The 72,089-nt window shown below is 38.5% G+C and overlaps 2 protein-coding genes and 6 gene segments (V, D, J or C); 5 read left to right on the top strand and 3 right to left on the bottom strand.

Annotated features, from left to right (window-relative positions):
• The first annotated feature begins 1,603 nt into the window (after positions 1-1,603).
• Positions 1,604-19,950, top strand: LOC118800787 (NLR family CARD domain-containing protein 3-like). Its single transcript, XM_036560933.1, has 10 exons — positions 1,604-1,718; positions 1,890-1,969; positions 2,061-2,177; positions 2,952-3,006; positions 4,084-4,285; positions 4,472-6,233; positions 13,025-13,198; positions 13,717-13,890; positions 14,014-14,187; positions 19,224-19,950. The coding sequence occupies exons 2-10, from the start codon at positions 1,917-1,919 to the stop codon at positions 19,228-19,230; spliced, it is 2,718 nt and encodes a 905-aa protein (XP_036416826.1). The 5' UTR covers positions 1,604-1,718; positions 1,890-1,916; the 3' UTR covers positions 19,231-19,950.
• Positions 19,951-38,689: 18,739 nt separating this feature from the next.
• On the bottom strand, positions 38,690-40,387 carry LOC118800796. The segment is given in 3 exon segments: positions 38,690-39,240; positions 39,922-39,973; positions 40,310-40,387. Coding segments are annotated over 3 exon segments (450 nt in total).
• Positions 40,388-40,644: 257 nt separating this feature from the next.
• LOC118800790 lies at positions 40,645-41,189 on the top strand. The segment is given in 2 exon segments: positions 40,645-40,758; positions 40,864-41,189. Coding segments are annotated over 2 exon segments (375 nt in total).
• Positions 41,190-43,551: 2,362 nt separating this feature from the next.
• Positions 43,552-45,551, bottom strand: LOC118800797. The segment is given in 3 exon segments: positions 43,552-43,974; positions 44,697-44,803; positions 45,526-45,551. Coding segments are annotated over 3 exon segments (447 nt in total).
• LOC118800789 lies at positions 45,549-46,450 on the top strand. The segment is given in 2 exon segments: positions 45,549-45,727; positions 45,870-46,450. Coding segments are annotated over 2 exon segments (384 nt in total).
• Positions 46,451-49,849: 3,399 nt separating this feature from the next.
• LOC118800798 lies at positions 49,850-50,152 on the top strand. The segment is given in 1 exon segment: positions 49,850-50,152. A coding segment is annotated over 1 exon segment (303 nt).
• Positions 50,153-53,433: 3,281 nt separating this feature from the next.
• Positions 53,434-54,794, bottom strand: LOC118800791. The segment is given in 2 exon segments: positions 53,434-53,877; positions 54,584-54,794. A coding segment is annotated over 1 exon segment (273 nt).
• A 7,789-nt stretch (positions 54,795-62,583) lies between these two features.
• Positions 62,584-72,089, top strand: part of LOC118800786 (NLR family CARD domain-containing protein 3-like) — a 23,485-nt gene continuing 13,979 nt past the window's right edge. Inside the window, exons 1-6 of one of the 14 annotated variants that reach the window (XM_036560915.1) lie at positions 62,585-62,714; positions 69,078-69,157; positions 69,243-69,359; positions 70,045-70,161; positions 70,312-70,428; positions 70,587-70,703. In XM_036560915.1, coding sequence (XP_036416808.1) covers positions 69,105-69,157; positions 69,243-69,359; positions 70,045-70,161; positions 70,312-70,428; positions 70,587-70,703 — 521 coding nt within the window. In that variant the 5' untranslated portion in view covers positions 62,585-62,714; positions 69,078-69,104. The other 13 variants (XM_036560919.1, XM_036560921.1, XM_036560918.1 and 10 more) reach the window with 13 other exon arrangements.

The following is a 72,089-nucleotide window of genomic DNA, read 5'->3' on the forward strand; positions in this document are numbered from 1 at the left end:
AACATTTTAAGCTCACAAACAGCAACTTTTACTTTTGCTTGTGGAGAAATTCAGCTAAAGTATCTCTGAATATGAGGTTTAGTCTGTCATTTAATGCCCACAGTTACTGTAGAGCTTAGTCTTCATGTTTCTCATAGCTGACGTTATTTATTAGTGCTGGCTAATCGTGAGCTTATTTCTAACACTAACTGTTATCTGACCAACTATAACACGTAGGTCACAATGTCTCTGTGCAGTGGGTACGAGTGTCCTACTGAAAAGATCTGCTTCCTTTAATCCAGGAGTCCAGTAGCACAGCATGCTGCTCCAGCACTGTTCCAGCTGGTGGAGCCCCAAAGCTACCATGCTGGATCATCTGCTTGTGGTCAGTGTGTCCATCTTCTCCTCCTCCACTGACACGCACTTTTCTGGTGGATTTAAAGGAAATAAAGCACTACAGGTGAGTTCTTCAGTCTCAGTTCTGGAGCAGCTCTGCACTGCACAGTTTAGTGTTCTCTCTGCTACAGCAGCTCTGAGCTAGAGGGCTTTTAAACACGCTTTAATGAAATTCTACCCAAACCAGGACATCATTACTGAACTGGACTGAGTGTTCACCTGGTCTGAGTTTATTCAGAATGTTAGAGTATTTTAATTGGTTATATGCCAGAACCAGAACATCTCATACTGAAAATATAAACAAAGCTAGAACTTCACAACATGTATCAAGTCTTTTCACACAGAGCTCTTTGTAAAAAAGTTCTACTTAGCACCATACACAACACATTCTCCAGCAATCTGTAGAACCATTTCACCATGCAAAGAACCATTTAAGCACAAAATGGTTCTATATAGATCTCAAGAACTGACCATGAAAGAAACAGAAATAGCAGAGGAGGTGAGAGCTGGAGCAAAGGGACAGAGGGAGACCGGACAACATACCGTAATATGGACACTGGTGTTCTGATTATATGGAGCACCAGCAGGACATCTTTACTGAAATGGAATGGGAGATTTCTTAGTTGTAATACTTTTATCTTGAATTTTACTAATATTTTATTTAGAATATAATGGTATTTTTAATTGGTTGTATGCCAGAGCCAGAACATCTCATACTGAAAGTGTAAACAAAACCATAACTTCACAACATGTATCAAGTCTTTTCACATAAAACTCTTTGTATGATTTTGATTGTCACCGTATCTCCAGCCATTCCTTCAGCTGCATAATGAATGAAGTAAATCCCAGTCATGTTTATGATTAAGCTATGCAACTTGCAGTTGGAGTGTTTGTGTTGTGTACAGCAGTCTGCGAGTTTGAGAGAAAGTCAGGGCTCAAAGGATGTACATAAGGAACATTTTATGGATTTTATTTTGACATTCTGTGGAGTGAAATTGTTTAATAAAATATGTAAACAGTGGATCATTTAAACGTCACTCACTTTGGGACTCAGTCGCTGTTGTGAGTGAAATGATAAAGCTGTAAGTAAGTCTTACACACAGGTAACCTAGAAAGTTCCTGTGTTCACTAAGGACAGACTGTTCAGCCAGGTAGGTGAAGAGAGCTCTGTGATTGGTCTGAAAACTCATCACTCCACCCTCTTCAACCTGTAAAAAGGCTTCCAGCACTTCCTCCTGTGGTGACACTGTAATCCAGTCCAAACCAGTTTAACGTGAAGGTGAAATCTTTAGTGTTCTTTTACTGCAGAGAACATAAACAGCAACAGGAGAGGAAATACAGAGGTAATTATTTTAGAATTCAAGCTTTAACCACCAGAATTTACTCTAACTTGATGACTAAAGACATTTCAGAGACCCAGAGAGAAACTATACTTCACAGAGACACTTTCAGGTAAATCTGACTGCTTCTGTGTGTGTGTGTGTGTCTCTGTGTGTGTGTGTGTGTGTGTTCAGGATTCAGTGTGATCTGAAGGAGGAGAGATGACCTCCAAAATGAGTCTCTCTGAGGAACAGGACACACAGGAAGCTGAGAGGTGAGAGAATAATGTGATCTGGTGTGAAGTGAGTTTGTTCTCTAGTTCACCACCATGTAAGACAGTTTGTCTGGTATTGTTTGTGTTTTAGACTGAATCAGGGTGAGAGATCTGACTCACCTGCACCCAGCTGTGTGTCCATGAAGAGTGACCAGTCAGAGGACAGATTAATAGGGTTCAGAGAGGATAATAAATCTACTGATCTCAGGTAAGAATGATGTGAAACTGAAGAATTAGATGTAAAGATGCTCTACATAAAGATGCATAGAGTAAAAAAAATGTTTTACTGCATGCAGCTCTTCATTTCATGTGGTGCATAACATTGAATGTAAAATTTAAAATATACTGTATATTGATATTGATACTGCTGTTGTAATTTATTGTATATTGTTACACTGCAAAAAACATCTTAATAAGTAAAATCATCTAAAGTCTAGTTAATCGAAATATCAGATCGGTTTAAGATTATTTACATTACTTTCTGATATTCTTTGCATGTTTTGCACACAAATTAATGTGTTACATGTTTTGTGATCAAATGAAATGATTTCATTCTATTTGCAAAAAAAAAATGTTTTTTTAAGTATATATAAAAATTTAAGATGATTTCACTTATCAGGATATTTATTTTATTCATATTTTGTTGACTGGTGATCTGATCATGGCTGTCATTGTCACTACTTGGTAGATTAACAGGTGCTGTCATTAGGAAAGTGGGGTTTTATTCAGTTTTGATTGGTTGTTTCAGTTCTGGATAGAATTTACAGTCAAATTAAGATATTAAACTTGATGTTGTGAGTCATGTTCTCAGCTAACACATGTCAGTGTCAGCTGTTACAGTTCTGCTCTAACATTCATTGTATGTTATATCTTGCACAGTGTGTGTAACTGCAGTTGAATTCATGTCTTGTCATGTAAGATGATTTTATGTGCTGTTCAGGTTCTCCTGAATATTTTACCAAAGAAATGTAATGTTTTCCAGCAGAGTCCAGGAGGAGAAACCAGACACTACCAGAAAGATGGAGTCAGTGATCAAGGTAAGTGTGTGTGTGTGTGTGTGTGTCTGTCTGTCTGTCTGTCTGTCAGTATAACATTAGAATACAAACATCTTGAGTACCTGTGCTGATGTAGGATAGTAGTGGTTAAGTAATATAAGTAAAATATTGGAGAAATAAAAATAACAGCACAATTTCAAAGACGAGAAAATGAGCCACAGTTTTCCGAGACATATGCTAATCTAAATAAACGTCTCTAATCTGATTTTAAAACAATAACAAGGATTCATTTAATTTTCATTTAAAGCGGTATTATAGATGAAGAGAGAAATATAATGTTTACCTTGTAGTAATGGGCAGTGATTTTGAGTTCTGCTTCTTATAATATGATATTCTACAATACACTATCACTATGACAGGCACTCTGGAAGAACACTCCCTTTTCCAAGACATATTTCATTGATTTTCTAAGTGAAAATAAGTTAATATATCCTTAACAGGGAACACACTTAAATATGGTATTTCTTTCTGCAAATTTTAGTGCACAGTTTTATTTATTTGCATAGGTGAATATTTTGGATAAACATACAGTATAAAAAGTGCCATAAATTTTGTAAAGGCCACATTTTATATTTGTTTTTCCTCAAGTAACTTCATTAAGCAAATAAACATTGATTCTGCATTGCTCCTTCTGCCGTGATGGATGAAGGACTGTATCATAGATCAGAGCGAGACAGCAGTGGGAGTTTGTCAAAGCAAAGCTGACCCGCATCTCTCAAAATGTCTGAGAAGTGTTTTGACAAAATTTCTGTAGCGGTATTTCATAGTGTTCGCGATAATGTTACCATGCATGATCAATATCACGGTAGTCCGAATTACCAAATACCGGCACATGTTTAGATGTGAACGTGAACTGAAGCTCTTGACCCACTTCTGCAAGATTATATACATTGTGCTGCTGCCACACGATTGGTTTACTGGATAATTGATAACTGCCTGACTTAGCAGGTGTGCAGTTCCTAATTAAGTGGCCTACACTACCCCTGGCTAGTTAACTAACTAACCCTACACTAGTTAATGCTTAAGACCCCATTTCTGCTCCTGTTTATTTTCAATCAGGAGCTGGAGCACAAAGTCATCTCTCTGGTAAAGAATCAGCTGAAGAGGTTTGTGAAGCTCCTGAATCTGGATTACCCAGAATGCTCTGAGAGAGAGGTGGAGGATGAGGAGGATCAGAGTGTCAGAGAGGGGGCGCTGAAGATCACACTGCATGTCCTGAGGAACATGAACCAGACAGACCTCGCTAACAAACTACAGACCAGTAAGAGATCATGTGATTATTCATTATGTACATAAATTTACTGAGTTTAAATTATGATAGTAAAATATTGTTAATTACATTCATCACAGCTGAACTGTAATTTTACAACTTTGTGAACATCCTGGAACTCAATATTAATTATTACTGTTTAACCCATTTACTCATTATTTTTTGTTATTTCTTTAGAACTTCCTTCTTCCTGTCATAAAAAGCTCAAATCCACACTGAGCGAAAAATGTCAGAAAATTAATGAAGGAATTTCGAATCCTGGAACCTCAACACTTCTGAATGAGATCTGCACAGAGCTGTACATCACAGAGGGCGGGAGTGGAGAGGTCAATACAGAACATGAGGTCAGACAGATTGAAACAGCATCCAGGAGACCAGCAACACAGGAGACGCCCATCAAATGCAACGACATCTTTAAAGACAAACCCATCAGAACTGTGCTGACTAAAGGAGTCGCTGGAATTGGAAAAACAGTCTCTGTGCAGAAGTTCATTCTGGACTGGGCTGAAGGAAAAGCCAATCAGGATGTTCTCTTCATATTTCCACTTCCTTTTAGGGAGCTCAATTTGACGAAGAAAAAGCTCAGTCTTTTAGCTCTTCTTCATCATTTTTTTACAGACATAAAAAAATTAAAACACGGAGATTATTATAACTATAAAGTCATGTTCATCTTTGATGGTCTGGATGAATGTCGGCTTCCTCTAGATTTCCAGAACAATGAGAGTGTATTTGATGTCAGACAGTCAGCTTCAGTGGATGTGCTGCTGACTAACCTCATCAAGGGGAATCTGCTTCCCTCTGCTCTCCTATGGATAACTACTCGACCAGCAGCAGCCAGTCAGATCCCTCCTGACTGTATTAACGAGGTAACAGAGGTACGAGGGTTCAGTGACCCTCAGAAAGAGGAATACTTCAGGAAAAGGATCAGTGATCAGAGCCTTGCTGAAAGAATCATTACACACACGAAGTCCTCAAGAAGCCTCTACATCATGTGCCACATCCCAGTCTTCTGCTGGATTGCAGCCACTGTTCTAGAGAGGATGTTGGGTGAAGCAGAGAGTGGAGAGATCCCCAAGACTCTGACTCAAATGTTCACACACTTCCTGATCTTTCAGATCAAACACAGCAGCCAAAAGTACCAAAGAAAAAGTGACCTTGATCATAAACAGACTAGAAAGATGATTCTGGCACTGGGAAAACTGGCTTTCCAACAGCTGGAAAAAGGAAACCTGATCTTCTATGAGGAAGACCTGAGAGAGTGTGGCATTGATGTCAGAGAAGTGTCAGTGTACTCAGGAGTGTGTACTCAGATCTTCAGAGAGGAGTTTGGGCTGCACCTGGGGAAGGTTTTCAGCTTTGTGCATCTGAGTGTTCAGGAGTTTCTGGCTGCTTTATATGCATTTCTTTACTTCATCTCAAAGAAAGAAAATGTAGTACCTGGATTGGAAGATTTGTTCAGAAAGTCAACCATGTCTGATTTCCTCAAGACTGCAGTGGACAAGGCCTTACAGAGTGAGAATGGACACCTGGATCTTTTCCTCCGCTTTCTTCTGGGTCTCTCACTGGAGTCCAGTCAGACTCTCTTACGAGGTCTACTGACACAGACAGAATACAGCTCTCAGAGCACAAAAGAAATAGTCCAGTACATCAAGGAGAAGATCAGAGAGAATCCATCGCCAGAGAAAACAATCAGTCTGTTTCACTGTCTGAATGAACTGAATGATCATTCTCTACTGCAGGAAGTTCAAACATACCTGAACAGAGGAGGTTCCAGTGGTCTCAGTGGAGCTAAGCTCTCTCCTGCTCAGTGGTCAGCTGTGGCGTTTGTGATGCTGAATTCAGAAGAGGAGCTGGATGAGTTTGACCTGAGCAAATTTGACAAATCAGAGGAATGTCTTCTGAGGCTGCTGCCAGTGGCCAAAGCATCCAGAAAAGTTGTGTGAGTATTTTTTGTTGCTCTGTTGTGAACTGATTTATTGATGTTTTCCTGTTCTTTACATTATATGTATTACTATATGTATGTGTTGGTCTTTGTTTTTACTGAAAAGTTTCACTCCTAGGCTGCGCAACAGAATCAAATGTGTCTATTTAGAATTTTTATATTTCGCATAATATTTATTATGTTTTTTAAGCTAATAATGTGTGAGGACACATGCATCTATGGAAAATCTATTGCTCACACATTTTGGAATTTCTTTATTTGTCAAATCTCATATCTTAGCAATACGAGTATCTAATGGGATTAAAATACGGTTGGGTTTTAAACAATACAATTAGGTGTAAAAAATAATGAATAGAATCTGAAATTCTTTAAATATCTTAGACAAAAATAGAAAAGTAACATTTAAATGAAACTCTCTCCAGTCTGTGCTGTACTTTCACTCACCTTCCTCTACTGTTGACACTCTGCACTGACTGAACTGGACAGACTTGTTGGATATTACAGTAATAATCCCTGAACACAGAAGATCCCCAACAACAGGAAATAAGAGAATAGATTTCCCTTTATAAAGGATGCAGACTTTGTTTTGTTGACTTTCTCACTTAACGTAAGTTAACATGTTAACAAATTAAAAACATTTATTATTGATGAATTGTTATTATTATAACAATAATAATAATAATAATAATTCTTCTTATTATTATTATTATTAAGAATTTTTATCATAATTTTTTCTTTGATTTGATTGGTGTGTGTGTGTGTGTGTGTGTGAGAGTGTGAGTGTTTGTGTGTGTGAGTGTGAGTGTTTGTGTGTGTGTGTTTGTGTGTGCATGTGTATGTTTGTGTTTGTGTGCATGGGTGTGTTTGTGTGCACAATTATGTGTGTGTTTGTGTGTGTGTGTTTGTGTGTGTGAGTGCGTTTGTGTGTGTGTGCGTTTTTGTGTGTGTTTATTTGTGTGTGATTGTGTGTGTGTGTTTGTGTGTGTGTTTGTGTGTGTGTTTGTGTGAGTGTTTGTGTGTGTGAGTGTTTGTGTGTGTGAGTGTGCGTTTGTGTGTGTGTGCGTTTTTGTGTGTGTGATTGTGTGTGTGTGTTTGTGTTTGTGTGTGTGAGTGTTTGTGTTTGTGTGTGCGTTTTTGTGTGTTTGTGTGTGTATGTTTATGTGTGTATGTTTATGTGTGTGTGTTTGTGTTTGTGTGTGTGTATGTGAGTGTTTGTGTGTGTTTATGTGTGTGTGTTTATGTGTGTGTTTGTGTGTGTGTGTGTGTGAGTTTGTGTGTGAGTGTGAGTGTTTGTGTGTGTGTGTGAGTGTGTGTGAGTGTGTGAGAGTGAGTGTGTGTGTGTGTGTGTGTGAGTGTAAGTGTTTGTGTGTGTGTGTGTGTGAGAGTGTAAGTGTTTGTGTGTGTTTGTGTGTGTGTGTAAATAATCTAATATTTTTTTTTTAAACTGAAGTTATTTAAAAAGATAACATGCAGGATCATCTGAACGTGGCATGTTCCTCATAACCGTACCTGAACTCCTATCTGAGAGGTGAATAACATCTCAGTTTATCTTTGTGCTCTGCGAATGGTGCAGTTCTAGCAATCTGACCCTAAATATTCCCAAAACCAAAGAACCGGTAGTTTGACTTTTGCAAAGGAGAAAAGGCTCCAAAGCTCATCATCCTGATCATTAAAGAGTAACTACACCCCACTGTTTTCAGCTGACTCCACTCCTGGCTGGGCTGCTGTGTTTATAGCTATCAGTAAATATGCAGAGACAGAATCAAACAGCACTTTTGCAACTTCAAGATCTTACAGGGTTGAAGATTTTTCTCCACTACCGTCCCCATCTTCATCAAGAGAAGGTGTTTCTGATCAGGCGGTGCATCTTCAGCCTTAACAGTATGAGCCACTGACTCAAACCACTGATGTAACATAGTGCTCGAAAAATGAGGGGCAGAGGTGCAGAACAGTAGAACATTCTCCAAAAACAAGACAGCTAGCTTCTAATGATCTGTTCAGCAGGTCCATATTCAATATAACTTGAGTCCTGATTTCTTAGATGTACTGAATTCTGAATTAATAAATAGACTTTCTTTGAACCTGAAAAACATACTTCTATTAGGCCATAAGCAGGATTGGGATAGCTACTGAAAAATTAGTAGTTAGCTATTTTCTAGCTACTTTTCTAAAATGTGTAGCCAGCTACAATTTAGCTACTTTTCCAGAAAGAGTAGTGGCTACGTTTAGCTACTTTAAGAGCACGATTGTCTGAATGTTTGTTAATCTCTACCTGATACACCAAACTGACAGTGTGAACAAGACACCGCATTTAATCATGTGCCAGACAGAATCATACAATTGAAAAGCTGCAAATATACAAAAAGATAAAAACCAAAACCAAGACTAAAAAGTGTAACCAACAATGAAACTTACACAACCAAAGGTGTGATATCCAACAAAAATTTAGACAAAAGGCAAATTCAATCATTCCAGGTTTTTCCTAATAAAAAAATCAACCAAAATAACCGAATATAAACCAGAGAATTAAGTGCAAAGCATTGTGAACTGTTGAAATAAAACTGCTCCAATTTAAACATTTCAGCAAGATACACCAATCAGCCATAACATTATGACCACCTCCTTGTTTCTACGCTCATTGTCCATTTTATCAGCTCCACTTACTATATAGGTTCACTTTGTAGTTCTACAGTTACAGACTGTAGTCCATCTGTTTCTCTGCATACTTTGTTAGCCCCCTTTTACCCTGTTCTTCAGTGGTCAGGACCCCCATGGACCCTCACAGAGCAGGTACTGTTTGGGTGGTGGATCATTCTCAGCACTGCAGTAACACTGATGTGGTGGTGGTGTGTTAGTGTGTGTTGTGCTGGTCTGAGTGGATCAGACACAGCAGCACTGCTGGAGTTTTTAAACACCTCAGTGTCACTGCTGGACTGAGAATAGTCCACCCACCAAAAATATCCAGCCAACAGCGTCCTGTGACCACTGATGAAGGACTAGAGGATGACCAACACAAACTGTGCAGCAGCAGATGAGCTATCGTCTCTGACTTTACATCTACAAGGTGGGCCGACAAGGTAGGAGTGTCTAATAGAGTGGACAGTGAGTGGACACAGTGTTTATCAGTAAAAGGCTGGTTAAGTCTAAAGGCTAAAAACTACAATATCTATAAATACAATAACTAAGAATTACCAATAATAACTAAAAAGAACACTTAATAACACGGTAAATGTGATGAGATGATATGTATGGAAAACATCCAGAACGGCGCTGATGTTCTGCCTCACTCTAGGAGCAGAGTCATCTCTCGACATGACTCTGGGCACACGTCGGGCATCATCTGGGGCATAACGTTGGTTAGCTAATTTGCATACTGTGACACGTCATCCACACCTACAGCAGAGTTGAATCAGAGGTGGAACTGACCACGATAAAAATAATATTTTTACAGTTTGGAAAAATGTGTTTACGTTTTAAGCAAGGCTGGTATATATTATTGTTACAAAACAATGCATTTCAGTTATTAATGAAAAAAGGTCTTAGAGTATAGTTGCTCTTTAATAACCATGATTTAAGTATCTGGGCACAATCATCTCAAATTACTTCATTATGTACATCATTAAATTACAAACAGGCTTTTCTGTTGCACCAGCTTATAAAAATTGGGGTCTTGAGGCAGAGAGTGTCACAGATTTATAGAGCTATGATAGAAAACATGCTCACCTTCTCCATCACTGTGTGGTTCAGGAACTGTGAGCTCTGCCTCAAAGATCATTGGTAGTGAACTGACAGACTCAGGGCTATTAAAGAAAGACCCTCCCAGTTTCTTTGCACTGACTGTAAGGTGGTTCATGAACTGAACAGCTCTTCAGTCGTTCCATCACGAAATGTTGATTTTTGTTTTCAGTGTATTTATTATCATACAGTGCTGCTTGAGTGTCTGTGTGGATTATCTGTTGTTCCCTGTTGATACTGTAATGGTAGTTATTCTGTTCAGTTGGTCAGCAATAATGTTAGCTTTGTGTTATTGTTACAGTGTTTGTATCATGACTGTGTGTTCTGCATACAGATCCCACAGTAGCCCACATTGTTATATGTGTCTCAGTGAGGATTATATTTGAAGATTGTTCTGTAAAGAGTCAGTGCAGAGCTCAGACTCCTCAGTGTGGATGATTTAAGCCTTTATTTCTGCACTGAGAAAGAACTCTTACCTCCCTGTGCACATCTTCTGCTATAAGCTCTTTGTCGTGAGTCTTTCCACACGTTCACCCACTCATATGTGTAAATTATCATTGTTTGTAGTGAAGATAATCAGCTACAACTTCAAATCTGAAACAGATTTAGTTTATTTCTGTGGTAACAGCTGTGTGAACTTATTGACTGTCTAAAAATTACATTGCAAATAATGATCCAAGCATGACGTGCTGTTTTGGAGTAAGTAGAACATAAAAGATGGGCAGAGTGACCTCTGTTTATAATAGATGTGGGGTCTCAAAAGAAGATCCAAAAAGAAGATCTCTACCAAATTTCATATATGTTGAATGTTACTCAGAAAACAGCACATGGACATGACCTGTGTGTGTATCTCAGTAAACTAAGTGATTCCACAGTAATTGCTGTATTATTTATTCTCATCAAAATACACCAGAATTTTCATCTTAAAATCACTAAAACTTTATACTGGAACGATGCTGCTGGCCCAGTACAGCAGACTGGTTTTTCATGCTCAGGAGTTTTCTTGTCTGTTGGAGACACATAACTGAGTAAATGTACTCTGTGTGTATGATCGCTATTTAGGTTCTATCTAGGTGCTATCTAGAACCTAAATATAATATTCAAAGTTATTTATTGTATTATTGTGCACTCATACCTGCATAAAAATAACTGAGTTGGTGGGGTTTGGGGACCCCACAGCAGGATGTCACGTATGGCCCCAAAATGTTCAGAAGCATCTAATTTGTTATTGCAAACATACAGTCAGCTCCATAATTATTGGCACCCTTTGTAAACATGGGAGAAAAAAGATCATTAAAATGTCATTGTGCTTAGTTCTCAGTCTGACACTGACAATATGGGAGAAATCTAATTTAATTATGTTTTAAGAATTCAATTTAAAGTCTTCTTGAAACCTCTAGCTTAGCCAATCAGTATTTCATACCAGATTCAACTAAAACCATTTTTTAAATCATTTTTATTTATTTATTTATTCATTTATTTATTTATCTATTTATTTATTTATCTATTATTTATTTATTTATTTATTTATTTGAATTGTGGTTGGTCTACTTTTTTATTTAAGCAAGTAAATCATAAAATGTTACTTGATAGGTTGTAACTTGTTAATATATCATCTGTTGCAATTAAATAGATTACGTCTTTCTTTGAAAATAAATAAAAGCATATGAATACATATTTAGAAATCTACATACTTAGATTATGAGGTCAGACTTCCATAAGGGTCAGTTTTGTTCCATTGTTATTTAGTTTAGATGTCAGTGACCTTCCAGATGTCTGTCCTCCTGCTGTTACTTGTCAGATCTGTGCAGACAACACAGTTATTTATGTGCATGTAAATGATAAGCAGTTTTTAGATGTAGTGATACAGACACTGATTTCAGACAGATGAGAAAATCTTATTTACATCTGATTATGGAGAAAAACATCAGTATGATTCTGTAAGTTAGGCTGATGCCAATATTGATCCAGAAGTATTTGTACAAGAGAAGAAGTTTAGAGTTGTGTGAGTTTAAATATCTAGAGGTGAAACTGATTCACTGCTGACTTTTAATAAGCACATGTAGCACAAGTATTGATTTATTTGATTTAATTTATTATTCTCATATTACTTATTGTAAAACAAGCTGGACAAAAACATATAAGACTGCTCTTAAGCCACTTAAGAACACTTAAGACAGTATATAAACAAGCTTTAAAAGGCTTTGATAAAAAGTCAAATCAACATCATTATTGTAATATTTTAGTAAGTTTTAGTTTTAAAATCCTAAATGGTCTCATCTTTTTAGGGATTGGACAGTTTGGTTTAGTTTAATGTGCTTTGTAATGAAGCATTTTGAAACATTGCTTTGTGGTGTCTGTGTGAGACACTTTGTTTAGTTTTAGTTTTGCGTAATAATGTTATTTTACCATCAAAGTGCCCAGGACCTGCAGATGAACTGGCACAATTATGTTATAGAAATAATGATGTGAACAATAATAATAATAATAATAATAATGTTATTGATGTTGGGCTAATTGCAGATTAACTTTCCATCAAAGTGGAGAGCCTCAACCCATTATTATTCATAAAGAACTCAGCCTTTCCTGGAAGCTTGTTTTTAGGAAAACTTAATTGCATCACCTGTTTAAGATTCTTCCTAGTCTTAAATTGACCCATCCTAACTTTTCTGAACATTTTCCAAGTATCAACATATATAATACAATGAGTGTATATTTACAGAATTAATGAAGTTGATAAAATAAAAAATCAAACACACAGCAGTTTTGTAGTACTTTCACTTAAATACAGGTCAACTTAGATTAATAAATTACTACTTTCTGTATTTATTTGCATTTCATGCACTGTCTCAACTTCATAAAATTGGATTTGTACATTAGTGTGTGTCTGTGTGTGAGTGTTAGAGAAAAAGAGAGTACAGCCATTAGTGTGTGTGTGGATTTCTAAATTGTGTTTAGTGTGTAGTTTGTGTTTCTCATTTTTTCTTCATTTTATCTGCTGAATTGATGTTTGAGGTGTCAGTGTTTCTGATGGATCATCATTTTTCTCTCAGGCTGTGGAGGTGTGATCTCACAGAGAAAAGCTGTGCAGTTCTGTCCTCAGCTCTCAGCTCAAATTACTCAAGTCTGAGAGAACTGGACATGAGTGGGAATAAACTGCAGGATTCAGGAGTGAAGCTGCTCTCTGCTGGACTGAAGAGTCCACACTGTAAACTGGAGAAACTGGAGTGAGATCAGCACTTTCACTCATACACACACACACACACACACACACACACACTTTTCTATCTACTATTCATTTTTGCTGAGGCTGTTTTTGTGTGTGTGTGTGTGTGTGTGTGTGTGTGTGTGTGTGAGTGCGTGTGTGTGTGACAGAGATCCTGTTTTTCTTCTGTATTTGTGTGAGATGTTTATGAATGTTAATAAAGATGGAAAAGAGAGTATGTACATCAGTCTGTGTGAAAGAGAGTATGTACATTATTGTGTGTGTGTGAGAGTATGTACATTAGTGTGTGTGTGAGAGTATGTACATTAGTGTGTGTGTGAGAGAGAGTATGTACATTAGTGTGTGTGAAAAAGACAGAAAGTACATTGGTGTGTATATGTATGTTTTAATGATTGTTGTTTTTGTAGTTTGTTTTTAATCATTCTCTTAATTTTATCTGCTGAATTGATGTTCATGTTTGAGGTGTCTCAGTTTTGAGGTGTTCTGAGTGTTTCTGATAGATCATCATTTTTCTCTCAGGCTGTATAACTGTAATCTCACAGAGAAAAGCTGTGCAGTTCTGTCCTCAGCTCTCAGTTCAAACTCTTCAACTCTGAGAGAACTGAACCTGAGTGGGAATAAACTGCAGGATTCAGGAGTGAAGCTGCTCTCTGCTGGACTGAAGAATCCACACTGTAAACTGGAGAAACTGGGGTGAGATCATCACTTTAATTCCCACCCACACAATTTTTGACCTGTTCTTCTGTGTTTGTGTGTGTGTGATATGATGTTTGTGGATGTTAATAAAGATGTGAGTTTTTCTTCTTTTCTCTACAGCCTGTATAACTGCAGTATTACAGAAGAAGGCTGTGCTGCTCTGTTTTCAGCTCTGAAATCAAACCCCTCACACCTGAGAGAGCTCAATCTACTCTCCAATAAACCAGGAGAGTCAGGAGTGAAGCTGCTCTCTGATCTACTGAAGGATCCACACTGTAAACTGGAGAAACTAAAGTGAGTTACTGAATTACTGTCTCTGTACACATATTCACTCAGTGGATGATCTACAACATTTTAGAGCTCAACCTTCTCCATAAACACACACAGACACACAGATTGTTGTGTGTGATGGATCTCGAGGTCTGTATGAGGAATGAATCAGTGTGTTTAATACAGATTGTGTGGGGTTGTGTTGTTTGAGGTGTTCACTGAAGTGTTCTGATAAAGCTTCTCGTTTCTTTTGTGTGAAATGATTCATATTTGAATATGTGGTGTTTGTAGTTTTTTGATGTGATGCTATCCTGATGCCTCTGGTGCCTTTTGTCTTACTAAGAATGAAGAATTTCTTCATAGTCAAGTCAAGTCAAATTTATTTGTATAGCGCTTTTTACAACTGATGTTGTCACAAAGCAGCTTCACAGAAATCCATTAAGGACAAAGTTTTAACATGTAATGTAAATCCTCCAGGTGAGCAAGCCAGTGGCGACAGTGGCAGGGAAAAACTCCCTCAGAGCTGGGGAAGAAACCTTGGGAGGAACCAAGGCTCACAAGGGGGGAGTCATCCTCCTCTGGTCAAACTACCTACAAAATTATTATACTACTAATATTAATAGTAGTAGTAATAGTAGTAGTAATAGTTAGGAGTCCATGAAAACTTCAGTGTAGGGTGGGCAGCTAGTCCAAGGCAGGTGGCGGTAGCTGGGCAAGTGGCGGTGACTGGGGCGTGGGCAACTGGTCTGAAGCGGGTAGCAGGAGAGCTCAACAGACAATCATCCATCAGTGTCCGGCCGGACAGGTGGGCAGTCGTTTACTCGGAAAAAGGTAGGGAGATGGAGTTAGTTTTGTTCTGTATGGGTGTTTGTATAGTAATATGTAAAACATTTCCAGGGTGTGGCTAACGACTCCAGCAGATCTGACTATAACAGCTTAACTAAAAGGAGAGAACCAAAAGGACACACAGACACGGGAGCACCCTGAAACAATTTGGCATCCCTCCACTCCACCGTCCACAAACCTGAGTGATCGCGTGCGAGCGGCAGGACGACAGCACCAGCGTCTCAGTTTACTATAATTCCCTGTGTCCATGGACCCCTGGATCTGCTGCCTTTATCTAAGGGCAAACATTAACTACCAAAAGCTAAACAAGTGAGTTTTCAGCCTAGATTTGAAGATTGCGACGGAATCTGAGTCCCGAACATTTTCTGGAAGATCATTCCAGAGTTTGGGGGCTTTATAAGAAAAGGCTCTTCCCCCAGATGAAACCTTCTGAATTATTTTGGCGATATTGCGAAGATGTAAAAAAGCTGTCCTAGCTGTCAACACATTTGATGTGTTGATCAAATGATAAATCTGGATCAGGTATGACACCAAGATTTTTTTGCTGCTGAACCAGGTATAACTGGTAAGTCAGCGAGATTTAAAATTAAATCTGATCATTTATTTCTTGCCACTTTTGGACCCAGAAGGAGAACCTCTGTTTTGTTACTGTTTAGAGGGAGGAATTTACGCAACATCCAGCCTTTCACGTCTTTTACACAGTCTTCTATTTTCTTTAACCTGTATTTGTCATCAGGCTTGGCTGATATGTATAATTGTGTATCGTCTGCGTAACAGTAAAAGTTAATGCCATGGTTACTTATAACTGTGCCTAACGGTAACATGTATAATGTCCTAAAATAGAGCCTTGCGGAATTCCAAATCTTACTTTTGAATAATTGGAAGATAAATCGTTTACCTTTACGAACTGATAACGTTCCGTTAAGTAAGATTTGAACCACGATAGGGCTGTCCCTGTGATTCCAACCATGTTTTCTAATCTTTCTAGGAGAGTATTGTGGTCTATCATATCAAAAGCTGCGCTGAGGTCAAGTAGCACCAACAGGGATATATAGCCTTGATCAGAGGCAAGAAGAAGATCATTTGTTATCTTAACTAAAACTGTCTCAGTGCTGTGATGTGGCCTGAATCCAGATTGGAATTTTTCATATATGTGGATCTTATGTAGATATGAACTAAGTTGTTGGGCTACAGCTTTTTCTAAGATCTTAAATATAAATGGTAGGTTAGAAATAGGCCTGTATTTAGACAATAGGCTAGCATCAAGGTTTGGTTTCTTGATCAGAGGTTTAATAACTGCTAGTTTAAAAGCTTTGGGTACATGGCCCAGGCTAAGGGACGAGTTTACTATAGTTAAAAGAGGATTAATGATAATTGGTAGTACTTCTTTGAGTAATTTTGAGGGGATTGCATCAAGTGTGCAGGTTGTGCAATTTGCAGAGGAGATAATCTTCTCTAGTTCTAGCTGTGGGAGTGGGTAGAAAGTTTCAAACCTTTCTTCTGCAACTACGTAATGTTTTATATCAGCCATGTCAGATGACAGCCAAGTTGGATTTAATACTGTGGGTTGAATTTGTTGTCTAATATTTTCGATTTTATTATTAAAAAAGTCCATAAAAACTTCACTGGTGAGAGTCGCCGGAATTTGTGGTTCAGTACCTGCTTGATTTTTTGTAATTCTGAAAATCACACTAAACAGTACTCTAGGATTCTATTTATTATTCTTGATCAGCAAGGCCAGATATGTTGAGCGAGCTTTAGTGAGAGCATTTCTATACTCTATAAAGCTGTCCTTCCAGGCAAAGTGGAACACTTCCAGCTTGGTTGATCGCCATTTCCGCTCTAGTTTCCGTACTGTTTGTTTTAAGATACAGGTTTTATCATTGTACCATGGGGCGAGCTTTTTCTGTCTTATCCTTTTTATTTTAAGTGGTGCCACATTTTCTAAAGTAGATTGAAAGGTATTTTCTAAATAGTCGGTTAATACATCTAGCTCCATTTGGTCTGATGGAGTGGAGACTAGGGTTGTTTGTTCTGGAAGGTTTTCTACGAATTGTAGGGCGGTAAATGGTTTTATTGCGCGCTTTGTAGAATAGCGAGGGGACGTACATATATTATGGCTAAGATGTAGCTCAAAAGAAATTAGGTAATGGCCGGAGATTACTGAGGTTTGTGGTAGGATATTAAGCCTGTCTATGTTAAGACTGAGTATCAGAACTAAATCTAAATTGTGACTACAGTAGTGGGTAGGCCCTGTTACATTTTGGGTAATACCAACAGAGTCTAGGATTGTAGTAAATGCCTTTTTTAATGGGTCATCTGCCTTCTCAAAATGGATATTAAAATCTCCTACAATCATTACTTTATCATTGCACACAGCTAGGTTTGCAGCGAAATCACTAAATTCTTTTAAAAATTCTGAGTAGGGTCCTGGTGGTCTGTAAATGTTAAATAATCAAAATGTGTTCTGTTTTGTGCCCGGATTTGTAATGTTGATGGAAAGAACCTCAAAAGAAGTGAAGGTGTCACATTGTTTCTGATATCTAGGGTATTTTGGTAGATTACACATAATCCACCTCCCTTGCCTGATAATCTTGGGCTGTGTTCATAATTATAACCTGTAGGGGTGGCTTCATTTAGTGCTGAATATTCATCCTGTCTAACCCATGTTTCGGTGAGACAGAAAACGTCAAATTTATACTCACTTATAATTTCATTTACGATGACTGCTTTTGAGTTTAGTGATCTTATATTTAGTAACCCAAATTTTTGAATTGAGGTGTTGCTGCTATCATCTAAATACGATTTAATATTGATTAGGTTGTTGAAATGGGCTGATTGAGTTTTTTTACATTTAGATTTAGATTAAATTCAGGGCAAAGACACAGTCTCAATACAGTGGAACCTAGGTGACGCCTCAAGGCGGTTCGCAGACGGTCGGTTTAGCCTGTCTGTCTGCGGCCTGGTCCCGGCTCTGGATTGTCAGCAGCTGTTTACACTACTCTGCCGACTAACTAAAAGACTATGTGCTATGCTGCAAGAAAGTAAGGCAGCACCCTCCCGCGTGGGGTGGACACCATTCCTACCTATAAGACCAGGCTTGCCCTCGAAATGTAACCAATTATCTAATAAAGCCCACTTCATTTTCTGAACACCACTTGGACATCCAGCAGTTTAACGCTGAAAGTCTGCTGTAGGCTTCAGCCCCGCACCACATTGGGATGGGACCAGAGCAGATTACGGCATCGGACATCGTCTGGGCCAGTTTAATCACCTCTCTAATATTACCCTTAGTTACCTCAGATTGCCGCAGACAAATATCATTGGCCCCTACATGGATGACTATCCTCAAATATCTCTTATTAGCTAACAGTCTAAGGTTACCACTAATGTCCGGCGCTCTGGCTCCCAGTAAACAGCTAACTGTTACTGCTGGCGCCCCTAAAGGAGTAGCTAATTTCACGTGTCGAACTATCAAGTCTCCTATAACCAGAGCACTTTTAACAGGCTCCTCAGCTTCGCTGAGCGGGGCAAACCTGTTTGACACATGAATCGGAAGAGCGTGGTGTTCTGGTGGGCTAGCTTTGGCCTCAGTGTTAGCATTAGCCTTAGCTTTCCGGCTATGTCGCAGAGACGTCACCCATTCACTCCTCTGTGAGGGCTCTAACGCCGGAGTCGAGGGGGTGCTGACTCTCGCTAAGGCACCCGGGGCTGCTAGCGGTGAATCTCGCTGTCTGTCCCTTAATAAATCCCGGATGTGCACCTCTAGCTGGTCCACCTTATCCACCAGGGAGCTAACTAGCTGGCATAAACACAGCCACTATCATTATCACTAGAGATGGAAAAGGGGATTAAACTAAACGTGCCACACTCTGAGCAGGCAAAGAAACCAGCAGTAGCCATGATATTGCAGGAACTTACCGCTTTTGGTTGATTTAGGAACTTAGCAGGACGATAGCAAGAAGATAGCACTGGGTCGGCGGTCTGACACACAAGACTAAATCAACGTTCTAGCTGAGGCTCCGACAGCTGTCTTCATGAGTGAGTCTATGAGAGAATCAGAGCTGTTTATTGGTTTATTAGTGTTAATGAGGCTGTACTGTTTATCTAGTGATGGTGTTTATCCTGATTGTGTCTGTGGGTGGAGTCTGAGTGCTGACTGTGATCAGTGTGTGTTCATGTCTGATCATTCTGTCCTGTTTCCTGTTTTACAGGATCTGAACCAACAAACACCTGACCTGGTCTGAGTCTCACACACACTGGGGGTCATGAGGAGAGGATGAAGTCTTATAGAACACACACACACACACACACACACAGTGTGTGATTCTACATGGTAATGTGTGTGTTTTCGGTCTTTATTGGTCAAATCTGTGAACACGGCTGCGGCACAGAGCTGTGTGTTCATCAGTTCCTTCTGTGGCTGTATAGAAGCTTCTAAACACCTGCTTTAAAAATGTACATAAGAGTTTAAGACAGATTGGGCTGTTAAGCAGCTTGAATAGGTGAACTAAACAGTAACAGATCAATATCAGAGAAATGAAGAGCTTTTTAAATATAACATCATTGACGTACATAGAATGTAGTTTTTGTCTGTCAGAAACTGAAGACTTTCAGTCGTGATGTTCAGTTTCAGATGATACTTCCTCACTACTGAAGGTCCCTGAAATGTAGGGCCGCCCTTTTTGCCATGTGGACGTCTTAGCTTTGACTAAGAGTCTGAAAATGGTGCCTCTGGACGTAGATTGGACTGGATCAGGCAAATAAACCATATTCTATTTTTCCATAAGATGTTATTTTATTACATATTGCTTCTGTTATGCCAGATTCCTGTGATTATCTTGATTATGAATAATAGTCATGTCATGTAGAGTTTAATTCCAGTGTCATTTGTGTCAGTAGAAATATTTAATTACAATAAAATACACAGACTGATTCTTACCATGTAGTGTATTTCTGTATTTTATGATCTTGATGAAACCTTTACTCACAGTGAATGTATTAGAGGTAATGAGATCCAAGAAGAAATATAGTTTTATTACAGCCTGTAAAATATTTCTATAATCAGCATATAATTACTTGTAGGAAACAATAAGTAATTACAATAAAGATTTAATTTTTCTACCATATATAACGATAACACAACATTTTTTAGTGTCGTCTTAATGATTAATCTTGGCAGAGAGAGTTTTTTACACTTTTTCTCCACTGTGTGTTCAGTTTCATTACTACACCTATCTTTCCCTGAAGTAACTATGCACTGAAACCCTCTTTGTGACCCTCTGTGTTGTTTTTAAGAAATTAAAACTATTTTAAAATATAAATATGTTGTTGATAATAAGCTGATGTGGTGATTATGTCCAGATCAGATTTAGATCCTGAATTGAGCCTGACCACCTGCCACAGTCGTCCTGCACAGTAGAAGATGTGGGTTCGATTTCACCTCAGGCCTGTTGACCTGTTACAACTTCTAAAATCAATCTTCAAATAAGATCTATTGATCACTGCATTAATCAGATCCACTTACATTCTGAAAACGCTGATGGAAAGATCTGTTAAAGTGCTGCTGTGTAGAAACACAAGAGAGACGTGTAAGTTGTTTAGTCTGAAAGGTGGGATTGAAGGAATTTGTAAGTTGCTTAATGTGAAGAGGAGAACATCTATTATCTGACCTGTAAAAGTTACTCTTTATTTACTTTTTAAAACAGAAAGTAATTCATTTCTGTGTGCGGCTCTGTTTTTTCATCTGGTTACAGCAGCTGCAGGCAGAGTGATCCACCATAGAGTCTGTCAGGTACACTGTCCAGCAGGGGGAGCCACAGCCCACCTCAACCCCTCACAGCCCCTCCTGGAGCTTCACTCTCTCCCACTGATCAATAAAACTCACCCTACTGATCTGGAGTGAGAGCTGGGAGGCTGTAGGAACGCTGCTGTGAGTTTCCTCACTGGTCATGTTGCTGCTGCAGGATTTCTCTCTGTAAACTGTGATAAAGACCACAGGAGAATCAGCTGGGCTTCATTCAGTGATCCACTCATTACACTGTTTTTTACTCACACTTTATCCCTCAGAATCAACACAGAACCTGTTCTTATACAATACCATCCCATCATGATCCATTTCAGACTCCATAAGTCTTTAATCAGCATCATTAGTCTATAAACTGAGTCACTTTAACATCAGCTTAGTCTATTAAACTCACAGCACTGTGACTCTGACACACTGACAGTCAGCTCAGGATATTAAACTCACATCCTGGAGGGCAGCAGCACTAAAGGAGGAAGTGAAACCAGCCCCCCCACCCAGCTGAACACAAACAAGCAGTTTAACCAGTAAAACAGTCAGAGAGAGAGAGAGAGAGAGATCAGTGGGGTGAATCTCAGATTTGCATTAACAGGCCTGAGTCATGCACTTTCTCCCAGAATAGAGCAGCACTTTCAGCAGATGTTCAGTTTCCCTCCTTCTCTCAGCCGTCCACTGTCCAGCTGACCAGTGCCCCCTGTGGAGAGTATCCAGACAGCAGGCAGAGCAGTGAGGCTGAACCCTCGGACAGCTGCAGAGAGGAGGGAGGAGCAGAGAAACAGAGGGCTTCACTGTGGAACCAGCTGGAGACGAGAAACAACAGCACACATGATTAAACACAAACAATTAAACATATTTACTAGTTATTCTTTATGAAGCTCTCTGAGTGTAATTTTTATTTATTTAGTAAAATCAGTTCAGCCCATGTTCTGTTCTCATATTGTTCAAATGAACAGACTTTGTTACCTAAAACAATATTTATATAAGCTATAAGTCATAACAGTTTTTTACTTTAAATTATTATAATTAAGTAAAAATTAATAGATAATCAGACTTCATACTTTTTAATATAATCTGTATTTAATCATAAAAAGCAGCTGATTGCAGAATAAAGACAGATTGAGAGTCATTATATGGATTTTATCCTGTCTTCCTTTCCTTGGATTTCTCATCAACAAAACAAATTAGAGAAAAATCAAACTTTTAAACTTCATTAATGGATTAATAATTAATAAATATATATTAAGTACTTTTTTGAGAAAGTACAAGTTGTGGTATTTAATAGTGAACTGTAACTTTAATAAAAGTTTGAATCAACGTCCTACAGAATGAAAAATATGAACATCTAACAAAACAAAAATAATTTTCTCATTTTCTAATACGGTCTGTTTTGTCATGACTGTTTACAGTAGAGATACTTACTAGAGTCATTTCCATAGAGAGAGCTGACTTTGCATTATCAGCACATGCTTCAGTGCTCTGGGAGAGTTTATAGTCCTGTGAGTTTAACACTTCATGACTGAGAGCTGCTGCCCCACAAACTTCACCCACAGCAGACATGACTTTGACCACCATCTTCATCTGGACTCTGATCTTCTGGACTCAAGGTAGTTTTTAACTATCCATGGGAAACAATTTTTACAATGAATAATGAATTATTTAATATTAACTATTTTATTTTACTCAGAATCCAGAGGTCAGGCGACTGTGACTCAGACTCCTGCAGTGAAATCTGCTCTTCCAGGAGAAACAGTCACCATCAGCTGTAGAACCAGCTCTGCAGTGTACAGTGACAGTCATGGTCAGCGTTTAGCCTGGTACCTGCAGAAACCTGGAGAAGTTCCTAAACTCCTGATTAAACTGATTAGCAGTAGAGAGTCAGGAACTCCAGCTCGTTTCAGTGGCAGTGGATCTGGAACTGACTTCACTCTGACCATCAGTGGGGTCCAGACTGAAGATGATGGAGATTATTACTGTCAGAGTTATCATAGTGGTGTGTTCACACAGTGATACAGAGCCGTACAAAAACCTCCCTGAGTCAGAGACACAGAGGCTGCACTGCTGCAGCTGAGACCTACTGCAGGTGCTGAGGGGGAGGATGTGATACAGCACAATCACACACTCTGTGGAGGAGAGGAAACACACCACACTAACACACAACTCAACACACACATCTATAAATAAGCACAAAGCAATAATGCACACAGCATTTCAGCTCCACTTCTATGAGAGGAGTAGTTTAGTGGAGCTGGAGCTCATTCTAGTCCTACTGCTCATGTTTTTTTGCCACTCTCTTATTAGATCATAGTTCTGGAAATCATGTTCTTCTTTGGTTCACGTACATAAAAATACATAGTGCACCTTATTTATTCATAAAAATATTAAAGATTACAAAACGGATAGTTCTACTCCTAAAATCTGATTGGCTGAGCTGCGTTCAAAGCCATTGTAAAATCCACAATATAGTACAGATATGAGCACCTCACAACTCTGTATCACTGCACCACAGCACAAAATACCCTTGTGCTGTAATGGAATAATCTTTGACTCTAATGCTGCCGAGTGTACTCATGAAGTAAGAACCTGTTTTTGTTTTAACTGAGGGGCTGAAAACCTATGTTCTTAACTAGAACTAGGCTGGTCAGCTAGCTAACAGGTTAAAAGATAGCAAACAGTCTAAACAACTCCGTCATTAACATTTAATAATGAATTAAAGTACTTACTGTATGATTAACTGTACAACAGCAGTATAAAAGTCTAAAAAATGACACTTCAAATTACTGCTCACTTCAAATATCTGTATTTCTGACAGAAGTAGCATCAACCCTCACTCAGTCCCAAATGGCTCTATACTCCATAGCTAAATAGTGTGCTGTGTAACATTAAGCTTAGAAATTCTAGCTTCTGCTGAATTTCTGCTAGACCATTTCTAACGATGTTTTGCATTGTTGAGGTGCAGGAGTCATGTAGGGAGCAGAGAGCTGTTTGAGATTCAACCCAGTGTGAGAAGAGTGGCGTCGTCAGACTGGCAGACTGGTGGCAATTTAATGACCAAAAAGTCCTTATAAACTGAAAGCTTTTGTATTAAACAGTGCTGTGTTATCATATGATCACTGTTATACGATAGTTTAGTTTTAAAAAATCATGAAATGTTTAGAGTTTACAGTGACTGACAACCAGACGTTCTTCTCTGCATTCAGCGGTCAATGATACCACACTCTAAAGGAACAACAATTCTTAGTGGATTACTTGTTTATGTCGATTATTTTTAATAATAACTTAAAGAATGATATAAAACACTGTGTATCTTAATATCTTTTATGTTGGCCGCTGTTTTATAAAAGCAATAAGCCACTCGAGGCAGTGCGTTACTGCGATTTTGCCACGGGGAAGGGAGTTTTAGGCACAAATAACACCCTTCCTGGGATAAAATCACAGTATCCCACAGCCTCTCGTGGCTTAGTGCTTTAATATTCTCTCTGAAACTCTGATTTGGACTTTCATAATGAGATCTGTTCCTGATGGATCAGAGAGCATTCCAAGGTCTGTCCTGCTGGCTCAGAGCTTTAAAACTCAGCATGGATCCAAGATCAGAGAAAAACAATGAAAAAATCTGTTAATCATAGATTTCTTAATAGTAATAAGCTAAGCAAACTTCAGTTCAGCAACTTCTGAAAAGACCTCTGAACTGATCTTTTAGATTGTCTGTATGTGAGCAAAAATACTAAGTTTTAGGAGGTGGTGAGTTTATTTTTGGTACAAAAATGGCCAAATTCCTACAAATTTTAAAATTCTGTTAGAATTTACATCCCAAATAATGACAAATCTGAGTAGATTAAGGTCTTTATACAGCATAAAACGTGACTGTCTCATATAAATACTTTGTAATCAGTCAATAAAGGCAAAACAAAAACATAAAATTAGCATTGAGTTTAAAAGACGAGTGTAGATGACTAATTAATTAATGAATTCACTCATTTCATAGTTGATTAAATAAACCTATATCTATACACACTTAACTGAAAAGTATTTTTTGACAAGAACTAATTGTAACTGTTGTCCAAATCCTGATGAGAGAGTGAAATAAAAGGTTCTTTCACCAGGCTGTGCACAATCAGTAAAAGAAAGAGAACGAGAGAGACACACACACACACTCTCTCTCTCTCACACACACACACCCACACACACATTCATATCTGCCTCAGTCTTGATGGGTTTTGTGTTTGTGAATCTCAGATCTGCATGAGCAGGATGGTCTTCCATTCCCAGAAAGAAGCAGCTCTGTGTCCAGATGTTCATCATCTCCAGAGTTCAGAGTTCAGAGCAACATCGCTTTAGTTTTAGCACCAGCATGAAGAGCCAACCTGCCTCATCCCTCATAGATTTCCTACATGATCATTAATGAACCTTTGTAGATCATTAGATGTGCCTGGAAATTAACAGCAAGAACTTTCTCTGAACTTCACAGCCTTAAAGACTCTATATAGAGTCTAATGATGAAGAAAAAATTACGGTAACACTTTACTGTAGGGCACGGTAACGAAGGCTACATGACACCTACATAAGCACTTCATGACAACCGACACAAACATACATAAACATTTATAAACACTTATTCCAAAAGGCATCAGCTGTCATGCTTTTGTCAACATTGATGTCAAGTTGACATAACAACTATGTCAAGAGACATAGATTTTTGGTGACATTAGGTTGTGTCATGACATTTTCTGAGGTGAAATGACATAGCATGTTATGACAACTGACTTCATGGCTTTTTCTTTGTGTTTGGTATGTCAGGGTGACACAGTGCTGATGATGTGACACAGCTTGACAAAATGAGGCAGTTGGTTAAACTGAACAAAAGTGAAAACATCAAGACCTACACGAGCGCAGTAGAGAGGTTGGGCACTGATTCTGGGCGAATAAGCTACACAGAAAGTGAAGTAAAAGTCTATAAAATTCTTTGTACAATTTTATTCCATTATGTGCAAGTTCTGTACCCCTTCACTCATTCTTCATTAAAGAGAAAACAACGGTGCAGGACGCCCATTTCAGCACTTTTCTGTAAGTCCTCTGTTGAGATCCTGTTGAGGGAAGAAGATACAACTCTTTAGTTCTTACCTTCCAAGCACACTGGCTTAGGTCTTCCACTTCTGGGCTCTTGAAATGTCCTTCCATAAAAAACAAGCATGCCTCTAAGGTCACTGCTTCACTCGGCTCCTTCTGTCATTGTCTGAAGAATCGCATACTCTTAACTCAATCTCTAGACTTGTGTTATAAATATGTATTTTACTATATTTAACTATATGGTATGACTTGTCTTTTAGGATATAGATTTGTATCTCAATCTATAGTGTTCTGTTGTGCTTTTGCTTCCACTGTTTGCACATGTTGTGCAGGTTAAGAGAATCTGCTAAATGACAAAATAATGTGGGTTATGAAAAACCATTTTCATGAATCCTTAATCAAATACCATGACACTGTAATGACACTCTTATGACACTCTGGCCCCTAAGTAAAGTGAGTTCCATTTTACAGTTTATAATAATTTTATGAATCCTTATTCAAGTTCCATGATATGATAACATCTTTCTGTATACTTTCTTAAGTAAACCTTAGCCTCACCTTGTTTTATGTGAGTTTCATTTAACAGTTTTGAAGTTGCTGTTTGACATGCTACCTAATAAACAAAAATTTGTAAATTAGTATGAAAATTATTACCGTTAATATCTAATGGCAGCAGTAAATCAAAATGTGGAAACAAATTTACGTTAGACACTTTTACTGAGAAAAAGATAATGCCTTCAGTATACAAAGTTGTTTTTTTCAATATTTGTGATTAATAGGCAGGTTGTTCCATAACCTAATCACTTAAAACTTAAAAGCACAGACATATTAACCAGCTTGTACTACAAACTGACTGTAGTGAATATGAATGAAACTTGCTTTGTAACAACCATATTAACAATACCAAGATACTCTAAAGCTACTAAAGCTAGATACTCTAAACTCTACAGACATCCTACTTAAACACAGCACACAGCTTTAATGACTTAACATTTCCTACAACATATTTTTTCAGTTGGACAAAAGAAAAAGAACACCCAAATAACTAATTTACATATTCAGATGCCTTTGTATCACAAATATTTTATCAGCTTAACTTTTATGTGAGCTTATACACAATTGGAAGAAGGAGGTGTTTCTTTTTCATTTCTAGAATTTGCTGAGCCAGGTCACTAGTAATTGCTTGCCTACAACGTTCAGCATAAGCTGACATCTTCTCAACAGTGTCGTTCCATTCTGGCAAAGCAGCAAAGGCATCTGGAAATGCTATGTAAAGCTCTGCAATTGGAGCAGTTCGCGCAATCGTGTTTCTGTCGATGTTTTGCTTTTCAAACGCCCTCCTCGTGGAGGCTGTTACGTGCCGGGACGGCCCGTATGTTTCTTGTTTGTTTGTTTTGTTTGTTTGTTTTCTCTGTCTGTCTACCTTAACAGGTGCAACCCAACCCGTGGCTGCGTGGGTGGCGCGTTCAGTCCTCCAACACGATGTCTACTGCTATTCCCTCATCCTCCAATCAAAGTCGTGGCTGAGTTGCTGGGGGGCGGGCGTTCGATGATAAAAGGTTGACCGGCATCATGAGGGGAACAGAGCATTGTGTGTTTGTGAGGCCCTTAGTTTGCTGGTAGTTTGACTTGACGATGTTAGTAGAATTGTAGCCCGTTTTAGTTCTGCCTCAGCCTCAATGTGTTTCTCCCTCGCTCGCTCTCTTTCTCTCTCGTGCTCTCTCACTCTTACTCCGTATCTGTCTTCCTAGTGCGATGAGTGGACAGGCAGTTTGGGCGCACCTTTACATCTGATACACACGGTAGTACCACTTTGTATAGACACACCAGGTAAGGGGCGAGTGCCACCCACCGTATTTTGGGCAGGTTAGTTCCTGTTAGGCAGGTTAGAGGTTTTTTATTGTCGTTGCTTTGGCACCGTCCATAGTCCACCATTGCAGCTCGCTTTGCATATACAATACTATTCTACATCAGCCATGTCAGTACTGAGAGTTAACTTACCTCTTCGATCACACTGAGCTTCATAGATTACTCCTGTTAGTCGGTTACCAGTTCACCTTGTTGATTTCTGTTTAGTTGGATGTCTCTCTTGTCAGCTGTCTTATATCTTTGTTCCATTTCACTGTCACCTCTTTAAAGGTGTATGTGTACACGTTCACTATTAAACAGCAAAGCTTTGTCTGAACGTGATACTCCCGTCGTCCGTGTCTCTCCCTTCGACCCCTCATCACATACTAAATGCTACTACCCCTTTACCCCTAGGCAACATCGCAGGGGAACGTAACAGAGCCACATCTTCTGTACGACTTCAATGCCAGCTTATAGCGTTTTATCACCCATTCAATCGTCTTCACTGCAAAAAAAGGCATGAAAAATCTGTCATACTCCTCAAATACTGTTCAATAATCATATGCATGAATATCTAAAATTACAGTCTTGTGTCTTTGGAAAACCTGACTAACAATGCTGGGAAATTTCAAACATGATTTATTTATTTTATTTACTTGAATAAATTCTATGTGCTGTACAGTTAAAATGACAACAACATAACGAATACTGTATTCCTATGTAAGCTGACCAGCATAAAAATCTCTAATTACTTCAGTGGTTGGTAACATCACTAAAGTGAACATTCACTATGTTCAAGACACAAAGCGAATCTTAATGATCAACACATTTTGCAGCTATGGTGACGTCTAGGCCTGCAACTACTGAAAATTGTTTTGAATATCCAAATATAAGAGTAAGAAAAGCTCAAGACATGTTTCACTTTAAAGATTCAATGAAAAACATGTTGTCTTACTGTTATGTATTATTATTGCTAGTTTTAATTCTACTCAGAAACTGAACAATAATTACTACTATTATTACCATCACTTACTGTTAGGTTGCTTATGTATGATTGCTGGAATATAGTTATTTATTTATTATGCTCTTTATTTATAGTATTTTACATTAGTTTGGACAGCCCTCCTCAAATCAGACATTCTGTTGATCTGTTGATTGTTGAAAATAAATGAACACATCCACTTTAACAAACAACTTAAATATGGTATAAATGTGGCAATTTCTAGTAATTTGCTGAATTTAACACATTCAAAAAAATAACATTTATATATATTTTAGTTTTTGTAAGATATAGTTAAAATGCCATAAATTCTGCACACGGTACATTTTTTAAAAATTTCCAATATGTCAGTGTCAGCAAATAAAAAGTAATTGGATTCAAATTATTATTATGACCAGGGTGTCCAAACTTTCCCATACAGCTGTTTGCTCTTTAAATAAACTTATAAGTTTATTATGTACCAACAAAGTAATGAGAAAACATAACTGATAAACAATTATTGTTGTTGTAAGCAGCATAAAGTGCTAATCCAGGTCAGCTTGTCCAGCCCAGTAAATCTGAGCATGCTCTTGGTGTTCAACAGGCTCAGTAAAGACTGATGCAGCAGAGCAGAGACCCAGTCTGGTCTGAATTTCCTTTTTTCTCCAGACAGCTTGCTAGTCAGCACACGCTAATTACTGATTAATGCAGAGCAGCAGGAAACCTCTGTCCTGCCTCTGACTACAGCCAAGAAGTGTTTGCTTTGACAGAAAACAAGGCCAAACAAAAAGTGCAGGTTTTTTGTTACCTGTGAGGTACTTTGCTAACTTTAGACATGCTACTCTTTGCCACAGGTTACTTGCGAGTGTTCAACAGTTTCCAGTCAGAATACAAAAACACTCAGCACAGAAGCACATGGTAAAAGCCATTACAAATATTCTGGCAAGTTTTTTAAAAATGTGATGGTCGCAGTGGCATTTCTGCATGACAGTAGTCTTCTAATGGTGCTGTACGTTATTCTGAATTATGAAGACGTTGTGTTAAATGACTAAGAACTTTGTATTGATCTAATTCATTAAATTACTTTTTTAAACGCATCTTTTTTTCAGAACTGTGATTTTTTTCAGTTTTCTACAATATTGCTCTTCCATTATGTTGCAACAGAAGACAATCATTAAAATGGCCACTGCAGTGGAGTCCAGGAAGGGAGTGAGCAGAAGAGTACGCTTATTCACTTACTACGGGTCCTGCTGTTACCAAGTCGAACATTCTCGTTATCACATCCACGAGAAGACTTTTTCTTCTTCTTCTTTTTTGGCACCTCCTCTGAACAGCTGGACTTGTATGATGATGTGATTCATCATCTGATGAAGTCTGAATGGTTTTCCACTCCGGGTCTACAATGATGAAATAAATAAGGGTGGAAGAAAACAAGAAAAATGCTGTTTTAAAGATTATGGATTAGGCTTAAGTCTGTTGTCATGTATTATGTTATATATGTTTATTTACCCCATGTATTACAACACATTGTGGCTGTTTTTTAATACATACTCAGTTGAGGAGCCGACAATTTTATCTGGCTGTGCAAAAATTCTTTGTCATCCTTCAGATCTGAATTCACTTGTTCCAGCATTTTGATCTTTTGCTCCATCAGTTCAACTTGGCCCCTCAACTTTTGAAGCTTCAAAGCAGCTTCAAAAGTAAGTTTCAAAACAATGACCTTTCTTAATGGATAACGACTGGGGTCGTGACAGCAGTTGGACTGCCATGTTGTGGACTGGAACCTGAACTCTCGCCTGTGATTACTTCCATATCTGTTTTTGAGAAATAAAGTTACTTTATTTAGCCTTAAACCAGCCAGCTGGCCAAATACATTGAGTAACTGTTAAATACCGTGCTTTTGTGGTGGAAGGGATGTTCCTTGTTCCCCACCTGGCTCCTTTTTTAACTTGTTCCTTTGACTTAGTGCGTGTACTTATACAATCAGAATCACAATCAGACATGAAAGAAAATAAGATCATTTTGTTTTGATGTTTTAGCGATCCCACAGCCCAAACACCCTCAGGTTCATGTTACCACTTGCTAGCTAACATTTTGGTAGCTACACCTAGCAAGCTGGCTACCACTGTGTTAAGCAAGGCTATCTAGGAACTTGCTTAAATTGTTCACAAGACACTGCACATTGGGACTAACCTTAAGTACATGATTACGCTGTATGCATAGTAATAAACTATTGTATGCGACTCTTAAGTATCACTTACTATGATTTTCCTTTGCTACAGACTAAGCGGCAAAAACATGAAACTGGACATAATCACATGCAAACTAACATTACGGCGAGAACACGAAACCAATGCTTCACACGTGGTATGAACTTCATTTCCCGGCATTCCATAATGTACAGACATCTTCTAGAGCGCGTCCATCTGCCCAGCATGGCTCGTTTAAGTGAAGATATTCTTAAACTTGTACATCGAAGGGACACAATTAACAACAGGAGAAGAACTGTGAGATGGATGCCACGCCGGGGAATACTGAAACGATCAATGCAGTGCTGCATATGCACACGTCGTATGCGACTGACAGAATGTGAAATTATTGTTAGTGTTACCCAAGTTTTGTGGTCGGCTAGCTAACTGTTATCATCACATGCTGTTTATACACGGACTGGCTTTTAGAGTATGTCGTTTGCCTGTATTCTTGTTTTTACAGTATACTAGGAAAAGGGAAAAGCGATGATTGTTGGCTGTCATTGCCGCCTATCCAAAGTAACATTAACGTTACTTTATTTGCCAAAAGCCAGCGGCATTTGCGTTAGTCACAAACAGAATTAACATTACCTTTCTGACTACCATAGTCACTTGTGACTGAACTTTACCTATGTATTCCGATATCTTGATATCGATTCAAGGTCCGACCTCTGCCTGAAAATTTAAGTTTAAACAGAAACAAAAATAAGAAAAAAGCCTGCTGGCTTGCATTTGTTTACATTGCCATGATTACAGTTACATAAATACACAGTCCTGAGTAGACAGAAGTGGAGTTTTTATAGCTTTTTAGTATATTTGATATTTCCCAAGTTTGACTTGGCTAATGATCATCAAGTCACATAAATTCAGAATTACTGAGATAAAGTTTTATTCTAATAGTCCAGTGTCCGGCCTCTTTAGCTAAAGCTTGAATAATATTAACTTGCCACTGTAATTATTTAATTGGGCATTTATTTAATCCACATATCAATTTTTCCATCCGTGGCCCCACAAAGTGCTCTCTTGAAACAACTCAGACTCTGCCTTCACTAAAATCTGTACAAACCCACTATGCCTATTACATGTAAAATATTATTGATCTGAAATCAATTAAATTTGAAAATGCAAATTGATGAGTAATTGTATATGTAAGAGGGTTTAGACAGTGTTTCATTCCAGTATGGTCGACTGTGTTATGGAGGTGGGCATTACTTTCAATGGGGTGGAATGAATGAAATGAAATAATGAAAATTAATGAAAGAAACGCCCCCCTGCTCAAATGTAGACATTTGTAAGTTATTTGTATAAACTTGTGGGTTATTTGGACTAATGTTTTACCCTCCTACATCGAATGTAGATTTTCCCAAGGTCTGCAGCTAAGACAACTTGACATGCTTGAAGATGGGATTGCTGGCAGTTCAAGAACGCTGACCAAAATGGCACATACAGTAAGAAAGGTCTGTTTATGACTGCTTCATTATATACAGAACCCTATAAAATAAATAGGTAAATCAAATTTGACAGGTATTGTTTGTGCCTTTTGCGAACAACTCATTGGTGATTTAGGTGAATCGGGTTGTGACCCAGCCAGCAGTTGAGTTATGTATCGTCCATCACTCCCAGAATTAAAGCTGAGAGGCAGGGACACATATATAGCCTATACAGTGAAAAGAAACAGATAATACTTAAACATGTCAAGTGGATAATAAATAAAATACATTACATAAACACTTTTTTAGGTTTACTTGTTTTGTGTTAATGTAACATTTTAGTCATTTGCAACCAATGGACACACTAAATCAAGCAAATACAAAGCATATTTTTTTCAGTGTATTTTTAATTTTGCAAGCTACAATATTTATACAATATGTGGTATTGAAATGTACTTCTCTATGAATCGCAGGTGTGCATGAAAGCTGTTTCCCGTCTTAAAAGTAAAGGCATGAAGGTTAGAGGTCGACATCGCTTCGTTGTTCTAGATGAAAGCTAATTCTCTCACAAAAGGAAGGTGATGTGTTATTTTACTAGATGTTTGATTCAGGTAATAGAGTTTTTTTCACATCAAATGCTGTTTGATTAGTGTTCTGTGATCTGGAAGAAAAAGGATTCACGATTAAAATCAGGGTTCGTACGGGTCCTGGAAAACTTAGGAAGGTAATGTAAAATAAATACACCAAAATCCAGTACTGAATTATTTTTGAAAAATATTAAAATTGAAAAATATGCTTTAGCTTGAGTTATGAAAAATATTACCATTTTTCTGTAATCATTTATATTTTATGAAATACGTTCATGCGTGTTAGTACACGATGTTAAACATTACCATTCTCTAGCAGGATGGTAACCCTACTCTGTCTCTTCAGACAGTGAAAATGTGCTCCGTTTGAACTATTGCCGTCGAAAGTCACTCTCTAACCAATCATAGTCGTCTCTGCTGTTGGCATGGTGACACACCAGATGTTGAATTGTTTTTCAGCAACTGGAACATAAAGGTTTAAAAACCTTTAAAAAAGGTTTAAAATGAATATAAACTTTAAAGATGTTGGGCATAAATAAAAAATATATATTTATATAATATATAATATATAAATAGATATTGCCTGGTCAGGAAAAATGCAGAGCCTGTGACCTATGAGCTTTGACCTTGGAATTTGTTCTTGATTTTTTTCTTTTTCTTTTAAAAAACACCAGATCAGTGGTATTTTTACAAATTCACAAATATTTACCATTAATTTAAAAAATGTTTTATCCCTGAGCAGTATCTAATTTTTTGAATAATGTTTTTGTTAAACACACACAAGTCCTGCAAGCTCTATATGCTTTAGCTGATTCAGTGAAACCAAACATTAAATAATATGAGTAACTCAACATCTGTTTATAATATACTGCTTCACCTAACGGCTCTCTGCTCACATAATGGGCACAAGTGAATGTGTGTTGTTATTGATGTATTTTTTTTTTTTTAATATTTTCATTTCAAAGCAGCACCTGACAGTTAATTTGGTAGTAAAGCATTACTTTGAAATTGTAAATGTAATAAATATACAATTAAAGTATTTCTATAAACGTGGCCCACAAAAACTTAATTTTGACTACCAGATACATTGAGGGCCCGAGTGCCCAATGTGAATTTCTTATTACCTGTCTGCCCCTGCAGGAAAGTACTGTGTGTTTACAATAGTTACTGTGGTTTTAATGCTGTAGAAATATAGTAAGATAACAGTAAAATGTCTTACAGTCCATTGCTGTATATTTACAGTTCTTTGCTCGCAACTAAGATACTATTAATTTACTGTAAATGTTACAGGATTTTTTTTACAGTGCACTACCTCTAAATAGATTTTTTCCTCCTTTAGTACAATCGAGGACAATTTGGCAACAACTGGCGTCGCAAACGGCAGTGGGTCTTCGGTATGCTGGAGGTCGGGACAACTACTAGAAGACCAGTCCTCAAACTCGTGGAGACACGCTCACTCCGTGTTCTTCATCGTGTGATCAGACGCCATGTCAAACAAGGAAGGTACATAATGAGTGGCGAATGGCGTCTGTATAGGGGTCAGCTCAGTCAGTATGGATATCAGCATTTCTCTGTATGCCACAAAGACAATTTTGTTGATGCCAGGACAAGCAGCCACACTCAGCATATTGAACGCGCTTGGCAGACATACAAGGTGGACATATGGTGTCATAGGGGTCATCGCACATCCAGACTGCTTAAGTACCACCTTAGATTGATTGAATGGCGGTACTGGCTTGGAAATAAACACGCTGAAGGTCTGTTGGGTAGACTGATCCATGATTTGAAAAAATTCCAATGATAGATGAAGGTTAGGATGATTTGTTCATTGGTGTCACTATTTGGATACTAACACTCCTGTCTGGTTTCTCATTAAAGTTAGTTTTGCAACAGGTAACAATTGTAGAATGGACTCCGGCCTCACTTGAAGTGGTTTTATTGCAGATTTAAAGATGGAATGGTGTTAATCAGCATGAAATGAGTACGTAGCGAATTACTAATAAATTTAATATTATTGAAATGTAATTTCAGTCATGTTACAACTGCAAGTGTCTGATGTATCTGGGGAAAGAAATCTGTAAATCTATACTAGTTTGGAAAAAAATAAACAGATCTCAGAGCTGTGGTCATCAAAACTGTCCTGCTTGTAGAAACATTTTAATATTTTCTATACCAGACATTATAATTCTTACAATGAATACATCTTGTAATTAAAAATATTGAAATTAACGTTAATGTTGTCTCTGTAAAGTAATAACAGAAAATATCATTCAAAATAGAAATAAAAATTATCTTAAAAATTAAAAGACATCTTGTTCTTAAAATATTTGTAAGTATTTATTATAATCAGCACTGTGATAGTTCAGTATGAGAATAAGAATTACAGTGAAAGAGCTGCACTGAGAGTCTACTGTAAATAACAGATCTTTATACTGTTAAAATAAACTCAGTAATTAAAGGCAAGTTGAGAGAAATTCACTGAAACATTTATACTTTTATTAGTGACACTTCAGAAACAGACGGTCGATTAAACTCTCCAAACACAGTAAACACTGATACTGTTAAATAAATAAAAACTAATAAATACTGAACATGATGTACAAAAGCATCAAATACATTGATTTTGCAGCATTTATTAACTGATTAATTATGAATAAGAAATAAAAAGCTACTTACGGCCAACTGACAGTTTGGTTCCTCCACCAAAAGTGCACCACAGTGATACAAACTCATTTAGTGTCTGTACAAAAACCTCCTGCTCTAAAGACTCTGCTCTCTCTGTGCTTTACTAACAGCTTTTTCATATCATTCATTAAATACTGATGTGTTTTATAATCAGCAGATAAATTAAATAAATAAATTCTGAAAACCTGAACTTTTGTTTCTTTACTTTTTTAAACTTTTTTGTTTGAACTGAGGTCACACATTATTAGATGTGTTCTCAAATTGCTAATTTATTTATTAAACTGTGATATCGTTGTAAAATATTTACATTTTTTGATTATTTAACTTGATTTTACTTTGACCTTTGGATTAAAATAACAAATTATTTCAAGAACAGAAAACAGTTGAAGAGCTGCTATGTAAAAAATCTTTTTGGTTCTGTTGAGCAACAAAAATTAACATGGATAAATGAACATATTGATTTCCTGCTAAAAGTGAGAAAAGTATTGTAATAAAATGTGTATTTTCTTACTCCCTGCATGCAGTTTAGTTCCTCCACCAAAGACTCCTGCACTGAGAGACAGACTGACAGCAGTAGCTGCAAAATCCCTCAAGAGAAAGACTGATACACTTTAAACTGAACACTATGAGATCGCCCCCCACTGGACATTAAGAGAATATTACACTGATCTGGAAAGGCAGATTGCTGAGCTGTGAGAAGATCAACTGTGTCTTAAACAGTTTACAGTGTGTTCAGTTCAACACATTTCAGCAACAACAGAAGCTGATAAACAACACATATAAACATTTTCATGCTTCTGTCTGATATTCAGCAGCTCTAAACTGAACCATGAAGAACTCCTTCTGTTTCCATGCTGTTATACTCAATGTCACATGATCACTGCAGCCAATAGAGTCATTTCCATAGAGAGAGCTGACTTTGCATTATCAGCACATGCTTCAGTGCTCTGGGAGAGTTTATAGTCCTGTGAGTTTAACACTTCATGACTGAGAGCTGCTGCCCCACAAACTTCACCCACAGCAGACATGACTTTGACCACCATCTTCATCTGGACTCTGATCTTCTGGACTCAAGGTAGAACACTGTTATACATTTACCTTTACGAAGATGATTTATGAAAACACACTAAAGCACATGCATTTGAGGGGCTTATTTTAAAAATAATATCTTGTGTATTTAATTATATTTATAATTATTTGTAATTTATGAGTCACCTTGAATTCTTATTATTTTATTTCAGAATCCAGAGGTCAGACGACTGTGACTCAGACTCCTGCAGTGAAATCTGCTCTTCCAGGAGAAACAGTCACCATCAGCTGTAGAACCAGCCTTGCAGTGCATGGTAGCTATCTAGCCTGGTATCTGCAGAAACCTGGAGAAGCTCCTAAACTCCTGATCTACACCACTAGCAGCAGAACATCAGATTGTCCAGCTCGTTTCAGTGGCAGTGGATCTGGGTCCAGACTGAAGATGATGGAGATTATTACTGTCTGAGTGAATTTTACATCAGTAGTATCTGGTCGTTCACACAGTGATACAGAGCTGTACAAAAAGCTGTGAGAGTCAGAGACACAGAGGCTGCACTGCTGCAGCTGAGACCTACTGCAGGTGCTGAGGGGGAGGATGTGATACAGCACAATCACACACTCTGTGGAGGAGAGGAAACACACCACACTAACACACAACTCAACACACACATCTATAAATAAGCACAAAGCAATAATGCACACAGCATTTCAGCCCCACTTCTATGAGAGGAGTAGTTTAGTGGAGCTGGAGCTCATTTTACTACTACTGTTCGTGTGTCAGTGGCGGAGGTTTCATCCTGCAAATGATCTGCAGCACAAAAGCTGCTACATGTTTCACATGTTTCCTGGTTACTGTCCACTGATGGAACAGATACAGTGGTGTAAGAGTGTCTGAGACAGTTTACCTGGTTTAACTCATTTGGTAATGTAGCTACCTGAGCTTTATCTCTGTAGTGATCAATAAACTAAGGTCGCCTAATTTGACAGCCTTTATATTGACAATTATAACATAATTTGTTATTCAAAAAATGATGTTAATCCCTGTAAACATTTTATTGATTTTGTCTTTATCTGTTTGACCTCAGCTGGGAGGAATGGTTGGCTTATACCTCCTTACAGAACTTTCCCAGCTCAGTGTGAACTTTATTACTGATCAGCTCCTGATTCTTTAACAGCTGAGACTTTCTCTCTAGGACAGTGGTGTCCAATCCCAGTCCTGGTGACCCTTTACTCTGCACATAGTTGTGTTTTACTGACTCCTCACACCTGATTCAGACATTGAAGAGCTTCATAATTAGTTAATGAGTTGAATCAGGAGGGCCAGATGAGACAAAGCACAAAACTGTTCATAGTGTGGGGTGATCAGTGCTGAGGTTGGGAACAGCTGCTCTAGAACATGGTGCAGTTATTGGCTGATAAGAAGCAGATCAGACCTGAGGAAATAAAGCAATCTCAGACAGTATTAGACTCACCACTGTGAACCATCTCGTTTGAGTCTGTGTCAGTTTTTGTCCCTACTATGTGTAGAGATACCAACAATGTGTTCTTCAGCAATTTTGAACTATTTACTACCATTTATGTTTATTATTATTATTATTATTATTAATAATATTATTATTGTTCACTGCACTAAAACAGGGGATTCAAACACTACAGCTTAGTCTATTAAACTCACAGCACTGTGACTCTGACACACTGACAGTCAGCTCAGGGTATTAAACTCACATCCTGGAGGGCAGCAGCACTAAAGGAAGAAGTGAAACCAGCCCCCCCACCACCACCCCCCACCCAGCTGAACACAAACAAACAGTTTAACCAATAAAATAGTGAAATAGAGACAGAGAGAGAGCGAGAGAGAGAGAGAGAGAGAGAGAGAGAGAGCGGAGTGGGGTGAAACTCAGATTTGCATTAACAGGCCTGAGTCGTCCACTTTCTCCCAGAATAGAGCAGCACTTTCAGCAGATGTTCAGCTTCGTTCAGCTAAACTCACTCAAGCACAACACACAGCTCTGCACTGAATCTACAGCTACAGATACTCTCTCACAACACTGACCATTAAACAGAGTAAAAGAACAGACGATGTTCTAGATTCAGCTTTATTTCAGCTCAGCAGAACCACAGGAACAGCAACAGGACAGAGAACAGAGTAAAGACAGGAACATCAGCACTGTGTAGAGTTTAAACTTTACTGTAGATGATGTGGAAGCAGCTCTATGTTCAGCTCTATCTTGGAGCTGCTAATTTTCACAGTGGCTCTTTGTGAACGTGATTGGCTGATTGACGTTGTCATGGGAGACCATACAGCCAAACTCCTCCCCCTTTTCCCAAAGTGCTTTGCTGAGGGTCAGGGTGCTGCTGCGGCTATAGCGGCCATTCTTCTCTTCTTCTACACTGGTCAGAACCCCCTCCTTCACCTCTGAGCCGTCCACTGTCCAGCTGACCAGCGCCCCCTGTGGAGAGTATCCAGACAGCAGGCAGAGCAGTGAGGCTGAACCCTCAGACAGCTGCAGAGAGGAGGGAGGGAGCAGAGACACAGAGGGCTTCACTGTGGAACCAGCTGGAGACGAGAAACAACAGCACACATGATTAAACACAAACAATTAAACATATTTACTAGTTATTCTTTATTAAACGTCCCAGCTGGAGCTCTAAAACCTAACCAGAGTGTGAATATCACTGCAGCGCTCTGTACTGTTCTCACTTTGCTGAAATTAAATTGAAATATCTTTAAAATATCTATCATCTTCAATAAAACTGATAAACTCTAACAATAGTCATAAAACATTCCTCACTTTAACAGAGCTTATTAATAAAAGTTACAGCTTTTGTTGAGTTCATACAGGATCATTAACCCAAAGTCTGACTTCAAATTTTACTCTTTAACACAGTCAGTTTCAGTCAAAAGCAGCTGATTACAGAATGAAGACACAGATTAACAGACATTAAATGGAATTTGAATAGCCTTTCTTTTCCTATTCGCAAAAATAAAATAATTTAAGACCGTAATCTAAATGTGTAACTAGTTTTAATGATATGTTAAAGCCATTTTCATGAATTATGAGTTATGTCCTGAAATAGTAAAATTATTTGGATGTGATAGCTAATTGTATATTACTGCATTTTAAAAGTCTAATATAATAATATGATTCTTTAAGTTCAGTAAACAATTTGATTGTATTACTTAGTTTTTAATAATTTATTTAATTAACGCTACAATAAAAGAAGTAAAAACTCTTACTTTTCACAATGAGTTTAGTTCCTCCACCAAAAGTCCACCACAGTGATACATTCTAATGAAGCCATTGTACAAAAACCTCTGATACACTACAGTAACCACACACACACACACACACACACACACAGACATACACACATACTCGGGATCAGCTTTATAAAAGTGTATAATCTAAAATTATTTCTCTCATTCCACTGACCTTATCTGAGTCTGATTCCTCATTTAAAAAAGAACAGTTTACAGTGTTTACATCTCTGTCGTTTTATTAAACTCTGAATATGTTCCTCTGTGGTTCCTTCTAAACTTGTTCATCACTCATTCATAAATTATTTATCACTTTGGATCCATTTGCATGTGCTGTTTTATCTCCTGCTAAGATGGAAAACTTCACCTGGATGTCCCAATAAGCCCACCTGGAAGAGATTATCATGAATAATCTACCATCAGATGCCTCATCAACTCCTAACATGATCTCTAATCAGCCTTATGAACTGCCCAATCTGGAAACTGCATTTCTTTAAACACTGAACGTTAAGACAACTTAAATAATTAGAATCAGTTTCTTTAAAATATCTAACAATTAAAAATCTCACAAAACACAAATCATATTAAATAGTTTATTATCATCTGTAATCTGGTGTAAAGACAGTTCAGGTGGAGTCATTTCCATAGAGAGAGCTGACTTTGCATTATCAGCACATGCTTCAGTGCTCTGGGAGAGTTTATAGTCCTGTGAGTTTAACACTTCATGACTGAGAGCTGCTGCCCCACAAACTTCACCCACAGCAGACATGACTTTGATCACCATCTTCATCTGGACTCTGATCTTCTGGACTCAAGGTAACTCACTGCTATACATTAATACTGTTATACAGTGTATGAGGGGCTTATACTAAAAATATCATATGTATTTGAGTCACTTTGAATTGTTACCATTTATTTCAGAATCCAGAGGTCAGGCGACTGTGACTCAGACTCCTGCAGTGAAATCTGCTCTTCCAGGAGAAACAGTCACTATCAGCTGTAGAACCAGTCACAGCGTGGATGGTGGTAACTATTTCTCCTGGTACTTACAGAAACCTGGAGAAGCTCCTAAACTCCTGATCTACTATGCTACTAGCTTACAGTCAGGAACTCCAGCTCGTTTCAGAGGCAGTGGATCTGGATCTGACTTCACTCTGACCATCAGTGGAGTCCAGACTGAGGATACAGGAGATTATTACTGTATGGGTCAGTTTTACATCAGTAGTAGACACTCGTTCACACAGTGATACTCAGTCATACAAAAACCTCCCCGAGTCAGAGACACAGAGGCTGCACTGCTGCAGCTGAGACCTACTGCAGGTGCTGAGGGGGAGGATGTGATACAGCACAATCACACACTCTGTGGAGGAGAGGAAACACACCACACTAACACACAACTCAACACACACATCTATAAATAAGCACAAAGCAGTAATGCACACAGTGCACCAACTGGTTGAGTTTGTGTCACTTTCTTGTGTTGAAAATTTGGTGTGACCCCAAGAAATGTGATCTTCAGCATTTTGTGACCCAATATTACAACATCATTGAACAACAACAACAAAACATTTCTTATTTCAGTTTGATGAGCCACTCAGTTCACTGTAATGGATCCCATATAATCAGTTTATCCCTTCTGTCTTCAGCCTCTAATTAGATTAAGATATTACCATCATTTTAAGATAAATTACAATGACTTCTGTGATCAACAGCATTAAATACCTGGAATAAAAAGGATCTCATGAGGACCAGACTGAGACAGGCGGTCCACAATCAGAGAACAAGTTTGAATCAGTCATCAGCAAATCCAGTGAAAAGTGAGTTTCAGTATCAGCTGTTTTTGGGAGAATCTGTATATCTTTGGAAATACAAGATAAGAAGACGAAACAAGACCATCACATAAATGAGAGCTGGATGTGGGATGTTGCTCTTATGGAGTGATGAATGAGAATCTGAAGTGTTTATATGTCACAGTAAAGGTGAGCGCATGAGCTCTGCATGTGTGAGTCCCACCATAAGGCTTGGAGTAGGATGGAGTAGGAGTGAATTACTGATGAAAGAGCTGGAGATGTTTATCACATATCCACAGCATTTCCAATGAGCATGACCATCACAGAGGAGTGTCATTCTATCAGGACTATGAGTAGATTAGCTTTTTTTAATCTACAGGAAAGAAAAAACTCAAAATCTTCCTCAGCTGGAACAGAAATATCTGAGAAAAATGGTCAACAGAGCCTTTAGATTTCAGCATCACTGGACTTGTGGGGGTCAAACTGGACTGAAAATGAAAGCAAAGCAATCCTTCAGGACTGTGTGCAGCATGAAGGATGAAGATCTCCTTTACTGGCAGCACATGTATAAAAATGTAAAAGTGTTTATTTTGACTACTTTGTTAGTAACAAAGGTAACACTTTACTGTAGGGTACAGTTCATAAGGCTACGTGAAACTCACATAAGCTTGTCATGACGACTGACATAGACCTACATAAATGTATATAAATGCTTATTCCAATAGGCGTCATCTGTCATAAAGACTACTTTAACTAACTTTGATCAAAATTGGCAAATGTAACCTTCACAGCGAATTATGCCTATTGGAATAAGCATTTATAAACATTTATGTAGGTCTATGTTGGTTGTCATGACAAGCTTATGTAGGTGTCATGTAGCCTTATGAACTATACCCTACAGGAAAGTGTTACCGTAATAAATATATTAAAAATATTGCCCCAGACAGGAAATTTGCATCCATGATAAAATTGCAATTAATTTGCATACATAAAATTATTAAATATATTTTTTGTAAATAAAATTAATTTACAATAAAAATGCAAATAATTTGCATACATATACATAAAGATTGAACCTGCCTAAAGCTGCAGTCACACCGAACACGAGTAAAATCTGCCCTGAGGATAAAATCAGTTCACTTGAATGCAAAAGACGTGAGCACAGAAAATCAATTCACCTCAGTTAGAGTTAAATTTCATTTCCTGCTGAGTTCATCTAGGTGACCTTGATTTCCAAGCAATTGAAATACGAGAAGGTGAGCTGTGGTCTCTTCTCTCTGTCAACATAATGTCACTTGTCACTCACAGTTTCAATAATATAAACTAGTTACTCAGCTAACATTTACTGAACTATATTTTCCCTCCAAAACCATCAGTACCGTCTCTACTCACCTGACTTTTGCTCCACACTGCAAAGAAAACACTGAGGCAGCAGTGCAGTGTGACCACAGCTTATTCTACCATTTACTGTGTCCACTGTAATTACATACTACAAATATTAAACAGGATAAGACAAATAAAAATACTATAAATACCATGAAACATTCACTACATGATACTAGAAATTACACAGCAGTTTGATGAATTTTATAGTTAAAATCATTAAACCTATTTCTGAAAAAATCTTGAAGGTTGATTGGTTTGGTTGATTCGGATCAACTGTATGACTTTCTAAAACTTTATCACTGTCATCATCAGACATGGCTGGAAATATTTGCCTCCACATTAGATTTTAATGACATTTAAGGTGTTTATTATGGTGGGAAAATGCAATAAAATAACCACTACAGTGTTGTTGACTGAAACTCTTTATTTTATTTATTTAAATTCAACAGATCATCATTTCAGCGTTAATCACAGACGTGTTTGAGCTCATTTGAGAGTAAGAGGAGCTCTATCAGCTGAAACCCCCGCGTGGTTCTCACTGCTCAGCACTGATCTCTCCTCAGTGTCTGGCTGACAGGAGGCTGGCAGTCCTTGGTGGCCTCACAGGTCACTGTGTTCTTTAGCCACTGCTCCTCCTGGAGGGTCAGGGTGCTGCTCCAGCTGTAGAGGCCGTCGTCCTTCTGCAGAAGCCCGGGGCTGTGACTAACCCCCGAGCTCCAGCTGCTCCCACCCACCTTCCAGCTCAGCCTCCAGTCTGAAGGGAAGCCCTTGTTGGCCAAACACACGAGTGTGACCTTCCCCTGCTGCAGCCCCTCGCTAGAGGGGGGCAGGACTGTGAGGGTGGGCGGGGCCAAACCTAGGAGACACAAACACAGGAAGGGACACGTGTCATTCAACCAGCACAGACACACAAGAGTGGGTTTCACTTCTCTTATTTTGTACAGAGCTGAACTGAGTTCAGTGGAGCATTAAAATGTTTCACCCTCTAATTATAACCTGCTTTACAGTTAAACTGCCTCTCAGAGCTGTGGTCATCAAAACTGTCCTGGTTTTAGAAATATTTTAAAATTTTCTATACCAGACATTAAAATTATGAAAATTAATATATTTTGTAATTTAAAATATTGAAATTAACGTTAACGTTGTCTCTGTAAAGCAATAACTGAAAATATTTTTCGGAATAGAAATAATAATTATCTTTAAAAACAGACATCTTGTTCTTAAAATATTTGAAGTATTTATTATAATCAGCACTGTGATAGTTCAGTATGAGATAAGAATTACAGTGGAAGAGCTGCACTGAGAGTCTACTGTAAATAACAGACCTTTATACTGTTAAAATAAACTCAGTAATTAAAGGCAAGTTGAGAGAAATTCACTGAAACATTTATACTTTTATTAGTGACACTTCAGAAACAGACGGTCGATTAAACTCTCCAAACACAGTAAACACTGATACTGTTAAATAAATAAAAAAACTAATAAATACTGAACATGATGTACAAAAGCATCAAGTACATTGATTTTCCAGAATTTATTAACTGATTAATTATGAATAAGAAATAAAAAGCTACTTACGGCCAACTGACAGTTTGGTTCCTCCACCAAAAGTCCACCACAGTGATACAAACTCATTCAGCGCCTGTACAAAAACCTCCTGCTCTAAAGTCTCTGCTCTCTCTGTGCTTCACTAACAGCTTTTTCATATCAGTCATTAATTACTGATGAGTTTTATAATCAGCAGATAAATGTATAAATTCTGAAACCATGGACTTTTGTTTCTTTACTTTTTTAAACTTTTTTGTTTGAACTGAGGTCACACATTATTAGATGTGTTCTCAAATTGCTAATTTATTTATTAAACTGTGATATCGTTGTAAAATATTTACATTTTTTGATTATTTAACTTGATTTTACAAGTTGAAGAGCTGCTATGTAAAAAATCTTTTTGGTTCTGTTGAGCAACAAAAATTAACATGGATAAATGAACATATTGATTTCCTGCTAAAAGAGAGAAAAGTATTGTAATAAAATGTGTATTTTTTACTCCCTGCATGCAGTTTAGTTCCTCCACCAAAAACTCCTGCACTGAGAGACAGACTGACAGCAGTAGCTGCAAAATCCCTCAAGAGAAAGACTGATACACTTTAAACTGAACACTATGAGATCGCCCCCCACTGGACATTGAGAATATTACACTGATCTGGAAAGGCAGATTGCTGAGCTGTGAGAAGATCAACTGTATCTTAATCAGTTTACAGTGTGTTCAGTTCAACACATTTCAGCAACAACAGAAGCTGATAAACAACACATATAAACATTTTCATGCTTCTGTCTGATATTCAGCAGCTCTAAACTGAACCATGAAGAACTCCTTCTGTTTCCATGCTGTTATTCTCAATGTCACATGATCACTGCAGCCAATAGAGTCATTTCCATAGAGAGAGCTGACTTTGCATTATCAGCACATGCTTCAGTGCTCTGGGAGAGTTTATAGTCCTGTGAGTTTAACACTTCATGACTGAGAGCTGCTGCCCCACAAACTTCACCCACAGCAGACATGACTTTGACCACCATCTTCATCTGGACTCTGATCTTCTGGACTCAAGGTAATGCACTGTTATATGTTTACTGTTACATAGATGATTTATGAAGTTAGAGATATTTTATTGCAACAGTGTGTTTGGGACTAAAAACAATAATATCATGTGTATTTATGAGTCACCCTAATTTCTCCTTATATTATTTCAGAATCCAGAGGTCAGGCGACTGTGACTCAGACTCCTGCAGTGAAATCTGCTCTTCCAGGAGAAACAGTCACCATCAGCTGTAGAACCAGCACTGCAGTGTACAGTGACAGTTATGGTCAGTATCTAGCCTGGTACCTGCAGAAACATGGAGAAGTTCCTAAACTCCTGATTAAACTGATTAACAGTAGAGAGTCAGGAACTCCAGCTCGTTTCAGTGGCAGTGGATCTGGAACTGACTTCACTCTGACCATCAGTGGAGTCCAGACTGAAGATGATGGAGATTATTACTGTCTGAGTTTACATTGGATCAATAGTATCTGGTCGTTCACACAGTGATACAGAGCCATACAAAAAGCTGTGAGAGTCAGAGACACAGAGACTGCACTGCTGCAGCTGAGACCTACTGCAGGTGCTGAGGGGGAGTATGTGATACAGCACAATCACACACTCTGTGGAGGAGAGGAAACACACCACACTAACACACAACTCAACACACACATCTATAAATAAGCACAAAGCAGTAATGCACACAGCATTTCAGCTCCACTTCTATTAGAGGAGTAGTTTAGTGGAGCTGGAGCTCATTCTAGTCCTACTGTTCGTGTGTCAGTGGTGGAGCGTTTCATCCTGAAAATGATCTGCAGTAAAAAAGCTGCTTCGGTTTTTCTGCTACATATTTCACTGTTGAAGCTCCAGACAGTGTCCATCCCACTCTGTCCCGGTTACTGTCCACTGATGGAACAGATACAGTGGTGTAAGAGTGTCTGAGAAAGTTTATCTGGTTTAACTCATTTGGTAATGTGGCTACCTGAGCTTTATCTCTGTAGTGATCAATAAACTAAGGTTGCCTAATTTAACAGCCAACACTGATAACATACTTTGTTATTCAACAAATATAAGCTAAATAATAATGTCCTGATGAAGATAATGTAAGGGTACCTCTGATGTGAATCCCTGTAAACATTTCATTGCTTTTGTCTTGAACTGTTTGACCTCAGCTGGGAAGAATGGTTGGCTTATACCTCCTTACAGAACTTTCCCAGCTCAGTGTGAACTTTATTACTGATCAGCTCCTGATTCTTTAACAGCTGAGACTTTCTCTCTAGGACAGTGGTGTCCAATCCCAGTCCTGGTGACCCTTTACTCTGCACATTGTTGTGTTTTACTGACTCCTCACACCTGATTCAGACATTGAGGAGCTTCATATTTAGTTAATGAGTTGAATCAGGAGGGCGAGATGAGGCAAAGCACAAAACTGTTCATAGTGTGGGGTGATCAGTGCTGGGATTGCAGGTCTTTGCTGATGAGAAGCAGATCAGACCTGAATAAGTAAAGCAATCTCAGACAGTATTAGACTCACCACTGTGAACCATCTGGTTTGAGTCTGTGTCAGTTTTTGTCCCTACTATGTGTAGAGATACCAACAATGTGTTCTTCAGCAATTTGAACCATTTACTACCATTTATGTTTATTATTATTAATATTATTATTGTTCACTGCACTAAAACAGGAGACTCAAACACTTCAGCTTAGTCTATTAAACTCACAGCACTGTGACTCTGACACACTGACAGTCAGCTCAGGATATTAAACTCACATCCTGGAGGGCAGCAGCACTAAAGGAGAAAGTGAAGCCAGCCCCCTGACCACCCCCACCCAGCTGAACACAAAGCAGTTTAACCAGTAAAATAGTGAAATAGAGAGAGAGAGAGAGAGAGAGAGAGAGAGAGTGGGGTGAAACTCAGATTTGCATTAACAGGCCTGAGTCGTCCACTTTCTCCCAGAATAGAGCAGCACTTTCAGCAGATGTTCAGCTTCATTCAGCCAAACTCACTCAAGCACAACACACAGCTCTGCACTGAATCTACAGCTACAGATACTCTCTCACAACACTGACCATTAAACAGAGTAAAAGAACAGACGATGTTCAAGATTCAGCTTTATTTCAGCTCAGCAGAACCACAGGAACAGCAACAGGACAGAGAACAGAGTAAAGACAGGAACATCAGCACTGTGTAGAGTTTAAACTCTACTGTAGATGATGTGGAAGCAGCTCTATGTTCAGCTCTATCTTGGAGCTGCTAATTTTCACAGCGGCTCTTTGTGAACGTGATTGGCTGATTGACGTTGTCATGGGAGACCATACAGCCAAACTCCTCCCCCTTATCCCAGAGTGCTTTGCTGAGGGTCAGGGTGCTGCTGCGGCTGTAGCGGCCATTCTTCTCTTCTTCTACACTGGTCAGAACCCCCTCCTTCACCTCTGAGCCGTCCACTGTCCAGCTGACCAGCGCCCCCTGTGGAGAGTAGCCAGACAGCAGGCAGAGCAGTGAGGCTGAACCCTCAGACAGCTGCAGAGAGGAGGGAGGCAGCAAAGACACAGAGGGCTTCACTGTGGAACCAGCTGGAGACGAGAAACAACAGCACACATGATTAAACACAAACAATTAAACATATTTACTAGTTATTCTTTATTAAACGTCCCAGCTGGAGCTCTAAAACCTAACCAGAGTGTGAACATCACTGCAGCGCTCTGTGCTGTTCTCACTTTGCTGAAATTAAATTGAAATATCTTTAAAATATCTATCATCTTCAATAAAACTGATAAACTCTAACAACAGTCATAAAACATTCCTCACTTTAACAGAGCTATTAATAAAAGTTACAGCTTTTGTTGAGTTCATACAGGATCATTAACCCAAAGTCTGACTTCAGGATCTGAGCCAGAGCTCATATTTTACTCTTTAACACAGTCAGTTTCAGTCAAAAGCAGCTGATTACAGAATAAAGACACAGATTAACAGACAGTAAATGAAATTTTATCCTCCCTTCCTTTCTCATTACTACCCGACAATAAAATAATTGAAGACCATCTTCTGAATGTGTGACCAGTTTTAGTGATTTATTTAAAAAACACATTTTCATATATTATCAGTTCTGAATGTGTTACATTCTGAAACAGTACAATTATTTGGATTGAATGGCTAATGGTATATTACTACATTTTTTTAATCTATTATAATAACATGATCCTTTAGGTTCAGTAAACAATTCAATTGTATTAATTTTCGTTAATCATCAATTTAATTAAAGCTACAGTAGAAGAAGTAAAGCACTTACTTTTCACAATGAGTTTAGTTCCTCCACCAAAAGTGTATCACAGTGATACATTCTAATGAAGCCGTCGTACAAAAACCTCTACAGTAACCACACACACACACACACACACACACACACACACACACACACACACAATCAGCTCAGGATCAGCTTTATAAAAGATTATAATGTAAATATATTTTTCTTTCTCTTTCCACTGACCTCACCTTAGTCTGACTCCTCATTCAGAAATAAATAAATAAATAAAAATTAACTAAACAGTTTATCGTGTTGATTTACATGTGCTGTTTTATCTCCAGCTGAGATGGAAAACATCACCTGGATGTTCCAGTCTTCAATAAACCCACCTGGAAGAGACTATAATGAATAAACTACCATCAGATGCCTCATCAACTCCTAACATGATCTCTAATCAGCCTCATGAACTGCCCAATCTGGAACCTGCATTTCTCCTACTCTGTTCTGCTTGTGTGAATCAGAGGGTTGTGCTGTTTGCATATGTGAGCTGCTTCACTGCTCCACACACTTTAAGAGCTGCAGTGCTGATCAGTCTTCAGTCCTTTCAGAGACACACAGCACAATGATGATCAGCACTGGGGCTGATCACTCAGGGTGAGAGGAACTTTATATTTAATATCACAGAACGATCTGAATAAATCTTATAATTAATAAAGTACCATTTATTTATGTATTTATTTATTTATTTATTGAAAGGAGTTTGTTTGTTAGCATTTTAGTTACACAATATTCATATTTTTTTATCTGAGATATTGATGAGGAATACAGTGAAAAATTCTTAATTAATCCTTATTTTTAAATCTTTGTGGTGATTTTAAATGTTTATTTTTTTTATTTTTAGAGTCCATGGGGCAAAGAATTCTGACTCAGTCTCCAGCATCTCTGTCAGTTTCTCCAGGAGAGACTGTTACTATCAGCTGCAAAGCCAGTCAGTACTGTGGTAATGAGTTTGACTGGTATCTGCAGAAACCTGGAGAAGCTCCTAAACTCCTGATCTATCATGTATCAAACCGTCAGCCTGGGGTTCCAGACCGTTTCAGTGGAAGTGGATCTGGAACAGATTTCACTCTGAAGATCACTGGAGTTCAGCCGGAAGATGCAGGAGATTATTACTGTCAGCAGGATTACGGCAATCCATTCACACAGTGATAGAGCGCCGTACAAAAACCTCCCTCAGCTGTAGAGGAGCTGCTCTGACTCAGAGACGCTCACTGATCTGAGAACAGCTGCAGCTATAAAACACTACAGCATTGAATATTTTTCTCTTTTTGGAAAATTTTCACCACTTAACAACGTCTTTAGATCATAATTTAAGTAAATATTCTAATATAAACTTTGCTTCTTCAGTTCACATTAATACAGTGGGGGACAGTACTCAATTTTTTTAAATTAGCTGCGCTGGAAATACATCTATTCACATGAAATTTAGACCAGACATTGGTATTAATTCAGTAAAACTACACAGCTAAAGAAATCGTAACTTTCGAATATGTACAGACTTTCTTTGTATTAAATTGAAATGACAGAGGAAAAGTTATTGAATTCGCAAACTCAAATTTATTTAATATTTGGTTGAGACTTTATTTGCAGTGACAGCTTCAAGACACTTTCTGTATTAAAGGTCCAATCTCTCAGAGTGTTCAGGTGGGATTCTGGTCCGATCTTTTACTCAGTCTTTAAATCTTGAAGATTCTGAGGGGCCCCTGAATCATCAGTTCCTTCAACAAATTTTCTATTGGGTTTAAGTCTGGTGATTGACTGGGCCGTTCCAACACCTTTCTTCCTACGAGACCAACTGAGAGTCTCCTCTGCAGTATGTTTTGGATCTTTGTCCTGTTAGAAGTTCTGCCCACATCTCATAATCATCATCATCATCATCATGCTAACGAATGACAACAGAAGAATTTACATGACCAAATTCATCTTCGCTTTGATCATTTTTATTCTGTAAAAAGAGAATCAGCCCCCTAACATGATGCTTCCACCCCTGAACTTCACTGTAGGTGTGGTATTTTTAGGGTCATATGCAGAGTCATTTATCCTCTTAACATGCCACGTTGTGTTGTTGCCAAAAACTACACTACATTCTCCTACTAATCAACAAGCTTCTCCAAATGTTCTTCAGCAAACTTTAAACAAGCTTCAACCTGCATTTCCTTCAGTAATGAGTCTTTCAGTGTGATCATGAATGGAGACAGTGGAGATGAAGTGCACTGCCTGTTCTCTGTGATGACTGAACCTCCTGTTTCCAGGTCTTTCTGGAGCTGTTTTTGAGAGGGCCTTGGTTTTTTGGGCTACTCCTCTGAATAACTGGTTGACTGTCCGGTCACAAATCTTGCAAAGTGTGTGAGGCTGGTTGATGGTTGAGTGATGTTCCTTCCACTAGCAGATAATGACCCCAGTGATGCTTATAGGCACATTTAGGAGTCAAGAAATCCATCAGTAACCAGTTCCATTGCTGTGCTGCTCAGCTGTCTTGTTAGGGAAGGTCTTGGGAAGGTCACTGGCTCTATCCATGATGAGATGTTTCCTGCGTGACTTGTGTGCATTCAGAAGTGGGTACCACTTTTCTAAAGAGTGGAACATGCCTGCCAACCTGCCCAAACCCAGCTGATTCTAATTAGCACAGGTGGGAGAAGTAATTTGAGGAATCAGCTGGTTTAGTCTGTTTTCTTACTGTGTCTAATATTTTTTTCATTCCACTTTACTGCCTGTAAACATTTACATGGATTGGAATGTTATGATTTCTTAAACTGGCTAGTTTTATTGTGTTAAAGTTTAGACCTGACAATTATATTATGTAAATAGCTGCATTGGAAATATTTTTAATAAAAAAAAATTGTTAAATGTTATACATGTTTATACTTATTTCCTTCTCTGTTCATTTACATTAGTATAATTTGTTTTTCACCAAGAAAATTACAAGAATCTTCTGTCTTAAACTCAGTCTGGAAGGCTGCCAACGACCTAATCAGAAATTATTTTAAGGCCTGTCCTGCTGGCTTTCAGTGTTTTAGCAAACAGCATTGATCTGAGAGAAGAAAACAAAATTACAGCCACCTTGTGCTGATCATGGATTTTTTCAGTTCACTCTTAGAAAAAAAAGGTACCAAGCTGAGACTGAAGTGGTATTTTTGAGTTTGCATCATTAGTAACTTTAGTAACAGAACATAATTGTACAATAATCCATTGCAGTTATGTTTTTAAGTTGTACTGATTCCATACATCCTGCCTCAACTCTAGACTTTTTATTTTACTGTTCTGTTTTAATATAATATTGAACTATATAAAAAAGGTTCAAATATTTACCTTCTCCCTCAGAAAACCTTGTTTAGGGTACACAGTTGGATCTTTAATGGTGTATATACATTATTTGCACCTTGTATGTACCTGCACAAAACCATTTTGTGACAACTGCCATTTGTTTTGCTAGTCTATATGCATGCAAAGTTTCAAAACGTTTAGAAATAAGTAGCCTAGAGTTCAGAAGGTTAATGTAGATTAATTAATTCACTCACTCACTCATTTCCTAGTTACTTATACAGTATTAATAATAAACAAATAATAACCAGCTAATTGGTGTTTGGTTGTTAATTTTTCTTTCTTGTCCAAATTCTGATCAGAGAGTGAAATAAGAAGTCACTTCACTAAGCTGTGCACAAAGAAGTTTTACTCAGTAAAAGAGACAGAAAAAGAGAGAGAGAGACCATCTTTACCATCTGTACAGAACTATCTGGTGAAGAAGTGGAGTGAACTGCACCTTAAAGAAACAGCCTTAATCTCACCGAGATCTCAGTCTCATATGACCTGTTCAGGCCAAACTGCCCCATCAGCTGTTCTTAGAAATGAGTGTGACGTCACTGTAAAATATGAAAATGCTGGTTTCTTTCTAATGAATCAAACAGTCCACAAATTTAGAATAACAGTCGTTCTGTCCAATCAGATGTAGGAAAGTGACATTAACACACTGACTAAATGAGCTGAAATGTAAATGAATGTGAAAGTGCAGTTCTCTAATGTGCTGCACACACATACACACACACACACACACACTCACACACACACACACTCACACACACACACACACATTCATATCTGCCTTGATGGGTTGATGGGTTTTGTGTTTGTGAAACTCAGATTTGCATGAGCAGGATGGTCTTCCCTTCCCAGAAAGAAGCAGCTCTGTGTCCAGATGTTAATCATCTCCAGAGTTCAGAGCAACATCACTTTAGTTTCAGCACCAGCATGAAGATCCAACCTGCCTCAGTCTAGCATAAACTGACTACAGATACAGAGGAGACTGTGGCCTGAATACTGTGATTATATACATTAACAAGGAAAACAGTATAACAGCATTAAAGTATGAATATAATTTATGTCTAATGATAAAAAAAAAATATTTTCAGACAATAAAACATACAGTGTTGTTGATTGAAACTCTTTATTTTCTTTAGTCAAATAATCAGATCATCATTTCAGCATTAATCACAGACGTGTTTGAGCTCATCTGAGAGTGAGAGGAGCTCTATCAGCTGAAACCCCCCGGGTGGTCCTCACTGCTCAGCACTGATCTCTCCTCAGTGTCTGGCTGACAGGAGGCTGGGAGTCCTTGGTGGCCTCACAGGTCACTGTGTTCTTTAGCCACTGCTCCTCCTGGAGGGTCAGGGTGCTGCTCCAGCTGTAGAGGCCGTCGTCCTTCTGCAGAAGCCCGGGGCTCTGGCTAACCCCCGAGCTCCAGCTGCTCCCACCCACCTTCCAGCTCAGCCTCCAGTCTGAGGGGAAGCCCTTGTTGGCCAAACACACGAGTGTGACCTTCCCCTGCTGCAGTTCCATGCTGGAAGGGGGCAGGACTGTGAGGGTGGGTGAGGCCAAACCTAGGAGACACAAACACAGGATGAGACATGTGTCAATCAGCCAGCACAGACACACCAGAGTGGGTTTCACTTCTCTTATTTTGTACAGAGCTGAACTGAGTTCAGTGGAGCATTAAAACGTTTCACCCTCTAATTATAACCTGCTTTACAGTTTAAACTGCCTCTCAGACTAATCTGCAGTTACTCATCTCAAAAAGTGCTTGAATTTATGAAACATTTAATTTTCAGACAAACATTTTTTTACTTCCTTAATAAAATTAGGAAATTTAATGCATTCAATAATTTATAACATTAAATTCAATATAAATTCAGCTTATGAAGAGCAACAAATGAAAAAAATGAAAAAAACATAATAAAACTGAAATATATGAATCAGAGAAACAGTCTATATGTAGATTTTAACATGTCTATAAGAATTTACAGTAATGGACATGGTGATAGCTCAACATGAGAAAGAGGACTGTGGAGCAATAAAGTTAAATCTATCACTTCTAACTATGAACTGATTAATTTTACACATATTGAGAGAAATTTGTTGGCCTTTTTATGCTTTTACTAACATATTTTCAGAAAGACAGTTGATAAAATCTTTATTCTAAACTGCAATAACTACATAATTTACCAAAACGATCAAGTACATTTAATAGTCTTTTCCAGAATTTATTAACTGATTAATTATTTATAAGAAATATAAAAAGCTACTTACGGCCAACTGACAGTTTCGTTCCTCCACCAAAAGTGCACCACAGTGATACAAACTCATTTAGTGTCTGTACAAAAACCTCCTGCTCTAAAGACTCTGCTCTCTCTGTGCTTTACTAACAGCTTTTCATATCAGTCATTAAATACTGATGTGTTTCATAATCAGCAGATAAATGTATAAATTCTGAGAACCTGAACTTAAAAGTATAATTGTTACAAGATCAAAAATAGTTAAAGAGCTGCTGTGTATAAAAATCCTTTTGGTTCTTTTGAAGAACGAAGAAGAATGTGAATAAATTAATACAAGTTGATTTTCTGCTAAAAGAGAGAAAAGTATTTTAATAAAATGTGTATTTTTTTACTCCCTGCATGCAGTTTAGTTCCTCCACCAAAAACTCCTGCACTGAGAGACAGACTGACAGCAGTAGCTGCAAAATCCCTCAAGAGAAAGACTGATACACTTTAAACTGAACAATATGAGATCGCCCCCCACTGGACATTAAGAGAATATTACACTGATCTGGAAAGGCAGATTGCTGAGCTGTGAGAAGATCAACTGTGTCTTAAACAGTTTACAGTGTGTTCAGTTCAACACATTTCAGCAACAACAGAAGCTGATAAACAACACATATAAACATTTTCATGCTTCTGTCTGATATTCAGCAGCTCTAAACTGAACCATGAAGAACTCCTTCTGTTTCCATGCTGTTATACTCAATGTCACATGATCACTGCAGCCAATAGAGTCATTTCCATAGAGAGAGCTGACTTTGCATTATCAGCACATGCTTCAGTGCTCTGGGAGAGTTTATAGTCCTGTGAGTTTAACACTTCATGACTGAGAGCTGCTGCCCACAAACTTCACCCACAGCAGACATGACTTTGATCACCATCTTCATCTGGACTCTGATCTTCTGGACTCAAGGTAGAACACTGTTATACATTTACCTTTATGATGGTGTTTAATGGAGACATTTTTAAAACAAATGCATGTGAGGGGTTTATTTTAAAAATAATATCATGTGTATTTAATTATAAATATAATTATTTTTAATTTATAAGTCACCTTGAATTCTTGTTATTTTATTTCAGAATCCAGAGGTCAGGCGACTGTGACTCAGACTCCTGCAGTGAAATCTGCTCTTCCAGGAGAAACAGTCACCATCAGCTGTAGAACCAGCCATGCAGTGCATAATGATAAGAATCTAGCCTGGTACCTGCAGAAACCTGGAGAAGCTCCTAAACTCCTGATCTACACCACTAGCAGCTTACAGTCAGGAACTCCAGCTCGTTTCAGTGGCGGTGGATCTGGATCTGACTTCACTCTGACCATCAGTGGAATCCAGACTGAAGATGCAGGAGATTTTTACTGTCAAGGTGAATTTTACATAGTAGTATCTGGTCGTTGACACAGTGATACAGAGCCGTACAAAAAGCTGTGAGAGTCAGAGACACAGAGACTGCACTGCTGCAGTTGAGACCTACTGCAGGTGCTGAGGGGGAGGATGTGATACAGCACAATCACACACTCTGTGGAGGAGAGGAAACACACCACACTAACACACAACTCAACACACACATCTATAAATAAGCACAAAGCAATAATGCACACAGCATTTCAGCTCCACTTCTATGAGAGGAGTAGTTCAGTAGAGCTGGAGCTCATTCTAGTCCTACTGTTCATATGTTAGTGGTGACGCATTTCTTCCTGAAAATGATCTGCAACATAAAAAGCTCCTTTTTTTCTGCTGCATATTTCACTGTTGAAGCACCAGCCAGTGTCCACCCCACTCTGTCCTGGTTACTGTCCACTGCTGGAACACATACAGTGGTGTAAGAATGTCTGAGACACTTCGTTTAATGTAATTATTTTACAACTAAAGTTTGGGGGAGGACCATGGCTGAAACCCCTCCTTCCTCTTATCTAACACCCTATAAATTCACATCCTCACCTTCCGTTCCAGTGACAAAGTGTTCGCAGTCAGTTGTGTGACACTAGTGCAGCTATGAGCCACTTCGCTACAGACCTTGGTTCTCTCTCCTGAACTCCCTTCTGCAGGTACAGTCCAGTCCACATCCCTATAAAATCCATTTTCATTGCTCCTGCTGCTCCGGCTAGTGAGCCCTCAGTAGGATCTAGGATCTCGATGTGTCTGGCCACACACGATCTCCCTGCCCGGTTCCAGCGCTTCCAATGCGGCCGAGGCACTTGAAGCTTCTCTGCTCTCTTGCTCTTGTCTCTTTTCACCTCCCCTGTAATCCCCTCTTTTCTATCTATCTTATATCTATCATGTTAAGCCTTTTTTGCTGTTCGTATGTCAGTTTTTCTGCTTCCTACCTACTTTACTAGCTTTATTCTGCTGTGTATGTTCTTACTGTGGATTTGCTTATTTGATCCTACTGTATTGTCCTCACTGCCTGTGTAATATTGACAGCACCACTTGATTTCCTTCCAGTCCATGTAGTGTTACATTATTTAATGATGTTGCAATTGCTTGTTCTACTGATCCAAGCCCCTCCTCCTTTCTACGGAACTTTTCCCATCCCAGTTCTACCTGTTTTCATCCCTCACCTTCCCTTTATCATCCATCCTCCTCCCTTTATTATCCATCCCCTTCCCTTTATCATCCATCCTCCTTCCTTTATTATCCATCCCCTTCCCTTTATCATCCATCCTCCTCCCTTTATCATCCCTCCCCTTCCCTTTATCATCCCTCCCCTTCCCTTTATTATCCATCCTCCTTCCTTTATCATCCCTCCCCTTCCCTTTATCATCCATCCTCCTCCCTTTATCATCCCTCCCCTTCCCTTTATCATCCATCCTCCTCCCTTTATCATCCATCCTCCTCCCTTTATCATCCATCCTCCTTCCTTTATCATCCCTCCCCTTCCCTTTATCATCCATCCTCCTCCCTTTATCATCCCTCCCCTTCCCTTTATCATCCCTCCCCTTCCCTTTATCATCCATCCCCCTCCCTTTATCAGTTCAGCTCCAATGTGTCTCAGCTCTGTGTAATGTAATGTAATATAATTATCGTACGATAAACAATATAATTATTGTTTATCGCACTATAACAGGGGACTCGAACACATCAACACATTCCATTTGTTCAGTTTACCCTTGTATCCTCAAAGCCATATTAATTTATGAAATTAAGGCCATATTTAGGACAATTCCAAAATCTTTTATGGCCAAAAGCAACATAAAATTTATTAAAGTGGAACTCATGAGGGTCAAACTGGGTCAGACAGTCTAAAGATGATCTCACAATCAGAGAACAAGATAGTGATTGAGCTCTGCATGTGTGATTTCCTCCATCAGTCTTGGAGGAGGCAGGTTAATGTGGTGGGATTGCTTTGTTAATTAAAGAGCTGGTGATCCTCAGCACATCTACAGGAGTTCTATAAAGCATGACCATCACCATGATCTAATCAGAGGCACTGACTACACATTACACTATATACATGTTATAAAAAGATTTGGAAAAGGTTTATTTAACTATAACTATAATGGCTTTCTGAGACTTTAATACCGTGTAGATCATTAGACATGTGTGGATGTATTCTGCTTTACTGACAGCAAAAAAAAAACGTCTAAATATTATAAAGTTTGAAAGACACTTAAGCCATTTGTGTGTGTAGCGCCCCTACACCGGGTCATGGTAAATATCTGAACTTGGCTAAATGTCCCGTTAGGGCGCCCTGGGTTCTGTTAATGTGGTTTAGTAGCTCTGAATGAATTTACTGCTTGTTTATGGATAGATTCTAGCTTAAGGACTGTAAAAAGCATACCTTGGCGGTGCCTCCAATAAATGAGGTAGACGGGAACTATGCTAGTACCCCCTTCTGATGAAATAAACAGCACTTAGAATACTTACATGTAGGATGTATATAGATATTGGATTTAATACACCCCAAACACACAATATAAACACTCTCAAGAAAATAAAAGGGTAAACTCACATAGAAACTGTATGGCTCAGAAATCTCTAATTCACAACCCTGCTCTTAAAAGAGTTTAAGAGTTTTAGTGTGCTCGCGTGTGCTCGCGGGGCTCGGAGGGGTTAGGCTAGTCGGCTGAGGCGGCTAACAGTGCAGACTCCCACGGTGCCAGTGGAAGTTTGGGCTTTCCGGTCACCCAAACCGCTAACTGGTGATGGCTGAGCGTTGAGCGAGGTCTATAACTAACTTGGTTGGACAGGAGAAGGTTTGGTTGAGTTAACCAAAAAGTCCAATATTAACTATCACACGAGGTTGGCGGCCAGTCTGAGCTAGGCTAGCGGGCAGTGAGTGTCGAACTTGTTAGCTAAACTGCTATAAGTACCAGTAATTATATAACATTACCATCTCTTTCCTTGTCGCACAGTTGTTTTCGTGATATCGAGCTGATAACACAACTGTAATATTAGAGCGGTGGTTCCGTTAATCACAGAATCACCGTGGAACTTTTCGCTCTCTCCTCCTCGCTCTTTCCCTTCCCCCCTCGTCCCCCTAGCCCCGCCCCTTTCTCCCTGCACAGCCTCTGACAGAGAGCTCAGGTCATGAACTGAAACCAAATTAAAAGAAGGGAGAAGAAATAAAGACAAAGAATATAACATAGTTTATCAATATTAAACCAAATTTATATGAACTATTTTAAAGGAACAAAACTTCTATGACTGATTATTTAGCAGGGTTACATGTGTATGACAGGTTTAGAAGGGTAAAAACAAGCAGTAGCCAGTTCAGATTTGTATCCATGTGGGCAAAAATCATTTTCTGCTAAAAGAGAGAAAAAAGTTTTGATCAAATGTGTATTTATTTACTCCCTGCATGCAGTTTGGTTTCTCCACTAAAACTCCTGCACTGAGAGACAGACTGACAGCAGTAGCTGCAAAATCCCACAAAGACTGACACACTTTAAACTGAACAATATGAGATCGCCCCCCACTGGACATTAAGAGAATATTACACTGACCTGGAAAGGCAGATTGCTGAGCTGTGAGAAGATCAACTGTGGAGATCAGGAGAGTGAAGATTCACATATGAATCACAGTAAAAACCTCAAACTGACAGTAAATCTCTACAATATACACAATAAAACAGTCTTAAACAGTTTACAGTGTGTTCAGTTCAACACATTTCAGCAACAACAGAAGCTGATAAACAACACATATAAACATTTTCATGCTTCTGTCTGATATTCAGCAGCTCTAAACTGAACCATGAAGAACTCCTTCTGTTTCCATGCTGTTATACTCAATGTCACATGATCACTGCAGCCAATAGAGTCATTTCCATAGAGAGAGCTGACTTTGCATTATCAGCACATGCTTCAGTGCTCTGGGAGAGTTTATAGTCCTGTGAGTTTAACACTTCATGACTGAGAGCTGCTGCCCCACAAACTTCACCCACAGCAGACATGACTTTGATCACCATCTTCATCTGGACTCTGATCTTCTGGACTCAAGGTAATGCACCAAAGAGCATTATTTTTATTACTTCATTATTTTAAATATGATTTTCAGAATAAAGCAATAAAGAAAACAAATGCAGTAAATTCATTCATTTGTTTATTCTTCTATTTTCCCAGAATCCAGAGGTCAGGCGACTGTGACTCAGACTCCTGCAGTGAAATCTGCTCTTCCAGGAGAAACAGTCACCATCAGCTGTAGAACCAGTGCTGCCGTGTACGGCCGGTCCTGTTTTCCACCTTGTCTCAATTTAGCCTGGTACCTGCAGAAACCCGGAGAAGCTCCTAAACTCCTGATCTACACCACTAGCAGTAGAACATCAGATTGTCCAGCTCGTTTCAGTGGCAGTGGATCTGGATCTGACTTCACTCTGACCATCAGTGGAGTCCAGACTGAAGATGATGGAGATTATTACTGTATGGGTGAATTTTACATCGGTAGTAGATACTCGTTGACACAGTGATACAGAGCCGTACAAAAAGCTGTGAGAGTCAGAGACACAGAGACTGCACTGCAGTAGCTGAGACCTACTGCAGGTGCTGAGGGGGAGGATGTGATACCGCACAATCACACACTCTGTGGAGGAGAGGAAACACACCACACTAACACACAACTCAACACACACATCTATAAATAAGCACAAAGCAATAATGCACACAGCATTTCAACTCAACTTCTATGAGAGGAGTAGTTTAGTAGAGCTGCAGCTCATTCTAGTCCTACTGTTCGTGTGTCAGTGGTGGAACCTGAGTGTGGTTTAATCTAGAGCTGAACACATGATGTGTGTGTGGGATGTGGGGAAACACTCAGTACTGCAGAACCAACAGTGCCTTAGATTTTCACATCTCTGGTTTCCATCAACACTTTATATCAACATCTCCTCTAAACATGCTGTAGATGTTTTCACACACATTTCATTCTCATAACTGGACACAGTGACTCTTGGTGTGCAGTAATAACATTTTGTAACACACTTTATAAACTCTGTGCTGCCCCTATAAACACTAATATCCCTGATTCATGAAGTGATGATGCTGTTGTTTCATTCTACACTGCTGTCTCATTAAGTTGATGCTGGAGTGACCAGATCAGGACTGTTCAGTCTCAGGACAGCAGAGCTGCTTTTACAGGACAGTGTGGGACGAGAATTAGTTTAGTTTATTCACCTTCATTTAATAATAGACAGAGTGTGTCAGGGATGCAGGAAGGAGTTTTAAGTTGAGGCCAAATTTAAACAGCATTCATGTGATGTGACTGATGATGTCATTCAAAATGATTTGCATTTTGTATTAGATTTTTCTTTTTTTGCTAATTTACATCAAACAGAACGTGTCATACAGTGTTAGAATGATATAACTGACATATCAAACCACTGAGGCACATCGTCACTCTGCTCTCTCGCTCTGGATGAGCTTAATGCAGATGAACTGAGTGGTGACCAATCAGATTGTTGGTGTGTGGAGCAGTTACTGATTGTGTCGTCCACAGTCACACACTGAGATTTAACACTCAGACGCTCACTGAGTGGAGATAACGGTGGATAATAGCTTCGTTATTATGACAGATCATTCTTTTTAGGTTTAAATAATAACATTGGGCTGCTTTGGGTCTCAGAACTGACCTACAGCTCTGACCAGTCTTTCTCTCTTTGCAGCTCTACCTGAGTGTGTTTGAGCGACGCCCCTCAAAACGGCCAACAGTTTTCAGCTGTGATGAAAACATGACGTTCACTTTTAAACAGTGTAGAGATTCTGCAGGTTTAGAAAGATATAAAGAACAAACTCCACTCTTAAGCACACATGAGTCTTTACTACACTCACATTATCATAAAGTTCAGAACATTTATTATTATTATTACTATTATTATTATTATTATTATTATTATTATCAATGTGTTTGACTGGGAGCTGAAGAGTGAGATGAAGGCTACTGTTGAAATGCAGTGAAATAATGGGAACATCATACAATCTCAAACTGAAATGTACAGCAGTGAACAGCTGTATAATCTCCATTTATTCATTACTGCATTATTTTATTCATTTATAACTGAATCCTGAATCATTTCTGTTCATTCATTCTCTATATTTACCAAACTAACATGCTAATAAAGTCAGTAAATGTTTCTCTTTCCTACAGAAATCATGGCCTGCAGTTCCAAACGCAGCTATATTGATCAGTTTATTAATAATGATGGTGTTTGTGAGTCTGTAGTGTAAATATCAGGTTGTATTTCTTCTTATTATCACTTTTACCCAGTTAAGTTGTGGTCAGTTCCTCTGTGTTTTTCCCATTTGCTGTTTTAATCCAGTTTGCTGTGAGCTGTATGTGTTGAAGTGTTTACTGCAGCGTTTAGTCTGTAAAATTAGGACACAAAAAATAAGAAAAGTAAAGCCAGTAAATGATCCTCATCGGGAGATTTTACAGCTGGAATCAATATGATGTTTCCTCTTTTCTCTAAACACAGATTATTTGGCTGAAACCCAACCATTCAGTCAGAGAGCCGCAGGGAGCTCTGTGATTGGTCAAACCACACGTCAGTCAGGCTGTTCAGCCTGTAAGGAACACCAGCACGACCTCCTGCGGCATCAAATAGATCCAGTACAAACCAATTAAAGTGAATCTTTAGCAGCGTCGATTCTGTGAAGAGAGGATCAGAAACAGCGTTTGGAGAGAAGAACAGAGGTAATTACTGAAGTTTATCAGCCTGAGTTTAGTTTATGATGTGATGATGAAGCTGTTTCAGACACTGAGAGCAGAAAAATAACTTTTAGGTGAAGTGATGAAGGAGACGGACCGCTTCTGTGGGCGGGGCTCTCTTTTATATCTGATCGCTGCGTGTAAAACGGTTAATCCTCTCTAATGATCGTTGTTTTCATCCAAGACCAGCAGCTCCAACTCGGTTTAGGTGTGAAATGTATCGCTGTGTCTGAAACCGCGGAACGCGTTGATTTCTACGGGCTGCTGCGCCTCAGTGAGAGCTCAGGGACCGTCTACAAACTACACTACAGTGAAGACGCTCAGCGGGAAAAAGCGCTCAGCACTGTATTATATTAACACTCAGCCTTATGAGCCTCAGTAGACCTTTCAGCAGATCACAGATCAGCAGTTAGAGGGTTTAGAAAAGGCTGTAATTATAATTATTACTTTGTTAACACAAATAAACTGTTTGTAATGAAAAGCTCTCCAATGTATGACTTGTATTTACAAAATTGTTGGACTTGCTTGACTGAATTAGTTCCTCCATGTTGTAAACAAAAAGAGTTCTGAATTATTTCTATACGGTTAATGAATTGCAGCTCCTGCTGGGTGAAAATCAGAGTCAGATCTGAAAGACTCGTCTCTCTACGTCACTGATTGTATCAGCTTCTAAAAAATATCAGCTGCACCAAAACACGTAATAATACATTTTGAAAACAGGATTTATGATCTAATTTTGACAACGTCGGAATGTTTAATTTGAATTCTCCAAAAACAACTGTAAATTCAGCTCACATGATGTACCAAAACTCCTATAGTTGCAAATGTAACTGCTGCCGAACTCCAGTGACTCCAGTGAGTTTTGAGTGAATTAATTTCAGCAGCAGACAAACTGCTGGTTGTCCAAGTGGTGCTCAGAAAACAATGTGGGCTTTGTAGATAAAGAGTCTGTTTTTGAGGGGAAAGCTTGGTCTTTTGAGTCGGAAAGGGAGGGGGCTGCTCTCATTCCCTTCAGCATAGCTCATAGTCACTCAGATAGTCATGAGTGTAGGAGTCAGTCGCTGACAAACCAAGGCTGAGGCCAGCAGACAAACAGGCTAAACCAACCGTCTACTAGCTGTCTTGAGACGCCACATAGGTTCCACCCAGTTGAGACTGTCTGTTCACCTGAATAAAACAAAACATCAAAACTATTTAATCAATATCAGACCAGTTAAACCAAATTGCAATGACAGCATCTTTGGTCTAAAACTGGGGCGGTTTAACATAAAATGTCTATGTCTAAACATCTAAACATTACATCGTCGTTGTATTATTACTAATAATTTGTTGAATTATTATTGCTCATGATTTTGATGCTCTGTGTCTCACAGAAACGTAGATTAGAACAGATGAATTCTTTGGTCTAAATGAAGCCCCCCATAGGTTAAAGTTATGTGCATAGCCCTTGTTTAAGCAGCTGACGAGGAGGTATAGCAACCTTTTAGACAACAGGCATGAACCAGAAAGCAGGCTACAAATTCTCCTCTTTCAACATTCTTTTTCTGTAAGTGATCGAGGAACAAATAGTTCATTTTACACTAATTACAATCTACATCTACGTTCTTACAGGAATTTGCTTACTTTCTCTCAAGTTCAATAACGCTCTCAAACAAAGTAAGAATTGTTGAAGATTTTAATATCCACTTTGATAAACCACAGGATCCACTAAGGTATTTATATCTATCTTAGACTCTGTAGGTCTCACTCAAAATATAAAGGGCCCACTCACTGTTGAAACCACACTCTTGACTTAATTCTGACCTTTGGTGTAAACATAGATCATTAGCCGTTCTCCCTCAGAGCACAGCAGTCTCAGATCATTACCTGATCTCATATGAAATTTGCTTTAGTCGTAATGCTTGTTTAACACTGTGCTATTGTGTTAAGTGGAATATAACATCCTTCACAGCTAGAGGTTTTATCAGAAACCTCCCAGATCTATCATCTTCTAACAGCTGTCCGTCTGAACCTACTGAATTAGATACTATGACCAAGTGCATAAAGGATACTTTTTTCTACTCTAAATAATGTGCCACAATTCCAAAAGTAAAACTTATTACAGACCTATTTCAAACCTTCCCTTTATGTCAAAGATTTTGGAAAAACAACTATTTGCATAGGAATTACATACATGAAAAATAGTACAGAGACAGCAAAAATTGTTAGCAATCTCTTATTATTCTCTGACCAAGGAAGTGTATCTTTGCTGGTTTTGCTTGATCTTAGTGCAGCATTTGATATGATAGTCCATTCTTTCTTATAAGACAGGCTAGAAAACCCTGTAACAGTAACAGGAACAGCTCTTTCCTGGTTCAGGGCTTACCTGACTGATCGCTATCAGTTTGTGAATTTAAACAGTGAATCTCCTGTTCTTACAGAAGTATGGTGTTCCACAAGGCTCTGTTTTAGGACTTCTATTATTAACAGTATATATATTCTACCGATGGGTACTAATATCAGTAAACACGGCATCAATTTCCACTGCTATGCCAATGCATTTATTACCTCAAGGTAGCAAAAGCATTCACAAGCTTCAGTTAGTCCAGAACGCTGCAGACAGAGTCTCACAAGAACCAGAAAGTTTGACCATATCAGCCCAGTTTTATCAAACATACACTGGTTGTTAATTATATTCTGCATTCAGTATAAAATTCTTTTACTGACATATGAAGCTCTAAACCTGAGTGAACTCAGTACCTGAGTGAACTTAGTACTTGAGTGAACTTCTCTCTTATTGTGAACCATCACGCCTACTTAGATCACAAGGTGCCGCTCACTAATAGTACCTAGAATTAATAAAGTCAGCCATTTCATACAAAGACATTTCATACAAAGCCCCCCAGCTTTGGAATAATCTTCCAGTCAGTGTTTGGGACTCAGATACAGACTCAATCCTAAAAATCCTACTGGGCTAAAATCCTACTTGTTTAGCTGAGCCTTTGGTAATTAGTTTTCCCTGTTACATAAAAGGTGCAGATCTGGGGGTTCATGCACTTTGTCAACACTGTAATCTGTGATCAGTCACTCTTTACAGCACTAACTCTCTGTGTTTTCTTTGCCGAGTTGAACAGCTGCCCATCCTGTGCATCTGATGCTGTTGCTTCTTCTGCCTTGATCGAGTGTTCACTGCTCACCTACCTTCTGGACCGGTTTGACCACCATGGATCTTCTTGCTGTACAACACTGTGCAAACCTCACCTGCATTAACTGACCCTCCTGATGATACTGCATGCACTGACTCAAACTGTTTAATCAGAGCTATCGCTTCACCTGCTTTTCCTTTTCCTGTATTTCAATATTTTACATTAATGTTAAAACTTTCTCTGTTCTATTTTACTTGTGTTATTGTGTTGCTATCCAGTGTCAATCAGAGGAGGATGGTTTCCCCTTTTGAGTCTTAGTTCCTCTCAAGGTTTCTTCCTCTTGCTTTTAGGCAGTTTTCCTTGCCACTGTCACCCTTGGCGACACTCATGGGGACTTGGACCCAGATTGTTTTATAAAGCTGCTTTGTGACAACGGCTGATATAAAAAGTGCTGTATAAATAAACTTTGACTTGATTATCAAATGGAACCTTCTGACAACATAACCTACTAATTTAAACGTTTTAAGACTATTTTCACCAAAAATGACTGAATAATAAGGTTGACACCTGGGTAACAGGGTTGAACTTATTCCCTAATAAGTTGATATTAATATAGTTACAAAACATATAATGCATACAACATAGAGCTGAAGGGAAAGTTTAAACAGTGTTTTAATAAACATTTTCATTAAAATCTTTGTTTCAAGCCACTTTCATTTTATTTTCATTTTAAAATAATTAAGGGTTAAAAATGGGTAACAGGGTTGCAAATTTAGCCTAAAATAAGCAGCATTCAGGAGTGGTTAGCTTGACAGGTTGCACATGTTGATTGCAAGTTACTAATAACCATATAGTTTACAACCCAAAAATATTAGGACACTGTGCAAATGTAAAAAAAACGTGCAAAGATATGCAAATCCTGCATTTAAGTACTACATGGGAATGATATTTAAACCCTATATTTAATTACAAAGACAATGTGTCATGTATTAAAACTGAGAAATTTTACTGTTTTTGAAAAATATATGCCTATTTTGAATTTGATGCAGTACAAAGACATTACAGCTCAGAGAGGGATAGTGAACAGCAGGGCTGCTGAAGATCAGAGGACCACAGCACTCTGTATGTTTGTACTGTATGTGACAGTGTAGTTCTGAAACATAACCCATCTTAGCTCTGTTCTTGTCCAACTTTCCCTTCTTATTTACCTTCCAGAAATAGCATCTTTGTTTATTCTAGTGGGGAAATCTGGAAGTCTGTGCCGGCTTTTGGCCATCATTCAAATTCAAACATTGTATTCAAACCATTTGCTGTGAGTGGGTTGAGAATCCTACTGAAAAGACTTGGGGCCATATTGCAGAAGCTTCTTAAATCTGAAATCTTATCTGTTTATTCACCATGACAACTTTAATTAGGACTGAATTTAAGACAGAAGCTATTACAGATCTTAAGTTCACAATCTTGTCCATTAACTCCAGATAAGAAAACAGTGTTACACAAACATTCTAACTAGACTAAATTTACTTTAATTCTGTTAACTTTAAGATAAACTCCAGAGGGTCTTAACTTCTGTTTTAACTGTCTGTTTCTATTATTTTATGTACTGACCGACATCATAGTTCACTATAACTAGCATAATGACGTGAAAACTGTACTCTGACCCGTTTTTTTTTTTTTTAACAGCGTTTTAAAAGCCCAGACGCTGCAGACACGAACTACTAACCATGAGTTAATGTTGATGAAAAGTCATCAGATACACTATTACAGAGATGGTGGTGAATAATGAGGAGACAGAGCTGAACATGTGTCTGTTTATTAGGAGGAATAACTTTAGCGCACTCGGCTAAAGTGTTTGAGAAACTGAAACCATAGAGCGGCGTCGCTCTGATAAACGGCACAAAGCGCTCTGACAGCTCCTTAACTTTCAGTTTATCACGCTTTAGTTTTGTTTGACCTGTGATTTACATCAGTAATGATAGCTAGCTGCCCGGCTAACTAGCTTGATTACTTTGATTACGTGTTTACGTTTCAGCTGTGCGCATATGGTCGGTTGCTAGGTAACAGACATGACAGTTGATAACTTCAATTTCAACTTCAATCGAGTAAGTTAAGATTTCTTAACTTGAGAAGATGCTGTAAAATAAGATTCTTAAATCAAGATAAGATTTGCTTCTATAATATGAATTTGTGAAAATTCTTACCTTGACCTGTGAAATTTTAAGTTGAGACCAAAAGATAAGAAATGAGATGATTATTATACATTTTACATTTACAAAGATATTTTACATTTACATTTACAGCATTTAGCAGACACTCCTATCCAGAGTGACTTACAAAAAGTGCTTTGTCTATCTGGAGAAATTATCTTTGCTAGTTTCCAATAGGTTAGAGAGAAAGCCAATCCTGAGCTCAGATACTGCTAGAAACAAAAAGTCACTGTTGATAACCAGAGAAAAAGGAACAGAGTGGAACACAAAACAGTGCAATACAATACAATACATTTCAATAAGTGCAGTACAATACATTACAATCGATACTTAATTCAGTGCTCATTTCAGTGCTGTATAAAGAGATGTGTCAGTCTGTGTTTGAAGACAGCGAGAGACTCTGCTGTTCGGACAGCCAGTGGGAGTTCGTTCCACCACCTGGGTGCCAGCACAGAGAACAGTCTTGATGCTTGTCTTCCGCGCGCCTTGAAGGATGGCGGGTCAATCCGAACGTAGCAGTGGGATGATGTGGCTGAACTTATGTAGATTGACGACGAGCCGTCCTGCTGCATTCTGGATGAGTTGCAGAAGCTTGATGGCCTCATAGGAAGACCAGCCAAGAGCCAGTTGCAGTAGTCAAGCCTTGAGATGACAAGAGACTGAACTAGGACCTGGGTGGCCTCTCGAGTGAGGAAGGGTCGGATCCTCCTCATTTTATCAGCCTTGTGACTGATAGACCAGCCTCTACAATTCACACCTTTGGCTAACCTGAAACTAGTAACTACAGTTAAGCACCAGGTTGCACAAGACAGCCTTGTGACTAACAGAGTCAAAGCTAAAGAAAGTCTCAACTCAGAGCCCAACTTTACCATCAGAAAGATGATTGTCAATTAGAAAACGAGGAGAGACAGAAAATAGAACTGTGTTCAAGAGAACAGCTTTCACATGAAGCGCATATGTAGACTCAACTGTGTGTGTGTGTGTGTGTGTGTATGTGTGTGTGTGTGTGTTTTCAGGATTCAGTGTGATCTGAAGGAGGAGAGATGTCCTCCAAAATGAGTCTCTCTGAGGAACAGGGCACACAGGAAGCTGAGAGGTGAGAGAATAATGTGATCTGGTGTGAAGTGAGTTTGTTCTCTAGTTCACCACCATGTAAGACAGTTTGTCTGATTGTGTTTTAGGCTGAATCAGTGTAAGAGATCTGACTCACCTGAACCCAGCTGTGTGTCCATGAAGAGTGACTGGTCAATGAGCAGAATATTAGGGTTTAGAGATGGTCATAGATCTACTAAGTTCAGGTAAGAATGGTGTGAAACTGAAGAGTGAGATTATAAGACACTCCTACTTTCTCTCTGAACTCCAGTGTTCTTGAAGGGAAAATGGCTCAAAGGCTTGAAGTTTCTGAGATCATAAAGATCATAAAAGTGATACTTATTTCATATTTCTTTATTTTGTGTAATAGAGAACATTACATGGTTCACACACACACACATACAAACACACACACACACACACAAACACACACACACACACACACATACTCAGACATACACTTTAAGTTAATTATATTTGAAGAGAAAACATTTTTCCTTTTGACCTTCGAAATACGTCCGACAAATTTTAATGGCAAAGAGATTTTTCTCTTTTTTTGACCCGATTTTGTTGTACACAAGTATGTTCACACACACACACACACACACGCACACACACACAGACTGGATGAAGGTGAGAGATCTGACTCACCTGAACTCAGCTCTGTGTCCATGAAGAGCGACAGGTCAGAGGACAGACTTATAGATTTCAGAGATGATAACAGATCTACTGAGTTCAGGTCAGAATGATGTGAAAATCTCCAAAATGAGTTTCTCTGAGGAACAGGACACACAGGAAGCTGAGAGGTGAGAGAATAATGTGATCTGGTGTGAAGTGAGTTTGTTCTCTAGTTCACCACCATGTAAGACAGTTTGTCTGATTGTGTTTTAGGCTGAATCAGGGTAAGAGATCAGACTCACCTGAACCCAGCTGTGTGTCCATGAAGAGTGACCAGTCAATGGGCAGAATAATAGGGTTCAGAAATCGTCACAGATCTACTAAGTTCAGGTAAGAATGGTGTGAAACTGAAGAGTGAGATTATAAGATACTCCTACTTTCTCTCTGAACTCCAGTGTTGTTGATGGGAAAATGGTTCAAAGTTTGTTCTCTAGTTCACCACCATGTAAGACAGTTTGTCTGGTATTGTTTGTGTTTTAGACTGAATCAGGGTAAGAGATCTGACTCACCTGAACCCAGCTGTGTGTCCATGAAGAGTGACCAGTCAGAGGACAGAGATATAAACTTCAGAAGTGATAACAGATCTGCTAAGTTCAGGTAAGAACGATGTGAAAATCTCCAAAATGAGTCTCTCTGAGGAACAGGACACACAGGAAGCTGAGAGGTGAGAGAATAATGTGATCTGGTGTAAAGTGAGTTTGTTCTCTAGTTCACCACCATGTAAGACAGTTTGTCTGGTATTGTTTGTGTTTTAGGCTGAATCAGGGTAAGAGATCTGACTCACCTGAACCCAGCTGTGTGTCCATGAAGAGTGACTGGTCAATGAGCAGAATATTAGGGTTCAGAGATGGTCATAGATCTACTAAGTTCAGGTAAGAATGGTGTGAAACTGAAGAGTGAGATTATAAGATACTCCTACTTTCTCTTTGAACTCCAGTGTTCTTGAAGGGAAAATGGCTCAAAGGCTTGAAGTTTCTGAGATCATAAAGATCATAAAAGTGATACTTCTTTCATATTTCTTTATTCTGTGTAATACAGATCATTACATGGTTCACACACACACACACATACAAACACACACACATACAAACACACACATACTCAGACATACACTTTAAGTTAATTATATTTGAAGAGAAAACATTTTTCCTTTTGACCTTCGAAATACTTCCTACAAATTTTAACGGCAAAGAGATTTTTCTCTTTTTTTGACCCAATTTTGTTGTACACAAGTATGTTCACACACACACACACACACACACACGCAGAAAATTTTCAGGTCATTTCTGGTACTGCTTGTGTCAGACTGGATGAAGGTGAGAGATCTGACTCACCTGAACTCAGCTGTGTGTCCATGAAGAGCGACAGGTCAGAGGACAGACTTATAGATTTCAGAGATGATAACAGATCTACTGAGTTCAGGTAAGAATGATGTGAAACTGAAGAGTGAGATTATAAGACACTCCTACTTTCTCTTTGAACTCCAGTGTTCTTGAAGGGAAAATGGCTCAAAGGCTTGAAGTTTCTGAGATCATAAAGATCATAAAAGTGATACTTCTTTCATATTTCTTTATTCTGTGTAATACAGATCATTACATGGTTCACACACACACACATACAAACACACACACACACACAAACACACACACACACATGCAGAAAATCTTCAGGTCATGTCTGGTACTGTTTGTGTCAGACTGGATGAAGGTGAGAATAATAGGGTTCAGAAATCGTCACAGATCTACTAAGTCTACTAAGTCTTCAAACACATGTAACCTGAAAATTCTAGCAGAGCACACACACACACACACACACACACACACACTCTGTGTTACTGTACTTAACTGTTATTTTGGAACATTTATACTCGTGTTTTACTGAAATTACATCACTTTTTCTGGTCAGTAAGTGAAGTTCATCTACATCTGTCTTTATTGTTTTCAATAAAGCATCCAACCAAATTTATAATAGTATAAAATGAAACTGCACACAGCTAATATTTTTGAGTGATTAATAATTCCTAATTGTTCTGTTTAATCCTAATTATCTTCACATCCATCATTTTGAGATCCTTCTTGCTTTTTGCTAAACAAAACCATATTTTTTCATGGTCTAACAGGCCTCTATTTTAAAGAGGAGCTGGAGCACAGCATTATTCATAGCTACATACTAATCAGATATAACAGCCATGGTAATAGGTAATAACATTTCTATACTGAATATGTATAAAAAAGTATGTCATAGTTTTTTTTTCTGTT

This window comes from Colossoma macropomum, unplaced genomic scaffold, assembly GCF_904425465.1.
Source record: "Colossoma macropomum unplaced genomic scaffold, Colossoma_macropomum, whole genome shotgun sequence".
NCBI classification, from domain to species: domain Eukaryota; kingdom Metazoa; phylum Chordata; class Actinopteri; order Characiformes; family Serrasalmidae; genus Colossoma; species Colossoma macropomum.

Excerpts from the sequence above, each read along its gene's own strand:
- LOC118800787 (XM_036560933.1), top strand. The coding sequence starts at position 1,917 with ATGACCTCCAAAATGAGTCTCTCTGAGGAACAGGACACACAGGAAGCT. Across the intron at positions 3,007-4,083 it reads AGATGGAGTCAGTGATCAAG|GAGCTGGAGCACAAAGTCAT; the intron begins GTAAGTGTGTGT and ends ATTTTCAATCAG. Across the intron at positions 13,891-14,013 it reads TGTAAACTGGAGAAACTGGG|CCTGTATAACTGCAGTATTA; the intron begins GTGAGATCATCA and ends TTTTCTCTACAG.